Source organism: Ursus americanus, chromosome 18 (genome assembly GCF_024610735.1).
Source record: "Ursus americanus isolate L20-20 chromosome 18, mUrsAme1.1.p, whole genome shotgun sequence".
Taxonomy (NCBI): domain Eukaryota; kingdom Metazoa; phylum Chordata; class Mammalia; order Carnivora; family Ursidae; genus Ursus; species Ursus americanus.
Genome location: NC_142144.1, coordinates 23,655,741 through 23,727,829, shown reverse-complemented (window position 1 = coordinate 23,727,829; position 72,089 = coordinate 23,655,741).

The window sequence follows — 72,089 nt, the reverse complement described above, 5'->3', positions numbered from 1 at the left end:
TTAAAGTAAAAACTTAAAAAAAATAATAAATGGAATCAGAAAGAGAGGGAGAAAGAAAGAAGCTTGCATTTATCAGACAGCTGGCAGCTGGGAGGAATACCCAAGCAAGGAAGCTGTGAGGTTAAATGCTTGTGTGTTCCTGGGGGTATGGGAAAATTATCTGACTATGGGAGGGAAGGGGACAGTACTAGAGAAAGGTAAATGGACAGGCAAGGATCATTATCATAAAAGCCCTAGTATGGAGGCTGACGTTTGCCCTATAGGCAGTGGGGATTCAAGAAACATTCTGAACTGGAGATGACATGATTAGATTTTCACCTTGGAAAAATCCAGCAAAAGATTTCCAGCTTCTAGGCTATTCTCCTTCCATGCCATAAGACAATCCATTTTCAAAACATCTCTGTTAAAAAGTCATTGCTTGGTGAGCTAGAGTCTTCCTTCCTATAGTTTCTATATTAGTTCTTCCTCTTAGGGCCACACAAAGCTGGTTATTTAAAGATAAAAATGGTGTCCTCCCCCGGGCTCTCACTCACGCTCATGCCTGCATGCTCACTTTCACTCTGTTATTCTCTAATGGAAACATATCAATCACTTTCTTCAATCATTCCTTCCAGGGACGATTTTGAGTCATTTCATCATCCCTGATAGCTCTCCTTTGAACAGGGTTACACGGCTTATTCTAGACCAGCATAGAGAAGACAGATGCATCAGCTTTCAGAATAACTGTGTAGTAACCATGTAGCACTAATCTGGAAATGACTGCTGGGTCTCCATCTGTTCACCCAGTCTAGCCCCTCCCCCACCTCTAACCTCTCAGTCCGTGTGTCCATGCTTAGCCTTTCCTAGAGTGGGAAGATTCATCCAGGTTTCCTGCTGCTAATGCCTCTGCCTTTCTCCCACTCCATCCTCCACCTCCACTTTGAAAAGGTAGGAAGAGAACTAAACATATATTGACCACCTACTACGGGCCAGATGCTGGGAGAGGTGCGCTTTATGTGACTCATCGCCTAAGTCTCATGATCGCTCTGCAAGATAGTAACTTGCTCAAAGGAAATAAATGAACAAATAGGCATTCATACCCAGGTCTTTCTGAATCCAAAAATTCCCCTCATTGAAATCTAGAACTGCACTGTTGAATACAAAAGCCATTTGCAACATCTGCCTATTGTACATGTGAAATGTGGTTGTGTGAATTGATATGTGATGTTAGGATAAAAAAATACCAGATTTTGAAGGCCTAGCTCAAAAAAATAATGCAAAGTATTTCAATTAAATTTTTATGAAGGTTACATGCTAAAATAACATTCTTGCTACATCCAAATAAATATAATATATTAGAAATAGTTTCACCTGGTTTTTTAAATGTGGTTCCTGGAAATTTTTAAGTTACATTTGTGGCTTGCATTGTATTTCTTTTGTGTTTCACTGATCTAGAACACTAGAATGAAAAGTCCCAACTCTTTGGAAATTACTATCCTAGAATAAAAGCACAAAATTCAAGGAGTAGTCATTCATTTAGGTTGGAATCAGATGGGATAAGAACTTCTTGATCAATGATGAAATCTGAGGTTTGACTTTCCATATTCTATTGTTGTTTTTTGTTTTTTTATTTTTTGAACTTCCAGAGGCTTGGCATGAGTATAGTTCTATAAATAAATGAAATAAACTCATATCTCTTGCATCCATAAGTACATGAATCTTTTCATCTAACATGTGTTATAATATCTCACAATATTCCACATAACTTATTATATCTGAATAACACCATGTATGGTCACACTGGGAGTCATCCTTAGCAGGGATGACTGCTGGATTTGAGGAGATAATCCTATAGGTGATATCTTTTGTGTTCTGCTGAGTTAGTCGGATGCTTTGTAACTTCATCATTGCTGTCATCACATTGCTTTAACCCTCTGGTAAAGAGAACTTTGACTTAAAAACTCAAAATCCAGGTGAAGGAAAATAAAAGGATAGGAAACCATGTGCTTGATGATTATCGTATTTGTTATTTTCAAGAGTAAACCTATTCATGGTGACTTGACAAACCATTAGTTCTCTGTGAAATCCACATCACCAACCAAAACCTGAAGGATGAAATGCAACAAATGCTAGTCATGGAAGCCTGACTATAGCTTGGGGATCAATCCAAGTTGCCAATGCAAGAGAATCACCATTATGATGTCAACATATAATACCAATTATCATAAAAACACCTTACATTTATAATTACTTGAGAGTGTAAAAAAAAATGCTTTCACTTCCATAATCTCATTTAATTCCCAATTTACAGACTTGGAAGTTGAGATGTTATAAATCTGGCAGAACCAGCCCAGCAACACAGGCTGCCTGCCTCCAATTATGTCAGTTGGGACTTTTTCAATTGCAAAGCTTTAACATTAAAAATAAGTTCTTGAAGGGCACCTGGGAGGCTCAGTTGGTTAAGTGTCTGACTCTTGATTTCAGCTCAGGTCATGACCTCACGGTCGTGAGATCAAGCCCCATGTAGGGCTCCACGCCCAGCTTAAGATTCTCTCTCTCCCTCTCCTTCTGCCCCTTCTCTCTCATTCTCTCTCTTCCTCCCTCCCTCCCTCTCTTAAAAAAAAAAAAAAGTTTTGACTTCTGTAATGTAAAAGTCAAGAAATGGTGCTGGATTCAAAGAAGCTGGATGAGTCAATGATATGATCAAGAACCTGACTTTCGCCATCTTTCTCCTCTGCTTTGTGCAAAGTCAAATTTGCCCTAAGACCAGCCTCCATCATGGCTGCAAGCTGGCTGTCTGTAATGCCAAGAGCCTGTGTTTTTTCATCCACATCCAGCAAGAAAGTTTTTGTCCCAACACTCGTGGAAAAATCCCTAGATTCACTCTGACTGGAATAATTTCAGTTATGCCTCCCGAAACCAATCATAAAGGCCAACGCAAGAGATGCAGGCAGCTTCTGTGGAACTATATGAAACCTGGTAGGAAATCAGGGGCTCTTGAGAAGGAAGGAGGAGACAACAGATGCCGGAGAAGCAAATCAACAAATGATCCCTACGCCAGTCTAGGGCTTTTCCTATTCATGCACAGAGATAAGGAAGATGAAAAGGAGGTTAAGTGGATGGTAAACGCAGATGTCCTGATATATTTCGTAGTACTGGAGATGAATTGGAGAGTCTTTGTATATATGGGGATTTTCCTCCTATTAGGTGTGCTAAGCTGAGTAGGTTAAAAGTTACTTAAAAGATTTGCTTTCTAAAGCACTTACTTATCCTGCGTTCCTGAAGCAAAAGGAGACCAAAAGACACATGTCAACATTAAAACTTATCCAACAATTATGCAAGAGGCAATGCTCTTTCCCCTGCTCCCTATGCATAATTAGAGCTAGGAGATGGTGGTACCTGGACTACAAACCACACTAATAACTAACAGGCTGACTACTCTCTGGTACTAGAATCAAATGTCTTACACATTCAGTTACTGCTCACAACACACTCTAGGAAGTAGGTACTAATAATTACCATCCCTAATTCCACAGATGAGGAAACTGAAAATCAGAGAAGTTAAGTGATTTATCCAAGCTTACTCTGGATAGAAATTCAGCTCCATTTCAAAGTCTTAAATATTGTGCCATTATGTCTTAGGTGAACAATGACAAATTTTGATTCTCTCTGGCTCTCTTGGAGACTTGTGTCGTTTGCAGGCAGGTTCTTGCAAATCAAAACCCTTCTTTCATCATAACGCACCCCTTATTTTAAAAAGAAAGGGGCATCCAAAGAACCCCTAGAATCCTTCTTCAGACTCTTTCGATGTTTTGATATTTTCAAGAAAGTAGTAGGGTTCTGGGGTCCCACAGACCTGTGTTTGAATCCTGGCTTTGCTACTTACCAGCTGTTTGACCTAACAAGCCAACTAACCCTGTGAGCCTCCCCTTCTTTATCTGTAAGATGTAGGTATTACCTGCCCTCTAGATCATGTGAGACATAAACAGGGTCATAGGCTGGCAGACAGAAATCAGCTGCTTTTCCCTCCTCTCCCATTAAGGATAGGAAGCTCAGAACACATTTGCAGGGTCTTCTTTCTCAATATGTATTCCTTCCCAGAACCCTTGGTAACCATATACACCAAATAGGACAATTTTATTTAAAAGTCTTCACTTTTTCTTGTTGAAGTCTTAAAGATATTTTTCCTATTGCTAGAATGGTAGAGAAAAAAATAAGAAAACTTGTTTTTTTTCATTGAACCCCTTGGGCTTGTTTTTAAAATAGATTCACGTGCTGTTTTGTGGAAATGGGAGTATAGCCCATTTAAGGGGGTCTTTTAGAGTGAGAAGAAAGGCCAGTGGCCAATTCAGACCTTAATGAGTTAGCTTAAGTATGTAAGCTAATTAGTAAATTCAAGTTTCCAGGGCAAGAAGCTAAGATAAAGAGAGGTAGCCAGGTGGTTTAAAAATGCCTCTGGAAAAAGCACATCATTGGGAAATCATGCTGTTGATAGACCTTAATCACTTTCTCTTCTAGTTTCTGCCAAATTTTGGAGAATAGAAGATAATTTCATTTTGTTATATTTTGTTTGGCTATGTTTCTCCTGAGCTAAGATGTGGGAAGAAACTGGGCAGCTAGTCAATCAGATCTGTGAGCAATAGTAACTAGGAAAGCCCATGGATGTCAAAAGAGAAAACGCTTGTAGTAAAATAAAAGCGTGACGCATGTGGTCATCCCTTGAGCTGTCACCACATCCACTTGGTGGCAGTTTCCCCAAATTGCAGCCAAGAGTGTCTGATAGGGAATGAACAGACCTTCCCAGAAAGTATGAGCATCACAGCAAGCCCTCGGGAAGTAGATCAGAAGAGTGGAGCTCACACGCCTATTTTCTAAACGCTGAGTGGTACATGTGGATGAAGTTGGGCCCTTGTCGTGGGCCTTGATGTGGTGCCAACATGAAAATGCATATGCAAAAAGGACAGAACTGAAGAGCAGTTTAGAAACCAGCATTCTTCTGGAGAATTTATTAAGTGGGAAATGTCCAATTAGGAAATCTTAATACAAGAGAATAGGCTAGTAAAAGCATGCCCGTTTTGGAATTCAGTTACTAAACTGAACCATATGAAATTGCCATTTCATAGGTTAAAAATGGTTCAAAATTGGCAATTTCCTGTGGCTTGATCGAATATTTAAGCATTTTATAAAAGGGAAGATGATGGACACTGATGGACACTTTTTGACTACTATTATGTGTCAGGAATGATGCTAAGTAAAAAAAAATACACACAAACATATAACACACACATATATGTTATCTTATTTAATTTAATGGTTATCACAACTCTTTAAGATCAGTGTTATTATATTCATTTTCAGAAGAGGAAGCTAAGGAGCAGAGGAGGAGAAATAACTTGCTTAAGGTCATACAGAGTTGGGATGCAGACAATCTCTGGGGCCATGCTGCCAAAAACCAATGGTCATTCTCCATAGTGATGGACACAACAGATCATTCCCTCCTCCTCAAAACAGTTTCTTCCTTTGGTCTCTCTTTGCTACCTCCTATCTCACCAGCCACATACGAGGTGGAATCTCCTCATCTTCCCAACCTGTAAACATACAGTGGGTCCAGGGCTTCAGCCTCAGACTTACTCTCTTCTTTCTTTATACACTCACTTCCTACATTATTGTATTGTCTTGATTTTTTAAATACCAATTACTTACTGATGATTCCCAAATTTATACCTCCAGGACCAACCTCTCCTCTGAACTCCAGACTAGCACATCTAACCAACTATTTGCCTTCTTCACTTGGAAATTCAATAAGCAACTTGAACTTAATACGTCAAGTATTGAACGCTGATCTTCAAACCCATCCCTCAAAACACTAATCCTTCATCTGTCTTCCTAATCTTAAAAAGAAGAGTTCTGTGCTTCCCTCCACAAAGGCCAAAACAACCAGAGAGGGGGTATTTTTTACTCCTCTACTTCTCTCATAGCTCACATCTAATCAATCCATCAGCAGATCCTGAAGTTCCTCCCTTCAGATTATTTGCTGAATTGGAACACATCTCATGTTCCACTATACTCTAACCCAAGTCACTATGATCATCTCTCACCAAATTTTATGAAAGCCTCCTAACTGGTCTGTTTCCACGTTCATCACTCTATAGTCTGATCACTGTCTGATTTCAGTCAAAGTGATCTTTGTAAAACATAAATTAGGTCATGACATTCTTCATTCAAAACCCTTCAGTGGCTTCTTATTGTACTCAGAAAAACACAGTCCAAAGTCTTCCCCATGGCTTGCAAGGATCTGGCCCCTCATTACTTTTCTAATTTCCTCTGTGATGGATGAAAACTGGCCCCCATCTCACTGAGAGGTGGAATCTGTTGTCCCTCCCTTTGAATCAGAGTACAGTATGACCAAGAATATGATGGAAAGGATCCCATGCCTGTCCCAGGGCCAGTCTTCAAGAGGACTAGTAGCTTTGACTAGCATGCAAGGCATCTGGGAGTCCTGAGCCACCATGTTAGAGGTTCAGTGCCCTGAGGCCATCATGCTGTTAGAATCCCAGACAACATGATAGCAACAAGGCCCTGGGTAGGCACTCCAGTCAACAACTACAACCGAGATCCTGCAGCCATGTAAGTAAGCTATCTTATTCTCCCAGCACAGTCAAGCCTTCAGACGTCTCCATCCCCAAATGCTATTTGAGTATAACCACATGAGCAACTCTAAAGAAAAAACACCCAGCCCAGCCCAGTCAACCTATAGAATGATCAAAGATACTAATGATTGTTTTAATCCACTGTTATAGTTTGCTACACAGCCATATACTGTCTGGAACATCATTTCCTACCATTGTCTCCCTTGTTCTCTGCACTCCAGCCACACAGACCTGCATTGTATTCCTCTGACATGACAGACACATTACTACCTCCAGGTCTTCATACCTGCTTTCTCTGTACATGGCATGAACTTCCTTTGGATACCTACATGGATTCATTCGAGGTTCTGCTCAAATATCAGAGAGAGCTTCCCTGGTGAATTTATATAAAATAGCACCCCATCATCACTCTGTCTTTTATCCAGTTTTATTTTTCTTTTAAGCATTTATTACCACCTAACATATTTTAGAATCATTTATTATTTGTCTCCTACTAACAAAATGAAAAATTTGCAAGAGCAGTGATATTGCCCATTTTCGTTGGTAGCTCTTTCTCTACTACCTGGAGCAGCGTCTGGTATATCCTAGGTGTTTAATATACCTGGTTAAATGAATACGTGAGATTCCACAGCCCGAGTACTTCCTCTGCTTGAAAGAATAGAAGAAAAGAAGAAGATGAAGGGTCAGGGGAAGAGAAAAAGAGGCAATTACACAAAGAAGGTCTATTTCTTCTTTGCAAATCCTGACCCAAATTTCCCTCCTTCTTTTGGGCCTTTGCTACTGAGGCTATTATAAATTTCTATCCATTGCCTCAGTTAATCTGAGGTGAAAATGTCACTATGTATAAATATGAGTTGCTATCTGCATGTCACACACAGTCCAAATTCAAGTGCATATTTGCTATATATTCATAGATGCAAATATAGATTCTCAGAAGGTACTGGAGAGGCAGTTCATGGGAGAGAAAGAGATTGAGAAAGTTCAGCTTCAAGGTCTGTCACCAATGAGACCTCCACAAAGGATGATGTTCTAATAGTTTCAAAAAAGTAGCACGGTTCTGGGGTCTCCCATGTTCAAATCCTGACTTTGCTACTGACTAGCCGTTTGACCTTTAACAAACAATGCTTGTGAGCCTCACCTTTTTAATCTGTAAAATATATCCAATACGGCTTAAAAGATAAAAGCACAGGTTTTATAATTACACTGACCAGAGTTCCAGTTCCTGCCCAAACCCTTCCTTAACCACTCAATTTCTTAGTTTTCTCTTCGGTGAACGGGAATAATACATTTTCAGAAGGCTGATGTGAGGATTATATGAGATCAGGAAGGTAACATAATGGCAACTAGCATTTAAGGAACATTTAGTTACCATTATGTTACCTTCCGGATCTCATAAAAATCCTCTGTTCTAAGCAACACCAATCTTACTAGGTAGGTATTAATACTATCCCTTGTCCAAAAATCACAGAGCTAACAAGCACACATGGAGTGGGATTTAAACACAGGCAGTCTTAACTCCAGAGCCAAGCCCTTAAGCACTCCATTCTGTCACTTCTCAGGATGCTTAGAGCAATACCTAGCACATATAACATTCTTAAAAAAAAAAGAAAAAGTTACCATTGTAACCACTGCTAAGGCCATGTGTCATCATGATCCTCATGATCATCATTTTCACCATCATGTTAATGTCTCCTTACCATTTTCTTGTCCATAGGAGAAAATTCCAGACTCCTGAATCTGAAAAGCCTGAAGTTGACAGTATGTCCCTACATATTCAGTTTTAAACCCAGAAACTGAGCAGAACTCCTCAGTGACCCTGCATATGAGCAAATGGGTCAGGCAGAGGGCTAAAAGCATAGCTGTTGCAGCGATCTGTTGGTATTGGGGCCTATTAGCTCCATGAAGCCAACTGTGCACATCTCTTCCCAACTCTGTAATTACCTTGGTAGCTGGTTGTTAAACATTTGCCTGCACATCAATGCTCTGAAGTCAGGCAGACATGAGTTTGAATCCTCATGCAATCAAGTGGGATCTCAAGAAAGATTCTCCTCCCATCTGTCACAGAAATGATAGCTCCCTACTGGATTGTTATAAAGAGTAAATAAAGTCCTATTTGTAAAGTTCTTAGAAGAACGTATGGCATTTAGTAGGTGTTCCCTAAGTGATCGCAGTTATATTAGTTTTTATTATTTGCATTGCATTAAATAAAAGTAGATGGCAAAGACCATGGCTTAAATAAGAATATAGAAGTACCAGCTTAGCAGACCTGTACTTGACCAAAGTTGGTTTCACCCTTCCAGAAACTATCCTAGTCATACCCCAATTCAAAAGATCTGAACTTAAGTGCTTCCTACTCTCTGCTCAAGTAATGCACTCTCGTTTGGATCTATTTCTTACGTTACAAGCCCCTGCCCGCACCATTCAGCCAGGGTCAGGGTGAACCTTACCTAATTAGTAGTGGCATAATCAAAACAAATATTGTTTCATTTCCCCATGGCATGATTAATTCCCATATGTATTCAAGGTTGGGCCTGCTCTTAATGAGTAACCAGAGAGAAAAATCACAAAATCACCAACCACTTGTGCTGGAAAATAATTGTGGGCTCCTCTTATCCACTTTGCAGATGGAGAGATTGAGTGGGTAGGTGACTTGCCCTCTAGAAATATGTGGTTCTGCATCATAATTTTTTTGTAATTTGTTAAGAGGCAAATAATGCAAAGGAGACAGCCAAAGACTTAGTTATCCCTTCTACTCAATCACCAAGGCCTACCCAACCACCCCTCCATTGCCTCTGCTAGATTTCAATGTATCAAATTATATACTGCAGAAATTTAAAGATTTAACGACATAATTTATTCTCTAGTGGAACTACTGCATTTTATTGAATTCAACAGTTCTGGATCTGGAAGGACCAAGTCTACTGCCCAGCTCATTCTTTGAAAACATTAAGGGCTATATAAATTGAAGGACACCCAACTGCTCTGAATGCTCATAAACTCTCAAGATGTCCAAGCCTTTTCATGCTGCAGCTCCTTTTAGACAGGATCACGTGTATTAGCATATTAGGGGCTCTGAGAAGCCCCACAGTTCAGACATCTTTTAAAATTCTTTATTAGGGGTGCCTGGGTGGCTCAGTCGGTTAAGTATCTGCCTTCAGCTCAGGTCATGATCCCAGGGTCCTGGGATTGAGCCCTGCATTGGGCTCCCTGCTCAGCAGGGGAGTCTGCTTCTCCCTCAGCTCCTCCCCCTATCATGTGCACATGTGCATTCACTCTCTCTCAAATAAATAAAAATCTTTAAGTAATAAAATTATTAATCAAATGTTTATTTTTAATTAACCTAATGTTTTTCAAGTTTTTGTTGTGTTTTTACTACAGAACTCCTTTTGTGCTGGATATCTTAAATCTTAGAGAATATCCAGCATAAGGCCAATTTGATAAAAGCTAATCTAGTCTATCCTTTCAAGTTTAGAGAAGAAATTGTGTTTCCAGGTAAAGATTCAGCTCTTCCACCTCCCACTTCTTGCCACTGCCACTCCTTACTGACCCCCCCTCAGTATGCAAACAGGATAGGTCTGGGCTGGATGACTTCCATGGGGACCTTCTCTGGCCAACCAGTGAATGAACAAGTGAGTGGATGGATGGGTAGATGAAAAAAGAATGGAGTGGATAAAGAAGTGAAAGAGTAAAAGAACAGGAAAATTAATAAGTACAGAAGTAAATGAGAAGATTGGCCCTCAGCTGTGCCCTGGTTCAAACAGCAATGGCTTCCCCTAGCAATATCACTCACAGGCAATGCATAAGAATATATCTATACCTTCCTGCTTTTCTTTCTAGAGATGAAGTATGAAGGAGTTTGAATTTTACCCTGACAACGAAGAGACAAAGAAGAATGTAAACAGGAGAGGAACATGGTTATACCCTATGTTTTGGAAATACCACTCATGGGGAAAGAGTTTGGTGGGAGTTTCTTGTGTTACCCTCCCCACGGGAATTTGGAATAAGCCATTTATTGGTCTTTGCCTCTCCTTCATCTTACCAAAAGAAGCCATTAAAAAATCTTGAAAAGCAGTGACAGTATTAGAATTATCTTAGCAGTATGCGGTTTACTTCTGCTACCCCTTTGACTAATCTTTACCTCTTCCTGGCTTTGAAACCTAACAGAGGTGGTAATACTGGAGACATCCACCATTTGACCTACTTTTTATAGGACTTTCAAATGGAGATGAGGACAGTATTGGAGAGCTCTTGCGAAATAAACGCTGGGAGCATGATCTACTAAAATTGACTAACTAGATCCCTGACTCATGATCCTGAATCTGAATACTGACAATTTTAAAAGATCATTTAATGACCTAAAAAAAAAAAAAAAAGTAATTGAGAGAAAATGAAAAAAAAAAAAAAAAAGTCATGCTTACTAGTATGTGATGTGGGCCAGGTTAGCAAGAGATTCAAGGTTGTCTGGTGCCCTGCACAGAGGTACTCCACAGGGGCACCTGGGTGGCTCAGTTGGTTGAGCATCCAGCTCTTGATTTTTAACTCAGGTCATGACCTCAGGGCTCTGAGATTGTGCCCTGCAACAGACTCTGTGCTTAGCACTGAGTCTGCTTGTCCCTGCTCTGCCCCTCCACTCCCTGTCCATTTAAAATAAATGAAGAAAATCTTTAAAAAAAAAAAAAAAAGGTACTCAGCAAATAATAATAGACTAATCAATGCTGAGTTTCTGAAGGAAGCAGATTTATTTATGTACTTAGAAAGTGTATACTAAATGCCAACTACGTGCTAGCACATGTTCTGAGTCCTGGGGGTACAGCCGTGAATAAACAAAGTCCGTACCTTCATGAAACTTCCATTTAAGTCAAGTGTGATAAAACCCCAGAATGTTAGAGTCAGAAATTATCTTATGGATCTTACAGTTCAACTCTCTTGCTGTTTAGACTGGGAAATTCAGATCCAGAGAGGAGAAAGAAATTCCCCCCAAGGTCACAAAACAAGCTAGTAGTAAAGATGGAATTTTTTTTTTAAAGATTTTATTTATTTATGTGACAGACAGACAGCCAGCGAGAGAGGGAACACAGCAGGGGAGAGGGAGAGGAAGAAGCAGGCTCCCAGCCGAGGAGCCCGATATGGGACTCGATCCCGCAACGCCCGGATCACACCCTGAGCTGAAGGCAGACGCCTAATGACTGCGCTACCCAGGCGCCCCTAAAGATGGAATTTAAACTCTGATTTCCTGACCATAGACTTAGCACTTACCCACTCACTGCAGCCTATCTAGGTTAAGGTGGTTCCAGAATGCCTGACGTCATGATCTTAAAGAGAAGTCATGGTGCCGTAAATCATTGTTAATTCATAGACATAAATACTATAGTCCTGACTCCAGTTTAGCATCTAAAAATACTTAAGAATCTCAGGTCTTTGGGGCACCTGGGTGGCTCAGTCATTAAACGTCTGCCTTCAGCTCAGGTCATGATCTCAGAGACCTGGGATCAAGCCCTATGTTGGGCTCCCTACTCAGCAGGGAGTCTGCTTCTCTCTCTCCCTCTGCCTCTCCTCCCCACTCATGCTCTCTCTCTTGCTCTGCTCAAATAAATAAATAAAATCTTAAAAAAATAAAATAAAAGAATCTCAGGTCTTGGCCAATGTTTCTGACTTACTAGAAAAAATTAATTAATTAATAATACTTTAAGAAACCAAACTCAATTAACCAGAGCTCAGGGATTACCAAAATTAGCATAGATAGGCAAACAGAGGACTGCCACTTTGTGTTCTTTTCAAAAAGGTGACCAGGAAATAGGAAGTGGATAAGGGCATGGGTTTTAGAATCAGAGTTTTGAATCCCAATTCTGCCTATTAGTTGTATAACCATAGGAAACTCACACTCAACAAGTAAACTTACACTCAATTTCCCCACTTGTAAAATGAATCCTCGTAGAACTTTTACAGGAGTTCTATGAAATAATATATGTAGAATATAATAAGGGCTTAAAAAGTGGTCATTCCTTACACCTCCCCACACCTCTTCTTCTGGTTGCCAATTTCCCTATTTTAAGACCTGTCAATGAACTAGAAAATGTTCAAACACTTAGTTGTGTAAAACATAAAAATACAATAACCTTAAAAAGTCTGAGGAAAATGCCCCTAAACTCATGGTGTGCACAACAGGCCTGGAATTTGGATTCTTTCATTTGGTGGAGTTTTCATATTTTCAGCCTTTGGTCAGACTAAAATTCCAGGGGGACTACCTCGTCTGATACTTTGGCAATTTCCCTAGTCACGGTTGGAAGCCAGAAGTATAGAAATGAGTAAAATGGAAAAATAATGAAAAACAAAAGTCAATCAAATCTTTTATTTTCACTTTTTCTTTTTCCTTTAGTGGGGTTTAAAAAAAAAAAGCAAATCTGTTTGACTTTCAGTCAAAACTTGGGATCAAGTTTTAGTTCTGCAAACCTTTTTCCCATGCTTTCATTTAGTACGGATTCCTCCTACCCCATGCTGGCCACATTTTTGAAACCCAAGAGCTCCTTTTGCAGGTAATGTCTTATCAAGACCAATGACTCTCATGACTAATTCTCTGTTACATTCTCTGGAAAGATATATGCATACAGGCTGAGAGAAAACAAAGCTTTCTGTCATGTGCTTCGATGTCGATAACAATGCCATCATGTGAAAGAGGCAGCCATCTGAATCTACGTTGCAATCAGCATCAGGATTTTTTAACATCCTTCAAACAAACATTGTATCTGCAGCTTAACCCCCTTCCCATTTAGCAGATTAAGCCAGCCTCCCCCATCATCCCAATATCCCTCCCCCTCCACCATGCCTGAAGGAAATCACATTTTCTTTTTGGCAGAATCAAAGGCACAGAAGAGATGTTAATGAGGGAGCTGGACATGCACAAGAATCCCAGCACTTGTGTGCTCCAGAAAATGAACTGATAAAACTCTGGTAGGGATGCTTGCTCACTATGGAAGTCACCAGGGGTTGACATTAACAAGGGAATAGTAATAAACCGAAATTTAGGGAAAGTAAGAAAAGATACTAACAGCATCAGTTGAGGGTTGGGGAGAGGAGGGGTATCCACTCTTGGCTGTGCTCTAACTCCTGTCTACCTTATAAGAATCTCCTCCCCACCTAGACCTCACTGAGTTGTCTCTGGAAAATGAGGGAGCATTGGACCAGATGGGCTCTAGGGGCCCCCCCTAGATCTGATACTCTGGGAGTGGATGAAACAACATGACATCCACTGCAGGACTATGGGAATTGGGCAGTGCTGACAAGTCAGATGGTGCCAAAAGACCATCCATGTGGAGATCATCAGTGATAGCGGATGGGCCAAGAAGTAACAGTATACCTCCCCAATTTGCATAATAGCAAGAAAAGAGAACAGGAGGCATTGGAGCCACTCAGAGCACGTTGCCACTTTGGAATGTTTCATTCACTATGGAATGCTTTCTCCTTGCTTGAAATAGTCGTCAGAATGCCTACTTGAAAGATTTTTCTAAGGCCAGTCATGAACATACTCAAAACCCCAGAAGCTAAATTTTCAAAGAAAAAAAAATTTTTTTTAAGTAAGCTCTACACCTAACATGGGTCTTGAACTCACGACCCTAAGATCAAGAGTCACATGCTCTATTGACTGAATCAGCCAGGCTCCCGCCCCCCTCCAAAATTGTTTTAATTAGAAATCCAACAAAGAGAGTAGGTAAAGCAGCTCTGGAAGAAAGGGAAAGCATCAAGCACATAGTTTGTGCCAGACACTAACACTCATATGTGGAAACCAAGAGGAATCAACACAACCTCCAGCCCCCACAGGGAGGTACACAGTGCCTAAAGTAAAAGCCAGAGACCATAACGACTGAGGAGGAGGCCATCTATTAGAAGTGACATAGTAGTTAGAGTGGCATCTAAAATGGTCATTTTCTGGACCTCTAGCTATGATAGAATCAGTGTAACAAGTAAAAAAACGAAGAATGATTTACAAAGGATAAAATCTTTGAAAACTGAATTAAACCTCAGTTCCTTCATCTGTAAATTGGAAATAAGGTTAATCCCTGCTCCATGGTAATAGAGCTTCTCAATTTAATGAAGGTTTAGGAAGTGCCTACCTGAAATACAGAGTAAGCTATTTGATGTGATACATGTGTAACACCATGATAAGATTCAAGGGGGAAGGAAGAGATGATATTGGGGCCCCACTTCTATGAGGACAATGATCAACTCTAATTTCAGAGACTTAATTAAGGTTGTATAATTAAGTACCTACAATCTTTCTTCAGGGGACCATAAAATGCTCCCGGTATAAAACTTTCTCAATATGATTCCTAAGGCATCGTTGGAGTTAGAAGAGAAATAGCACAGGTGTTGTGGTTCTTCATGAATAGGTTAAACCTAGTCTAACTTAAAGGTTAGATAGATGTCCCCTCTCCACCCCAGCCATCTCCAGCCAGTTTCAGTTTTAAATATCATGATAAAGATGAGACCCCCCACTCTAAGATCATCAAACTCAATGCCAAGTGCAAATACAATGGGTCCCAAAGTAACTACACTTACTGAGTTCCAAGCTATATGCCAGGCCCAAAGCTGACCTTGAGCAGAGCATGGGGTACAGATCTTTTGCTCACCAACTTTAGGGAAGTCAGACATGTAACCAAGGAAAATTCAATATGAAATATCCTAGAACAATTCTATCTGGGGCAGACAGAGACAGTGTTACGGAAGAGGCACCATTCGCGAGCACCTGGGTGGCTCAGTTGTTAAGTGTCTGCCTTCAGCTCAGGTCATGATCCCAGAGTCCTGGGACTGGGCCCGCATTGGGCTCTCTGCTCAGCGGGAGTCTGCTTCTCTCTCTCTCCCTGCCCCCTGCCAGCTTGTGCTCACTCTCTCTTGCTCTATCTCCAATAAATAAATGAAATCTTAAAAAAAAAAAAAGAGGTGCCATTTGCGTTACCAAGCAGAGAAGAGAGTGACAACACATCAAGAAAAAGGAGTATCTTTAGCAAAGACTCAGAGAGGTAAAGGGGCATGGGAACCTGTTGAGTTTCTTGCTTGAAAAAACAGTGAGTCGTCTGGAGACAAAGACTGTGAAGGATGCAACTCGAGCTGTGTGCAAAAGCCAAGTCATAAAGTGCCACCCTGTGGGCCAAGGCAAGGAGCTTGGCCTTTGTCCAACAGCCATGGGGAGCCCTTGAGAGCTTTCAGACATTGGAGTGACATGGACTTTAACAGAGCTCCTTCTGGGCCACTGTGAAGGCAGATTGTTGGGGGAGATACTGAAGGCAAGGAGGCAAGTTAGGAGGAGTTTTATTGCTACTTTTGTGTGGAACATCTATCTGTTCTGAAAACAACAATAGAGGAGAAAATCATGTGGCCTAATAACTTTCCACGTAGGCTACTGTGGGGGATGTTTAGCACCACGTGAGTGGACACACATTGAAGAATCAGGACCCAATACCCAGTGGGAAGCGAGCAGTACAGAATGGTGGGCTCGGAGGGAGAAAGATCCAACAAAAACCGTAGTTCTACAACTTATCAGTTGGAAGATACGAGGAAACTCAGCGAACTTCATGGAGTCAAATTTTCCTCCTGTGTCAGATGGCAATCATAACACCAACCTGGCCAGTTTGCTATGAGCTAGATGTACACAAGGTCCGTGGCAGAGCATCAGGCACAGAGCGGCTCTTCTATAAGTAGTAGCCACCATTATTACAGTGGAAAAGGCTTTTGCCAAGAATATTCTCAGAAAAGATCCATTCACCAAAACAGAGGCTTCTTCTGCTGAGCACCAGTAACCAAAGCAAACAGAGCAGTGAGGACGAACCCAGAGTTATTACCTACATGAGAGGCTCAGGTGTCCCTTTGAAGGAAAGCAAAAACCAGCCTAAGTCTTACAAGCCCATACACACTGATCCGAAAAGCTGCCTATTCTCAGCAGCCTTGGGCACATTCCCATGTAACCTGGTTTAACAAGCTGCACTGGCCCAGAGCCCAGCTTCCAGTCGGAATCTACCAGGCCCAGAGATTATTTGACAATTTCTTTCTCTCTAGGACGGCAGTTGTGATGCAGAATGGAGACATCAGTATTTGTTTTAAGCACATATGCATCACTCTTTTATTTCCTATCTCACCTAGAGGCTAAATTACATCTTCTAGATAGCAAAAGCACCACACTCATGGCCCAAAGCTCTGAACATAGCTACCACAATTAGCACAGCTAATTTACCATCCAGAAACAGTTTGGGTTCTAAAATCATGGCTCATGATCACAGGTATTCTGATATTCCCAGTTCAGACAGGACTGAGATTCTACTCCAAACCTCTTGCTTGGAAAGTAAGGGCATTCATGGATGAAGATATTGTTCATTGCCAACTATTATCTCTCCTCCTATCTTCTGACTCTCATCCTCTCATTTGCAAACACTCTGGAAACTTTCATGCCCTCATTCAGACACCAACTCTCTCCTTCCACATACCACTGCATGTTGCTCAAAGTAGCCCACACCCACTGCTGCATCTTACCTGGTAGTCACCCTTCATTCTCTGGAAATCTCTTTCTGCATTCCCCATGAGACTGAAATGTTCTGGGCAAGTCACTAATACCTTTGCAAATCCAACAGGGTCTCACCCTACTTGGCCCACTTTAGTGTTCACTTCGACCACTGGCCCCTCCTGAAAAGCTGCCCCTCTCTTGGCTTTCTAACACTCTTCCAACTCTCCTGCCCACCCCTACCCCCCCCCCACCCCAGTTCACATTGACTGACTCTTCTTCCTCTGCCCATCTCTGGGTGTGGGCTTTCTGAGTTTTTTTCCCACTGCCCCTTCTTTTTCCATAACCCTCTTCCTAGGAGATACCACAGCAGCCCACCATGGTTCCAGATGCTTCCTACTTCCACAAGAACACAGACTCTTCCTTGACTCTAGCTCAACTCTCTCTCTCTCCTGATTCTAAAACAGCAAAGCCAATCCCCTCACGGAATCCCTGTAGGACCTGCTAGTCCTACACAGGCCTCAAACACAGCTGTCCAAATCCAAACTTCCTACTTCCCCATCAAAACCTGCTCATCTGCCAAAGCTTGCTGCCTTGGTGGTGGCACTGCCATCCTCTCCTCTCAAGGTAAAAAGCTCAGGCACCCTTGACTCCTCCTTCTATTTTACCCCACTTGTTCTGAGCTGTATCAGTTCTTTCCCTCCTTCCTAACTCCAAAGCTCCTGGCCAAAAACTCTTGCCTGGGCTTTTGCCTTTACTTTGTAACCAGTCTTCCTGCTTGCTTCTTTTGCCTTTTCAGAATTTCCTCCTCATTGCTGTCTTTATAAAGCACAGAGAATATTACCTTCAGAGCAACAACACTCACTGCACCCCCTGCCACACCATCTCTTTCGCATGGCATCCAACACTCCACAATATAGTGAAAACACACACTGGGGTCTGTCTCTCCTACTAGATCATACATTCCTCAGTGGCTACAACTGTTCCTTGGTGGCTGAGTGCCTCTCGATATGCATATGGAGATATGAAGGAATCTTCAGGCTGTCAGCACTCCCAGCTTATCCAGCCCTGCTCTCCAAAATCAAAATGTCCTTCTCTGATTATTTGAGGATTAAGAGCTCCTTCAGAGCAGTTATGTAAAATTCACCAAAGTATCCCAAAATTTTTAGGAGAGATGAGTGCCCTACCTTAACTTTCTACAGCACTGAGCTACTTCTAACTGGTTATTTATCTATATCAAGAAGAAAAAAAAAAGTCTTCTCATTATGTATGGTGGATAACAAAAATAATTTCACCAAAGGTTGTTGTTTTTTTTTCCCCACATTGATTTAACTCGTTTTATCAGTCAGGGTCCAACCAGAAGAAACAGGAAATCATTCTACTTAATACAGACAGAATTCAATTAAAATAATTGATTATTTAATAATCCAAATGATGGAGAAATTGAGACATTTAAGCGGATGATGGTGAGGTGACCCAGGAAGCAGGAAGCTGCTACCACTTCCAGGCTAGAATAACAAAGGCAGACCAGGGGGTCAGTCACCTAGCAGAAGCTTGAGCCTCGGCAGGGACAGATTTATCATGAAGCTAATGAGATTTATGCTTCAGGGGTGCTTGCCCTCTTGGGTCCTTCTAAAGCTCTGGATCTAATTTTGTATTCTTTTACCTTAAAAGTTTCCCCCAAATTGTAATAAGCTTTTGTCTTCACAAAACCTGGATCCTCCAGAAGCCATAGAGGAAGTATTACCACTGCTGGAGATGTTGCACAAGGCTTAGATGGGGAGAAATTCCCTTGATTTTCCCTTCTGTCCACTTTCCAGTTTCCTGCCAGTACTTCCCAGTAGCCAAGCCCAGCCACAAGCCAACTTGCATGTGAGCTTGGGAGGCACAGACTTCAGGGTCGGCCTCCCTACAACCTGAAGCAGAGCAGGGGAGTGGCAAGGGGTAGATCTGATAGCAAACAATCTGGGAATTAGCATATCAGCCTCTTTGAGTCGCCCTTTGGTACCCAGTATTAAGGATGAATAAAGGCATAGAGAGTTTAAGGGTATTACCAGGAAAATGCTAACTGACGCTCCCTCTCCCGAGATGTCCTACAGAACACTGTATATACAACATACCTGTATCTGCCTTCTGCAGACTCTGAAACTCAATCTTGCCTTGTCCTAAAGGCAGTCAGGTTTAGGAAGGACAAATCACACTAACCAAGCTAATAGAAGCTTGAAGCATAAACCTAAAAACTAATATGTCTATTTATAAGAAGAAACGTTCCTGTAATATGGAGTAGCATGCTTGTGTTGACAAAATTAGTTCAATTCTTCTGCTCACTATAGTACACAATTAGTGACTATTAACACCATGGCAATTAAGCAATATGGATACAAATTAATAATACTCATCCCCACCCCACAGGGGCCTGGTAATGAATTTATAGTAACACTGTAGACAAATCTAGATTGAAGAGAAATTAAAATCCTTATTGAGCACAGACCCACAGCCAGTCTAGTTAACTTGATTTAAACACTTAATAACATGAGTTTCTGACAGATAAAGATGTTGGTCTTTACCACAGATAACAGATCCAGCAGGAAGATTATCAATAGTTGTTTGCTTGTCAGAGCACAGACTCCTCCGAAGAGAGCCCAGGTTTGCCTCCCTGACTCAGTTTTCCTATGTCGCATGCTGACCACCACCTCTTCTGAGGGGAACATGAATGTGATGCCATCCATTTGGTTACACTCAAGTTCAACAGACCCCAGAGCCATTTGTTTACATTAGGGCCAGCTTCTGAACCGTTCTTGCTCTTTGAGAATCTCATAAAAGCTTCAGACTCTCTCGGAAATCCATATACATACCAATTTTGTGTGCACTTTCAGAGGGTTCTTTGGCTGCGTTCCTCCAGTTCTTTTTCTCTAGAGCAGGGTTTCTCGACCTCAGCAATACCAGCACTTTGGATTGAGTAATGCTCTGGTCATGGGGATCTGTCCTTTCCATTCTGGGATGTTTAGCAGCGTCCCTGGCCTCTACACATGATATGCGAGTAGCCCACCCTCCACTAGTTGTGACAACCAAAAATGTCTCCAGACAATGCTAAATGTCCCCTGGGGGGGCAAAATTGCCCCAGTTGAGAATCACCGCTCTAGAGAGACACTGGCTGCCTCAGCTCCTACTCCAAGAACGATGCGTGGACGGTCCCAGCCCTAAGAGTAGCCAGGTCCCCCGTGCCTGCCCTGTCTAGACCTTAGGCTATCAGTCAGTTCAACAGACAGGTTAGCTTTAGAAAGAAGAATGTTTAAAAGTTCCTGCATTCTGGTTCCATCAATATATAAAATAAGCGTCCGCACATGGATCAGGGTTGGGAGGGAACTTAAAAACACTTGGTCAGGTTATTTATCAGGATAGAGAGATTTTAAGCTTATTTTTTTGTTTGTTTCCATTTTGGGGGAAAAGAAAAACCGTCACTATTGGTGTGCATGTGTTTACAAAACAGTATATGACTATATGCATTAGCCAACTAATCTGGGATCCACCTGAAGTTGCTGGGGATTGTTAGCCATCTGGAGAAGCTCCACATGTTTCTGGCATAGCTGGAATTATTGTCCATCTCTCCTAAAGGATTAGAAACCTGCAGCCCATGCCAATTCTCAGGCCACCTGTAGCCTTTATTTTTTTAATAGTTTTTTTTTTTAAGACTTTATTTACTTGTTTCAGAGAGAGAGTGAGAGACAGCACACAAGAGGGGGCAGAGGACAGGGAGAAGCAGACTCCCTGCCAAGTAGGGAGCCAGACTCAGGGCTTTATCCCAGGACCCCAGGATCATAACCTGAGCCGAAGGCAGATGCTTGACTGGGTAAGCCACCCAGGCACTCCCACCTGTGGCCTTTAAAAGATGGCAAAGAAATCATCATTATCCCCAGCCCCTCCAAACACATGCTGAGGATTTTTTGTGGGCCACACACTATGCTTTACGTACATCAAATTATTTAAACCTCACAAGCTAGAAAAGTAGGTATTATTGTCCCCACTTTGAAGAGAAAGAACTGAGCCTCAGAGTGGTTTAATAGGTTGCTTAGAGTCACACAGCCAGTTAGTGGCAGAGCTGGAATTAAAACCTAGTTCCTCTGACACTGAAACCAATGCTCTCTTCCTGTCACTGTCATGTGTCTGGTCCAGTTGCAAATTTTAGCAAAGATTATTTAAGACAGGAATAAGTGTCCCCTGTGACATGTATGAAAATCAAGACAAACAGCTTGACTCTTTCACTTCCATGGGGAAATGCATCAAAAACAGATATTTGACATCAAATCAACATAATTCCTGATTGACATTTTATATATCTATCTAGATAGATATTTTATAGATATATATATATATATATATATATATGAACCCATTTAGAGCATTGTTTGGCTGCCATCTTCCAACTTCCAGAGTCTTCCCATAATGCAGGCAGTTACATGCGGTGCTGAGGGTAAGGCAGAAGCCAAAGAATCCTGACTTGGAGGGCCCCCCACCCCATCTCCTCCATCAGCAGCTACAAGTTGCTAGCTCTGAGCAGGAAAACATTCATTAGCTTTTAGTTACCAGTTCAAACCAGGGACCTCCTCGTTCTGCCCACACAACTCCAGGGGAAGTCTGGGACAGGAACGGAGAGACCAGATTGATGGGGCTAATCCAAAACACAAATAATGTATTTCCTCCCAAATATGAAAACAACACTTGAAGCCAGGGTGTAATAATAGGTTTTCCCAGTATGACTGCTTCCATAGAGAGTTACAAGTGTCCCTTGATTATACTTCTAAGAATATTGAGTCTGGATTTCTTCCTTTCCTTTTTCTCTTGCTTTCCTTCCTTCCTTCTTTCCTCCGCCAACAGTCCCAACCCGACCTCCTCCTTTGCCCTAGCCCCTGTGCTGGGAACTGGGGAAACTGAGATGAATAAAATCCAGACCCTGTCTTTTCTTAAAGCCCAGTGGGAAAGGCTGGCAAATAATCCCAAAGGTGTATGACAGGCACTGGCATGAACAGACTTATGCTACTGCCCCCTCAAAAAGATAAGAAACATTCAAAATAGTGTGAGGAAATCATGTGTTTGTTTGAAATACTGGAGGTCAGGGTCAAAAGAAGCATCTCAGTAGGTATGACATTTGTGTATAACCCTGCAAGTCTGGGCCTCAAAACTTGTTAGGAAAACATGCCTTTGATGGGATCCTATGGTAGGAAATCCTAATAAAAAGAGATGAGAACAAAGCTATTTTCTTTTTCCCTTAGAGAGCAGAGTGGGGAAAGATAAAGATTATGGTTAATGATTGATGCTTTTCTTATTCATTAGATTCATTAATATTTTTGTTTTAATTTTCAAATTACTTTTGAATGCATTATCTTAATTTTACTTGACAACAACGCTATGAGGTAGATACTTTTACTTCCATTGCACTGGTAAGAAAATGGAGGAGAAGGGAAGTAAACTGCTCTCTTAAGGGCTCACAGTTAGCTGAGAGAAGAATGGGCCTGTCAAATCCACCTCTGTCTGCCTACAAAGCCTGTGTCCTTTCCTCTAGACTGCAACGCCTCCATACATGCCAGGAGTCCTGGGAAAGGAGGAATGTTATTCAACTGCAGTCTCCCAGGTATCACACGTGGAGTGGAAGGTGTGTTCAAGAGGCTCTGGGGTGTTGAGAAGACAGTAAAGTGAGTTTTAATGGAAAAGATTGTTCTACTTATAGCGGCTCCAAAAAAAAAAAAAGTGATTCACTCTTCAGGCCTGACATGTTTTGAGAGACAGACATGCCTGTAAATTTGGCCAGACTCGTGGGTGCCAGATGATAATTGACAAAGACCCTAGGGCTTGGCGATCAAGCCAGGACTTCCTCGTGTTCTTCACTGGGCTCTCCAGGGGCCAAGTGCAGTGCATAATTAAGTCAGATGGTTACAGAGGGGAAGAGATGGGTCATTTTCTCTATGGAGAGGTTTTCTTCTTGGCAAGATGCAGAATGACACACTTCAGGCAGCAGGAAGATCATTTCCATAAAAGTCGGCAAGGAGGGAGGGAAATCGCACAGTTACTGAAAGACAAACAAAGCCCAAATACCATAAACAGAGTATGGAGTTCCCAACCAGAGGCACAATTATCTCTTACCTCAAACTTGGACAGGACTCAAGCGAGCATTATAAGAGATTTTCTCATGCACATGAGTAATTGCCCCACTCATTAAAATGTTATAGATGAGCCTCACTTGGAAAGCAACAAAGTGTGAATTCCAATGCAGGACCTGGAGGAGGCTTAAAGGGGCCCAAGGAAGTCCTAGCAGAGAGTTTCGAGGCAGCCCAACAATCTTCTAGGAGACAAAACGGTGGCCACAGCGAGAAGAAAGATGTGAAGAAGAAAAGGTATCACCCATACGAACACCAACAGATGCCTGCCATTTCACTACCTTCTATTTAATGAAAACACAAATCCATGAATAAACACAAGATTATTTCTGGCCATTGCAATGAAGGAAAATGCATTTTTCAATCTCACTCAGTGTTTATTTAATAAGAAAGAGTGAGACTCTTTCTTCTTGGACCAAAGTCAATACCTGTTAAAAAAAAAAAAAAGAACTGATGGGATCAATAACAATGTAATTTAAGGAAAATGTGATTCCCATGGGATTTAATAGCATGACAGAAGACCAGACTCATATCCTTAACCCACAAGTTTTGGGGTGCCACCTTCTTATCATAAATGTTTTTGTGATATTTTGAGGCTGCTGACCCACCCAAGAAGGGCACAAACATGAACTTCAATTCTTAAAAGGTCTATTCCAGTAGCTCGATAGGTCATATTGTGAGCTGACACTGGAATTTAAATAATCAGATTTGAATTTTTAACTTTATGTAGCATCCTGAAAGCACTGTGACTTGGTTGAGAATAGTAACATTCACCATGATAGGGAAAGAGTAGCATGAAAGAGAGAAACAAAAATCAGTGAGTTTAATAGAAGACCTGCTAAACCTGAGACACCCACTGGACAGACATGTCCAGGTGCGGGGCCATCCCAATCCCATAGACAACTGATTACCAACATTACTTTTCTCTGCTTTCCTATGTGAATGTGTTACTTGATTCCTCTTCTTTGCTGTTATATGTGCCATTTGTCATCAGATGTAGTAGTAAGTTTACTCCTTTGTACCACAGCACAAAGACTTCTGAGGTGGAACAAGCATCCTCCCTAGAAAATTTTAGGTATGTGACACAGACTCACCTTACCGTTGAAGGGCTAAACAAAGTAAATATAATAAAAAGGTAACACATCTCCATGGGATCTGGGGGGATAAGGGACATCCATTCAGTTACTTTGTATAAAGGACCGATGACCTTTACCAACAGTGACAACTCACCTGAACATAAGCCAAACATACCTATGGCAACCCTCAAAATATGACAGAATGCCCACAAGTGATCCTTCCAGATCACAGGGAGTTCTATTTTGTTTTTTATAATGTTTCTTATGATTATAAAGTAATAATGCCCATTGTGTCATGTCCAGCAAATGTAAAATGAACAAGAAGAAAACAAAACTACCTTCAACCATACCAGAGAGAACCAATTGTAATAACTGGCTGTATTTTCTCCCTGTTGATCTCTCCTCATTATAAACATATGTATTGGTATGGGTATATGGGTATATGACACCATTCTGTACATACCATTTTATACCGTTTTTTCTCCTTAGCATTATATACTGGGCATTATCCCATGATATTAAATATTTAAGTAACATGATTTTTATTGGCTGAATAGCACTTTATGATATAACTAATTTAGCCAATTTTTCAGCAATGGAAATTTGGTTTGTTTCCAGTTTTTTGTTAGTACTAATAACAAAACCAAAAAATCCCTCTACTTAAATCTGGTTATGCTCCTGTATTAATTGGGTCCATACAGGATTGCAGATGCAAAAGGAGTTTTATAAAAAGAATATTTATAAATGCATTTGTGGGTTTAAGGGAAACCAAAAAGATCATGTGGCAAAAAGGAGTGGGGCCAAGAAACAGTGGGGAAGCCACCACTAGTCAGGCTTAAATAAGCAAAAGGAGGGGGTTCTGGAGCTACCAGAACCCAGTTAGATCTGTAACGGAAGGAAGAGCCACCTGACGGGGGATATGGCCTCAGGTGAGGAAGGCAGCCACTCCCAAACCATGTCCCAGCCAGGAGAGAGTCAGCCTACCCTCTCTTTCCACCTGCTCTCTGACTACGCTGGCTTGCCAACAGCAGAATCCAGCAAGCAGACAGAGGGCAAAAGAGATGGGTTGATACCATTGAGTTCAACCTCCCTGGACAGAGAACAGAGTGGAGAAAGTATTGGATATAATCAAAGAGACAAACAGAGAATATCCAGCTCAACAACTTTGCTTATGCCTAAGTTAGAGCAGTGAAGGTTTAAGAAGAGACAGGCTATGTGGCCAGTACCTCTGAAGTCTCACTGTCTGAGTTCCAGATGGCTGCAGAGCAGCCCAGCTCATCTAAATCTGTTTGTGCCAGGTCTAGGACTGGGTCAACCCCTCCTCCAAGCCTTATTCTGCTCAGCCTCCAAGGAGACTTCTACCACTTGGTCCCTGAGCCATTGCTTACTGGGGCAGCCAGTATATTAGCACATTCAGGAAGTTCTGGAATTAGGCTGCTGCTGAGGCCAATTATACAGGGTGATCCCTATCACAATTATTACACAGTTATTAAGCTCAGATGACCAAGCTTCTTGCCTGGATCCCAATTTTTAGTGCATATTCACTGTTACAGAGTGGAGCCCTTTTCTTAACACTAGCTAGTGGTCAGTGACCTTGATGCCCGGCCTAATTTTGGCCAACATCATCTGCCTGGAGGCTGGTCCCTGCTTCCTTTCTAAGCAGTTGGCCAATGTCCTGTCCCAAAATCAACAGACCACCCACAACCATAACTGTGCCCACGAACTAGTAAAATCGCCACTTGCTACAAACACTTGCTATTATGCTCTGCTACCAGGTTGAGTATCTTTGGCTGTCAAGTCTAGCCCAGATGGAAGCAAGCTTAAATTATTTTTAGGTAATGTGTTCGGGGTCAGTCCTACAGTCTGGTTATGATTCTAGCCATAGCTCAACACAGCCTGAATCTTCTAACCACTGAGGTTCCATTATGTCTGATAGTCAATTGTGCAATAACTGGTTAAACCCTAAGGTTTACTAACTGTGAGAAAAGACAGTAAAAATGCAGGTAGTTTGGCTGCTGACTTTTGGCAATGTTATCTCCTTTCCATGGCCTCTAACCCTCAGGTTCAGCAAATGGGGTTTGAAGGTCCTGCCTTAGGATCTGGCAAGTCGTTTGGAAAACTGTCTTCCCCACTGCAGAAAAATACTTCATTTTTCTCGTCTGATCTATAGCAATGAACTCTTTTCCTGGTTCCTTGGCCATGAAATATGCCTCCTGTATTATTATAGGAAGATTTGCCTCATTGGGGTCTACATCCTGATTGCCTTTGAAGTCAGCAACATCAGAAGTTAATTCCAAGCAGGTCCTCTAGGTCCTGTGCATGCTTTGGTGCTTTATAAATTGCATTAGACGTTAGTTTAAGCTCAGCAGCCCAATAGACATTGTACTGTGTGCCTCTATTTCTTTGTCTCTTTATTTCCAACAGTACACGTTCAAGTCCTGTCTTTGTTTTGTCAGGTGGGTCCCATTAAAATCTTGTATTAAACTTTGCCTCTTTTGAAGTCCCAGACCTCATCCATCTGTTTTGTTTTTTTAATGATTTTGTTTAGAAATTTTTCAAAGTTAATGGAAATGTTTGAGGGATGGAAAGTCTGGTTAATTGATCTTTCAGTTAACTGAAGGTTATTGTCAACCAATATTTTTAGATTTTTGTGTTTCATTTCATCTCACTTCAAATACTCCTCCCATTTGTTTCAGCTGTCCATCCTCCATTGACCAAATTTCCAAATTTCTCTCTTTCTTAAATCCTATTTTAGTCATTTCTGCTCCCAAAATTGGGATTAGATGCCCAGAAATTAGACTCCAGGGGGATTGGCTGAGGGAGGTAAACTATAGAAGAGAGGCAAACAAGGAAGAACCCCAGAAAGAACATACGCCCACGCCTGTGAATCACACCTGATAATCACAGACCATATATAAGGTTCAAATCTAAAAGCATACGAGTAAGATTATAAAGAAACAGCAAGAGTTTAAGGCTAAAGACAATGCATCATAGAGAAAGCAAATGGAAATGAGCAAAAAGGATGCCAAAATATTGCTGCCAACACTGAGGTGTTTGACCACCCTTACCAGGATGCTTCTCAAAGGTTAATTTGTACAAACAACACAAAACTCAAGCTTGCTGAACGTACTGAGAAATATTCTTTGCTCACAAATTTCAAGCAATACCCTTTACCACTGTATAGAATTTATCTAGAAAATGCCAATTGTAGCACTGCTGCTTAAAAAGAAATGTTAAACTGTACATAAAAGAAACTTTTGGTTAGTTCCTAAACAGATGAGGCAGTGAAGTAGAACTAGTTCCAGCATTTGAAGGTTGGAGGCATGGGTGGTTATACCCAATCCCTGAAAATAATTTACTGAGTTCAGTGGGACCCCTGAATTGATACTAAACATGAACCAAAGTATATCCTACCCTAAATTAGGAAAGAAATAATTTAAAAATAGTGATAAGTTTACATCGTCTAGGGGATGCTTAAAGTATTATGGAGGAACAAATGGGGGAATGCACATTCAGTTCCAACTCCAGCAGAGAGAGAGAGAGAAGTTTAACCAAAGGAACTTTAAAACCTCAATGTGATCAGAACAAAGACAATCCAGCCACCAAAGGGGGAAAAAAATGAAGGTAGAAGACAAAAGCAAACTTCATGAAGACATTCAAGGTTAACAAGATAAAAGGGAGGGGAGGATGGGTTAAATAGGTGATGGGGATGAAGGAGTGCCCTTGCTGTGGTGAGCACCAAGTGATGTATGGAAGTGTGGAATCATTATATTGTACACCTGAAACTAACACTGTGTAATAAATAACTGGAATTTAAATAAAAACTTTAAAAAAAAAAGACAAAATGACTGCAAATCCAAATGGTACAGACCAGAAGGGGTGAAACTAACCAATCTGGGACATGCTGGAGGAAAATCCAGATGAAACCAGAATGATCTCCTAAGAAACTTCAGTGCAAACGAATCAAATGCATATTGAACCTTTGGGTTCTTTGAAGTATATTGGTTGTACTCTGTATTTATGAACTGTCCTTATTTCAGAATGAAGGTTAAGTCATTGTCAATAAGTCTTTTTGTCTTCTTCATAAAGCACCCCTCTGAATATCATTTATATACAGATACTTGAAGAGGACACACCTGGCTATGATCATCAAGATTCTGGTGCTCAGGAAAGAACAAAACCAGATAAAGAACACTCATTATAAAACACTCTCGTAAGACTTATTTTTAAGTTAGTTAAATAAATTCTGTTTCAAGAGGGGAAATCAAGTAGGATAAACATCCCTTCTTTCAGATCTTATGAGCAGTTAGAAGATCACATTCTCTCTGTTCTTTCTAGATTACTGGGAAATACAACCAGATGATCTTGGTCTTGACAAATACATGTCCCTTGTGTGTGCTTATCCACAAACCTGGGCACAAGTGTGGTCACATGTCCCCAGTTAATTGTCTGAGCTCCATCGGTACTGGTTAGTACTACTTCCAGCATCTACCACCATAGGGACCCATACCCATCACACCCTTTCTTTCCCAGAGATCAACCCCAAGGGATTGGGCAGTCTTTTCAGGGAAACACCCAAAAAACACTCAAAATCACATTATATTCCTTATTCCTAGACAGCCTTGTGAGGGAGGCTACCTCCTTCTAAGTAATATTTCTCCAGTAATTCCAATATCAACCCTTCTAGAGGGACTACTCACAATGACTCACTAGAGGGAAAAAAAAACACAAACTTAATCTCTTGAAAAACCTACTTTAAACACAACTCTGACTATGTCACTTGGCTTTAAAGACTTCAGTGTCTCTCAGTTGTCTACAGAATACAGTTCAAGATATTAGCTTGATATATACTCCTTTACAGCCCAGTACCTTTCTATCTTTCCAATGACAGGTTCTGCCATTCAGACGTAAGAAACCTTCAGTTCAACCATGTTGAACTTCCTGCAGGGCCTCAGGGAAGGACACGCTTTCTCATGCCTTTGTGTTTTTCTACTTGGTGTTCCTTCTTAATAAAAATGCCTCACCACCACCTTCTACATCCCTACTACCATCTTCTGCTTCTCCTCCAACTGGAAGTATCTATTCATCCTTCAAGGCTGAGCTAAATATCAGATTAGGAAGTGTTTCCTGGTCATCAGAGACAGAGTCTGCATGATATGCAACTATTACATAACTCAGTATTATATTTATTTTACTTATTATAAGCACCACAAGGTTTTAATATTGTGTAACTAAAGCCCAGTGGAATGTCTGGTCCAAACACTATGCTCCATTAGTATTTGGGGACGTGAAAGGATTCTGGAAATTATGACATATGAAAAAGTAGTGAAGAAAGTGGGCCTGAAGAAAACTCAAAGAAGACATCAAAGCTGTTGATAATACAAACAATAACTGCAAGTAGGTTACTATTTGGGTGTCTGGTATGTGTTAGGCAACTTACTAGCTATTTCAGAAACATCTCTAATTCCCTACAAGTCCCTGTGAAAGAGATGTTTATCATCCTCATTCCCATCTCAAAGAGGCAGAGGAAACTACTCAAAATTACAGAGCTTATCAGTTCCATGGCTAATGTTCAAAGCTGGGTGCCTACTGCCAAAGTCCTGTTCCTTCACACTGTAGCATCCCAACCCACATCCTGACTTTAGGATTACTGGTCTTGGCCTCTTTGTTCTGCTTTGCAATTAGCTAGCTATGTGGTGGTAGACAAGTCATTTCCCCTCTACCTGGATCTCTTGACCACTCCTTTCTTAAAACCCTCTCTTACCCTAGTGAGCCAATCTATAAGTTTTACTTTTCTACCTCCTGAATATATCTCGAATCTGACCAGTCTTCTCCATCTCCATTACCAAAACCCTAATGATCTCCTAAGAAACTTGTGCAGTAAGTTCTTAATTCATCACTGGTGTCCACACCCACTCAGAATGGCCTCTAATCCAAGAATTGTGCTACAGTCAGATTGAACCTTAAAAACACAAGCTTATCATGGCCCCCATTTGTCCTTCCGATGAAGACCAAATCCTTACCATGGCACACAAGACCCCTGGGCCCCACTCTAGTTTCATCCCACCTCCCTCCCCACTGTTCTCTGAGCTCCAGCCTTTCATTTTCTCAAACTCTATTCATAGCCTTTGCAGATGTTGTTCCTCAGCCTGAAAGGCTCCTCCCTCCCTTCAACTGCTCTCAATTCTTTTTACCATCTCAGGGATTGCTTCACTGGGGATGCTTTCCCTGACCCCCAGATCAGACAGGCCCCCATTAGACTGCCTCATTGTCCACTTTTTTTCCTCCATAGCATGTATCAGTGGGTTGATAAATGACACACTGCTGTGATAATGTAACCAGGATCTGTCTGTCTTCCTCACAGACTATAACCTCTAGTTACAGTCCAAGTAACTTTTGTTCCTGTGTCCCCAGCACATGGTTTGGGGCTTGCCAAAGGTTAGGTGCACAATAAAAGTTTGTTAACTGAATGTTGAAAAAAATGTATGCCAGTTTCCTTACCTGAACAATGAGAAAATTCAACCATGTGATCTCTAAGTTCTCTCCAGCCAGGACAGCCAACTCCTTAGGACACTATATCACATTCCTTGTTGCTCTGCAAGTCCTAACCAGACCAAGATGGAGGTAGATTTTAGCTCAGGAGAAGAAAGTGCTAATAGGAGGAACAGCCGAGCAATGGCATAATTCCCCACAGAGTAATGGAGTTAATCAACTAACAGTTACTTGATCCTCTGCCAGGGATTATGATAATTCCTGTGTCCAGTGAGAATGAAAATAAATGACCTCAACATCCTTTTAACCCACAGTCTGTGACTTTGTACCTGTGTGTAATAACTAGACCCAACTCTAAACCCAGGTGATTAAATAGTAAGCTCTTTAAGATTAAACAGCAAAATCATTTAACCAACCAGGTGATTAAATACTAAGATATTTTATGCAAGATCCTCATATATTAAAATAAGGATCTTAACCTCATAGGGAATTGACACATTCTACTTTAACATATAGTAAACCACCTTGGGCACTTGGTAAAAATACAAATTCTCAGACTCCCAATCTATAGACTTTGATTCAGCAAGTCTGGCTATTTTTAATAAGGTCCAGGTGAACCAGGTGAGTTAGAAAATTCTTGCATAATGAAAAGAGCCCTGAGATTGAAGTTAGAAGACTAGGGTTCCAACTAGAGTTGATGGCTAATTAGCTCTAGGACCCTGGAGAGCTATGTGATCTTTCTAAATCCCATGACTTTTGCATCATCTTGGAAAAAGGAGTAATATTTTTAAATGGCCTAACATGAGTTGACATGGAAGCTGATTCTTAATGATAGCGTATGTTACACACTGATCCTAATCTCATTACCTCTGCAAAGGATTCTAAAGCCCTTGCCTTAAAAGCTTAGAATGAATCCATTTAATGTTTGGCTTCCTTCAGAGAATGGAGGCATATTTTACTTCCCTCAAAAATTATGAGAATTTTGGCAAAGATAAACTCAACCACCTCAGTGACCAACTGTCAAAACAAGGTTTCGGGATTTCAAAAGCTTCTCCCCACAAATGAGCCTCTCAGAACAGATGTGGGATTATAAATGACATTCATCTAAGGTAAAAACCTGCCTTTATTTTCCCTTCCAGTTACTATTTTGTTCAAGAGTCTATCACCTTTGGGAAATGCACTTAACAAACATTCTTAAAGTAGGAATATAAGAGCCCATGGAAATCATCTTTTTCTGTTTCTATTCTGGAAATTTGTATATTTGATACATTATGGGACACTGGAAGGGAATGAAAGTTGGCATTTTTCTTGAAAAGCCGAGGCACTGGGAGGGGCGCCTGAGTGGCTCAATGGATTAAGGGTCCAACTCTTGGTTTTGGCCTAGGTCATGATCCCAGGATCCTGAGATCGAGCCCCGACTCAGGCTCCATGCTCAGTGCAGAGTCTGCTTATCCTTCTCCCTTCTTCTCCCTCTACTCCTCCCTCTGTTTGTGTGCTGTCTCTCTCTTTCTCTCTCTCAAATAAAAAAATAAATAAATAAATAAATAAAACCTTAAAAAAAAAAAAAGCCTAGGCACTGGGAATTCAAACCTCCCTATCAGAGTCCATAATCTTAGCTTAGTTTCATTCATTCTCTCAAGCCTTCATTAACCTCCAGACAGGTGGCTGGTTTCCACAGATGGAGAAGTAATGTTGACAGGGTCCTGGCCTTCAAGGAGCATATACTCTAGCACAGCTTCATTCGATGGAACTTTGTGCAATAATGGAAATATTCAATACCTGCACTCTCCAACACAGCAGTCACTAGCCAAATGTAGCTATTAAACATTTGAAATGTGACTGGGGAATGGAAATTTCATTTCATTTTAATTAATTTAGATTTAAAGTTAAAGAGCCACACACGGCTAGTTCTAGAATAGAGACAGATATTAGAAGAAGAAAAAGGAGAGGAGAAAGAAAGAGGAGGAGGAGGAAGATGATGAAGAATAGGGTATGCTGAGTATGATTATCAGTGTATATATAATAAGCTATTGATTATCAATCATGTGATGACTAACTTTTCATTGAAATACTTGAGGGTTGAGGTGAAGGTGCTTAGGAAAAGATGCAGAGTAAGATTTCATTTGAAGGATGAGGGGTGTTCACCAGATAAAAATAGGGAGAAGGAGCCTTTGGAATAGAAGTTTGAAAGCACACAGCAGGTTTTTAGGATAATAGTTTAGTTTGGTTATAGCACCAGAAACTTGAAAAGGAGGGAGTGAGGAGGGAGGGCTAATCATGGGACATGAGCAGGTGGGGCCAAATCACAAAGGGCCTGATGTATAGTTCTCAGGAGTCTGGGTTTTGTCCATAAGCAAACATTTCTCTTGGGTATACTCTAAAGCTTTCCAGTGGTGGTTGATATGCTTGTTGCTTATTTGTTTTCCCAGGGATGGGACGAGAGCTGGTGTTTTCATTGTCTTTAACTTCCTGCTTCAGCTTCATGCTTGTATTTTCTCATTGCACAACATTTTGGGTTTCTATTTTCACAATGCCCCAGAAAAAAACATAAATAGCAAAGTTAAGTTTAATTCAGCAGCAGTCTCTTTACTCATCACAACTACTTCAACCTAAACCTTTCCAGGCTACAGATGAACTTTATTTTTCCAGTAGGCATTATCATGCTTGCAGACTGCCAGGAGCCACCGAGAAGGCTCCAGCTGCTGAAAAATAAAGCAGTGTTCCAGCTCTTTGCAATGTGTAGAAATGAAGGAAATGTATGCACAGTCAAAACAGTCAAAACACCACAGTCCAGAACGACCTGGGAAAGTAAGGGAACAGGACAACGGTTTAGGATACACTGAAGCACCAAAGTCAGAAAGACTTGATAGTCGCTGTTAGTATAAAGTCCTTTCCTTTTGGAGCAGCACTGAAACACTGTTATTTATTAATTAGGGGGGGAAAAAAACCATCACCCTTTATTAAACATCAACTCTGTGTCAAAGCAGTATGCTGAGCACTTTGCCTACAGTATCCCATGTAGTCCTCATAATGCTCTGTAAGGGAAGTCTTCTTATTCCTTGTTCACATATAGGGAAAGTAAAGCTCAGAAACACTGTATAGCATGTTATTTGCCCATAGTCACACAGCTAGTGACTGACAGTGTCAGGCTCAAACCCAGGGTAGGCCACGTGAGACTTCTGCTCCAACAGGCACTGCTATAACATAACTGGTGTGGCAAGTCAAACAGACAGCATTCCTACCTCCTCCACTTACCCTGCCTGGTGATCATGGCTAAATCCCTCAATACTTCAGCCTCTGTTATTTCACCCATAACATGGGGCTAATGAGATCATCACTCCAGTTCTTAAAGGTAGAAAAAAAAAGTTTTGAAAATTTACTTTAAAGTGGGAGGTATTTGGAAGTCACCATCATCAAACCAACACATGCCAAGCACCTACAATTTACAGAGCCTTCAGCCAAGACCTACAGGTATTAAAAGAATATTAAGACCTCAAGAAACTTTCCATCTAGCAGTTAAAAATTACAATGTTTATAACATGCCACTCACCCAGACAGGAATAAAACTCATTCCCAGACTTCAGGAAAGTGGGAAGGGGTACTCATCCAGGTTATCCACTCCAGGCACTAGGATCTTTAAGGGTTTAGGCAGGGGGGCATAATAAGTACAGGGACAAGTATACCTGTGTCCTCCATTTAACCTCCTTGCTAAGTTAATCACACTCTCCAATCTTTCTGCAAAGCATACAGACGGACACCCAAAGAACACAGAACAGACAGCAGGTTACTCTTCCAAACACTCCCCCAGTCTGTTGTTGGCTTACCAAGAGTCATTTGGGTCTACATCCAAGTGTGTTTATGCCAGTTGTACTTACCAGTAAAATGACATAATTTAATTATTTTTGGAATCTAATAAAATAGGAATACATAGTTGCTTTTATGAAAAATAATTTGAATACTTTGAAAAGACTCAATAAGGATGAGTCACTAAGTAAATGGCTTTGGAAATAGCTGTTGGTGAGATGACAATAATTGGGGTAAAAATCATAAAACTCTAAAAAGATTTTATGCCCAAGTTGCTTCACAATGTTTTTTAAGTTCTTACCCTACGTTAAAGAAAGCAGAAGTGCAATTGTAGATTGTGCATCATGGCTGTGGTTTATGAAAGACAAATGACTAGTCAGTGAACCATCCCCCCAAAAAAAGAGCTTTGGCCTAACATCAAAAGACTGGCAAAGGCATGTACATGTATGTCGTCTAGGTTAAAATAAAATGTTTATGGTATACGTGTATCATCTTATCCCTGCTTTAACCGATTTTTCAAGAACACCAACCAACTGCTGGTCTCAATCATATCTGATAAGAGGACTTCTACTGTATTACAAGAGCAGAATTCTCTTGTTTTGTTTTTCTAGGTTATAATTTTATGAAGATTGCAAGATATTTGTTGAGTATGGCCAAGCCTACGCTCTAAAATGAGCTACATTTAGTTGCTATACTACAGGACATATAATAGGGCTCCAAAGCCCTTGCACAGGGCTGGAGAGACCCCCACCCAGACTGGCTGCAGGGACATCACAGTCTCTAGATTGCTGTGCCGTGTAGGTCTAGATGCTCTTCTGTGTCAGCTTTTTGGCTGACACCAATTGTGTCTCTCACATGATTTGGCTAGATTGAAGGAGTGTTTTTTAATCTCTAAGACTCTCATTTCTAAGTGTTACTGTTAATACTCGTGATCAAATTATTGAGTCTTTACAATTGATTTCTATGATGGGAGCAGTTCCCTCTAAACTGTTGTAAAAAAAAAAAATGCTGGCAACAGGTCTCACTCCAAAGTGGCCCCTAACGAGCAATGAATGAACTGTTTCTACTTGGCAAATATTAAAACTATTCCACAGATTTTCATATCCATGTATATCTAAGGACTACTGGTTACTTTCTAAGCTACGAAAGATTACTAAAATTGAGTTTAAAAATTTAATACATTGCTAAAATGTACTGAATTCTTCAATTCAGTGGTTACCAAAGAAGTCTGGCTATTTCTACAAAACACAAAGCTCTCACTGTATGTGTACAATCCCCAATGGCTGGAATTCTAGCAATTTTCCAAAAGAATGCGTTGTTCTCAGAGCTTTATCATTGGGGTCTTAGGTTAAATATGGTCTCGAGTTGCCTCTGCTCTTGTTTTAACTAACAGATGTATAGAACTGCTATTAGGTTTTATTTCTGCTACTTGGTTCTTGAGAAACCAACTGCACTGTTAACATTGTGACAATTTTTACGAAGTTTTTACTGTTGATATCAAGCCAAGTTTTGAAACTGCTCGGCTTGTTAACCAGAATGGCTGGGTGAAGCTATATCCAGCTTGGTGTCTCTCTGACCTGAGAATTCTGTATCCTTGTTCCTTAGAGCAGCTGCCATCTCTCTGCCCTCGTCCATGCTTTCCACACTGTGGCTGACGTGGGAGCTTAATCCCCTTCTGCCTCCTACTCGGAGTCCAAATTGAAAAAGATCCCTATTTACAGCTCCGTAATATTTCCTGGGTCACACCATTATACTTAATAATGCCATGCGCCATATTTCATGGTCTATGTGTATATAAACAAAAATTGCAATACCCTGCAAAATATTGAATTGGGATTAATTTTACTATTATCTTTTTATAGATAGATTTTCTTACTGAGACAACACACTCAACAATACTCTCCATGCCTTCGGTCTCCTTTGACCTGAGGGAGATGCCCACTAAACTACCAAATTTGATCATTTCATTCTCTTACTACAAACAGAAATAAATTAAGTAATGTATTTTACATGTATATCTGCTATAAACAGAGTAAAATGTAAGAGTTTTTTTGTTCAGGATGCAACCATCCATGATGTAAACCCAACCAAATATTCTCACCTTACTTTCCTCCCACTCCCTTTTATACAGTTCTTATTTTAATAAAATTGAACTGCTCCTAGCACCTGATCTTAAGATGTCCTGCCTTGCTTTTGGTGATCCGTCTGACAGCTCTTTCTCCTGTTGTGTATGGGCTCCCATCCTACCAAAGTTAGTCCTAAGACTGCCTCTTATAAGAAATCCATTCAAATTATTGTAAGCAGGAAGCAGTCTTTCTCACCAAATCCCAGTGACATACTCCCTGATGAGTCCTTTAAACTCTGCACTTTCAGCCTGGCATCTCAAGGCATTGCATCTGCCCTTGGGAGCTCAAGCTGCTGCTTCTTTTGTTTTTCCCCAAATCTTCATTTAAATTTCAGTTAGTTGTGGCGCCTGGGTGGCACAGCGGTTAAGCGTCTGCCTTCGGCTCAGGGCGTGATCCCGGCGTTATGGGATCGAGCCCCACGTCAGGCTCCTCCACTATGAGCCTGCTTCTTCCTCTCCCGCTCCCCCTGCTTGTGTTCTCTCTCTCGCTGGCTGTCTCTATCTCTGTCAAATAAATAAATAAAATCTTTAATAAATAAATAAATAAATTTCAGTTAGTTAACATACAAATACCTTTGTTCCTTTTTATTTATTTATTTTATTTATTTTTTAAGTGGGGTTTAAACTCTTACCCTGAGATTAAGAGTTGCATGCTCTATCAACTGAGCCAGTCAGGTGCCCCACCCCCCCACCCCCAACAAGCTTCTTGATGACCGGATTTGTGTGGTGTTCAACTTCTTATACTCCCACTCTCGTATCTACCACTGGGCCTCCCAAAAAGTAAGCAGTCAGTAAATGAGAAGATGAATGAAATATATGAATCAATCAATCAATCCAACAAATGTCTAACCAATGGTTCTCTCCTACTATAGCTTCATTTTTTGACCTTTATTCTTAGATGAACTGGCCTTGCTAAGAGTATACTAGGTCGGGCTCAGCAGATTAGCAGGGAGTCTCTCTCCTGCTTTTGAGGCAGAAGAGTACAGTCTGGTTGCAGGGGCAGAGCTAGAACACAAAAAGTTGTGCTAAGGTACACCTGCAAAGGAAGAAAGGCAGGAGTTTACCCGACCAAGGCCCTCACCCTCACACAGGATGACCACACAATCTATATTCCAAATTTTTGAGAGTGAAAAAAAATTTATTAATGATTATTCTGGGATAATAGGTATGACCCAGGACCATCCCAGGCAAAAAAGACAAAAGATCACCCCACCTTTGGATTCGTTTCATCACCTACCAAGTTGGGATAATGATAATAACTCAAGAGTTTTCCACAAGGTGAAACATGACCATGGAAGTGAAGTGCCCAGGGTGACATCTGGCATACCAATGGCATACAAATCAGGTGCTAGGAGCAGCTCAATTTTATTAAAATAAAGACTGTATAAAAGGGAGTGGGGGGGATGTAAGGTGAGAAGCAGTCTCCCTCCCGTGCTGCTCAAGAAAAGCACTTTATCTTACATAACACTTTTTATATTCACTGACCTATGTAATCCACTCATTGAACCTTTGTGGTAACCAAGGTAGACACCATCATCACTTTTTATTGAGAAGCATGCTGACACACAAGTCAAATGAGTCCCCACTAGCTCAGGTCATTCATGATGGAGCCAGGACTTAACACAGGCACATCTGTCTCCAAACTGAAACTTCTACTGCAACACCCAGGCTTTATGAGCTTCACAGATAAGACTTTAAATCTGACCAGACACCTTGGGACATGTGGCTGAAATCATGGAACAGTGGGAAGAAGGCTCAGAAAAGGACAACTGGAAGTCTACACTCTTTTCAGTCCTGGGGGAGAGAGAGATTCCAGCCTGGAAACACTAGTTTCTTCAGCCTCGTCCTTTCCAGAAAGAGACAATTTCCTGGCTCTGTCATAAGCAGTTTCACACTACGTCTCAGAGGTGGCTGCATTTCAGTAGAGGGTGGGAAGAGAGCCGGAATACACCACAGTGGTCTAGACAGATTAGGAGCCCAAGACTGATCAGCGAATGGTAACGATCTGGCAGGAGGCAGTTTTCTGGTAGGTTTAACAAGCCTGCAAAAACATCAGTTATGTGTACACATCCATAAGCCTCCTGGCTAAAGACCAACTACCCACTTCTGTTCCCAAATGAGACAAAACAATTAGAAAAGCCAGGCATTATCCCTTCTGTTCACACTTCACTTCCAAAAGACAAATGGTGATTTGTCTAACTCATATATTATTCCTTATCTTTATGTTCTTATGTGAAAGTGTTGTCTGATCTTGATTCCTCTATGAGTGATACAAAACTTATTAAAGTCCGACCCAATTTATCAATGAATATTTCCCACTTCACAGAGAATATGAAAGGCTTTCAACACTAGTACCATATGCCCCTCCTCCTCTAAATTTAAGAGTACTCATGCTTTCTTCTTTCCTTTGCTCACAGGTCTTTCTCCTTACCTCCAAAGCTAGCCCATTGCCCTGTGGACCAGATTTCTTCCCCGTCATGTTCTTCCAAGACTGTGCTCCATCAGTCATCCATTCCCTCTAATACCTGTTCTCAACTACCTCCACTCTGACTTCTTCCCCTCGGCCTACAAATAAGCGTAAGTTTTAAAGATCCTTAAAAACAAACTTTTAATTTCTCCTTCCAATTCCCACCTTACTTCTTGGTTTTTCCCTTCACCAAATATATTTACAGTGTAACCTACATTAGTTGCCTCTACTAGCTCAATTCCCATTCGTCTTCAAAGCATTACAATATGGCTACCCTAAAGACTCCAGTGAAACATCATCACGGAAACACAGCTTGGCAATAAAAACTAATACCTCACTAGCTGCAAGAGTAAACTTGTCAAATATAATACTCTCACTTCTTTTTCTCCTTCTCCCAGCATTATAGCCAGAAGCATGGGGGCTGTCCTCAGGGTGTTCTCATCACCCCCCACAGCCAATCAATCACAAATCTTCTGTGAAAAGAACCCTACAAGGAGAAAGAAAGAGTCTGAGTCCCAGCCTAGGACTTCCTACCAATTTGTTTTATGATTTTGTATTAGCCACTGCCATATCCAAGCCTCAGCATCCTCAATTATACAATTGAGGATTAAAAGTGAGTGAGCTCAACCCTTCCTTTGGGTACAATCCACCTAAGCCATTGCCTTCCAGGCCCTATTTGCCTATTGAGTGCCCAAGGATTGGTTACTTTAGAATCTCATTCCCCTCCAAACATTGTCCGTCTCACCTCTCCCTACAATTCTTTTCAATTACTGATAGTACAACTGAATCCATCCATCGTGTTCCCCGCAACCCCAGTTCTGAATGTTCCCAGTTGGCAGAGAACTGGGATTTCCATTTCATCAAAGCCTGTTTTCTTTAACAATTCAATTACCATTGCATTACTGAGCCCTTGTTCTGCTATGGACGAGTGAAATCATAACATTGAGCAGTTTCCCGATGAAGAGCCCAAAAACGCAAAGGAAGTACTATCTGATGACATCCAGTGATTGAGAAGAAACTAAACAACTTTAGAAACTACATTCAATCGAGACCTGGCACCAAGCTGCAGCTGAACCAAGGTCCAGGTTTCTAGTCACTCACCTTCTTACCTAGTTAGAAGGAGGAGAGATGGCCAACACGGTACTAGCTCCATTTAAATCAGCTTGCATTCATCACACCACACACTGGGCTTGGTGTCAGGCACTGTGCTTGAGGAATATAAAGATGGAAAGACACCATCCTTGTCACCAGAGGCTTTAGAGTCAAAGAAGCAACAATCCATCTTTTCTTCTGGAAGGTGGTAACAAGAATTAGTGTGTTGGGACAACAAGGATTTTGGTCTCAAGTAGACCTGGTTCTAAATTCTGATAACTGCATTACTTAGTCATGGGTGTTGAGGCAAGTTAATTAACCCCTCTAAGCCTCACTTTTGCCATCTGTAAAATGGGTTTAATACCTTACAGGCTTGCTAAGAAGGTTAGAGTTAACATTAAAAAGAAAAAAACTTAGCATGCTGCTTGGCACATGGCAAGTACTATGAAAATGATAATAATTAACAGTACTAGTAGGAAAGTAGTCATTTGCTAAATGTGAGACTAAACAAATTACTTTGCCTCTCTGCCCTTTAGCATGTTTACCTTAAAAAGGAGCTAATAGAATCTAGCTCACAGAATTCTGTGCAGGCCAAATTATATAATGCACATAAAATTATTTGATAAGCCATCAAATACCCAGGCCCTATAAAATGCTGTTACTGATGATAAAAATAGGGTAAGGAATAAGGACATTCCAATCTCACAGACCCATGCGTCATTTTCTCTTCCAGCAAAAGTTTATTTTCATTTTTAAGCAAACATTCATACGCTACTTAACATGTGCTAGTTACCGTCCTAGTGTTTCATAATAACAATCTTTCTGGTCTTCATAACAAACCTTTGAGGGTGGGTACTTTTGCCATCCCCATTTTAAGATGGGGGAACAGAGGCTTAAAGAAGCTAAGTAATTCACCCACGGTTGTATGGATGGTGGGTGCTCTTATATACTATGCTTTACTGACCACTGAATTATCTCTAAAACTTACACTGTGTCTATAGTGACATGTCCAAATTAGGGGCTCCTAAGGAAATTTCCCCCAAGGGATCCAAAAGCTAGCTACATGGTCCTGTTCTATGCCTCAATTTCCTTCTCCATAAAAATCACAGAGAAATGCTAGATGGTTCTGCCTATGGTACACTGGTTTTTGAAGATCAACTCGCACAAACCAATAACACTTCCAACTAGCTTCATTATTTTAATGAAGACGTTTCCTACACATTTCCCTGTTAATTGCTATTAATTTTTATAAACCACTTGGTCGGAATTTTGACAAGTGCAGTGATGATCAACAAGAGGCAAAGGGCGTAAGTTCCATTAATGCGAATAAAGAACACAATAAAAGTAGGTACATGAAGGCAGCTGCATGATGCAGGAGGCTCACCCTCCTCATCCCCACTGGAGGAAAGAGTTTCCCCAGCCTTCCAGTCTCCATAAAGCCATTGGTAATAGTACCTGACTGAGCTGCCCTTCAAGAAGTTCCCACTGGCATTCCTATACTTCGGTTAAGGCCCACCATGGCCCTCTCTACTGTTTTGGGGATTCTGGCTCCCTGTCTGCCTGCTCACCTGTGCAGGCAATTGGCCAAAGCAGCCCACCTTCTCTGTACCTACCCCAAGTCTGGGGAAGAGGAAGGTCAATTTCCAGGTGCATCAGTCTTACCTGAAGTCTCTTCCTGAGGTCGGTAAGGAATGAGTCTTATTTTGTAGCTGAGGAAAGCAAGCATCCTCAGAATGGAGTGACCAAGAAAACAGACCAGCAAAGTATGGTGGAAAAATACAGTCTGGTCCCCCAACAGATCAGGACCAAATTCTGCCTGCACTTTGGCTGAGAGTAGGAACTTAGAGAGGTAACTTGTGAAGGTAACCTCCATGAACCTGGGTCCTTACTTGCAAAATGTAAAGAATACCAGCCACCTCACAGGGTTGCTGTGAAGGCTGAAATAAGATAATGTATAGGAAAGCCCTAGCATTGTATCCAGTACATAATAAGCCCCCACAAAAATGTTATTCTCCTCCTTACTCCTTTCCTGAAATCATGTCATTTGGGAATAGGTGAAGAAGCATAAGGGCTTTTCAGTCTGGAAAAATGAAGCCTCAAAAAAGAACAGAAAGATGGTGAGCAGAAGAGAGGAGAGAAGAATTGTTTTATGTACTCCACAAAAGACAACTAAAATTGGATGGATAAAAGTTCTGGGTTGGGGGATCAGGGTAAGTATGGGGGGGGGGTATAAAAGTTGACTCATCACAGTAGCGAACTTCCTAGCATTCAGATGCTCTGCAAGTTTTCTGAGAAAAATCATTCTTCATCTACAAGTTATGACCTTATGAATAATTTTGTTCATTAGCATGAACAGAAAAATCTGCTCATTTCAAAAGGACAACTCAAAACTCCTCTGCAACCATAAGGGGCACTAAGAATCAACACAGAGGCACAGTACAAGCCTGCAGATAATCTCTTTCCCAAATGCCTCACAAAGGCTTGTTCTAATTAAAGGGCATGCTTTTACCTTTCAAGAGAGACAAAGATCTCCAGGAATCTGTGTAGAGTCTACAGTCTTCCCTTTATCCCTAGGACTGGCACATACAGGGGCCTATTAAATGATGAGTGAACAAAGAAGGTGAATAGCCAAGTGAATGGTCACTCGCTTCTGCCACTGGTGACATGTGTTCTGTGCATGCTGCTTCTTTCCATTTTCAAAATCACTTGCAAGCTTCCTTGGCAAAGATGCCAGTCACTTCCCAAAATCTGCTCTCCTCCCATCTCCTTAGTAACAAAACTTTGAATTCCTGAACTTATTCAGAAAGACCACAAACCCAGTTAAAGGAGTCTATTTCCCACCCTCCCTTAATGGTAGGTATGGCCTTGTGAATAAGGCTGACCAATAAAATTTAAGAACTGTGTGGTACTTCCAGCAAGTGGCCTTAAAAGGAAGAGGAAATGTCCTTCTTCTGTCCTCTCTCCTTCCCACTTTTGGAATGTAGAGGTAGGCTCCAGCCAACATCTTGGACTGCCGATACAAGACTGGGGTGCAGATGCTATAAGCCAGAAGAGTCCGACCCCCTGATGACTTTTTGGGGCTGCCATACCAGCTCTGGGCAACCTACTCCCAGACTTCATTTACACAAGAAAATAAACTCTTGGATGTTTGACATATTTTATAGGGTCTCTACTAATTCTAAGGGATCCTGCTCCTAAAGGCCATTCTGGTTTTTCTGGTTGTAACAACCAAATCCCCCATGACTCACAGTGCTACCTTTAACTTGTAAGTCTGGACAAACAGACAACCTTCCCATGAATAATTAGCAGCTTGATACCTTAATCACAAAGCTTATGCTTTCTGCAAGGCCATCTTTTTTTACTTTAATGGCTTTTTAAATATTTTTCTCTAACAAAGCCTACCCATTAACCCTCTTCTGACCCCTATTCTAGGGCTGCTTTTCACTTCCAGAACACAACTAGGCAAGGTGTCTGCCATCCCACTCCAGTCATCTCCAGGTCATTCTCTCCCCTCTCATTTACCCACCTCAGCCACAGTTTCTAGGTAGAAAATCTCACAAATAACCAGTTCACACTCGCTTCTGATTCTGCCCCCCCCCCCCCCCCCGCAAAAGCTACAGTTCTTGGATGGAGAGTCATCATGACAGTGACTCAATCCAAACTCGAAATCAAACTTCTACTGCCACAGGACTAAACTTGATGGGAATTTGGGGTGTTGGCCAGACATACCAAACCCAGGAACGTGACTTTTTACTCAGGCCTAATCACTAACATCACATACAAGACACCAAAATAATTTTATGATGTTCCCAGCTATTTCTGGTGAGGTGTAATAAGTGACATTTCAGAAAATGTCTGTCCCACATCTTGGTGCTTGACTTTGTTTTTAAAGTGAAGCTGCAGAAGACATTTCACATGCTGGGCAGCTCACATGCCTGCAGATCCCCACATGGTTTGTGGGTATGACTTTTCACTTGAGTATAAATCCATATAAGGTCTTCTTGGCTTTCTAAAAGTCAGAAAACTGTCTTATTCACGGAATCTCTAAAGACTAATTCTGGCTCTAGTTACCACATTCCGTCTGGTATGTGTGTACCTGTCTGTTGGCTTCCCTCAAATCTTTCCCCACCAACCACTCTACCACCACAACCCCAACCCCACAGTCCCAGACCTGAAGAGCCCTCAGGGGAGGAACTCACCTTTTTCCGTCTCTATGATGTGTGCATAGTAGGAGTTCAACTCATGTTATTTATTTATTTAAATGAGTCAAGTTCTTTACTTTGGAAAGAATATAAAGATTAAAAGGTAAACCTAATTATAAGATTACATATACCATAGTATTATTACATATGTTAATAAAAAATCTAAGGTGCTAGGAAACCTCTAATGTAAAATCTCCCAGAAAATCCCACCTCATCTTAGGAAAGAATACACACACACACACACATATACACACACAAATCCATTCATAGATTTCATTTTATCTTTTTTTTTTAAACATTTTCCCTTTCATAAACTCACTTTTGCTTCCTTAATTCTTATCACTGGAAATGTGAAGTTCAAGCTACAGTCAGCTTAAACAAGGAGTCCTCCTTAGGTCCCTTTCCTGGAAAGGGCAAGAGGGCACGAGGGATAAGGGACGACAAATGATTTTACGTCGCACTCAGTTCAGGCCCCATCCTCATACATTGATAAAGGAGATTTTTATTCAAGACTTTTAAAAATGAGTGGGAACTCAAGAGAAAGGAACCTCATCCTCATCCTATAAAATAAATTGTGTATAGTTCATTATGTCCTTAAGCATAAACACCAGAAAACAAGTTGCAAATAATCTACCAGTCAAGCCACACCATGGTTCTAGCATTAACTATCAATCCCTCCTTATTAGAAAATTTAGGAAGCCCTTAGTTAGTCCCGGCGTTGCTCCTCCACTTCTGTTGAGTCCTGTGTCCTTTCAAGTGCTGACCCCCATCTTTGCCCCACGCTGGTATACTTCTAAAGAGTCTGCCTCCTTACAGTAGAACTGACAAAGGTCTTGTAGAGAAATCTGTCTCCTGTCTGCAATTGTATGTAGCTCAGTCTCTTTCTCTTTCCCTCTCTCTGTCTCTCTCTCCCTCTCCCTCTTCCCTCTCTCTTTCTGTTTGTTTTTTTTTTTTAATAACTCAGTAATTCTGCCATAGTATTTTCTGGGCTCCTTTATATCAACTGTTCCCTGAACCATGACCTGCAAATGTCGCCAGGCAGTACACTGGGACATTCACAGGGCTCACCTCATTTGCTTCTCATCTCCTAGGGATCAAAGATACTTCATTGCCTAATGTCTGGTGTCTTGAAACTATTTCATATGGTTTGTCTGGTTTGGGAGGGTTACTTTAGGAAGGATGCATCTCGTCCTTTTACTCCAACTGTAGTGAGAAGCAGAAGCCCTGTGCTCACATTTAAAATCAAATCCCAAACAAGATAAAACTAAACAAATAAACTACATGCTTGATTGATTGACAGACAGACAAGCAGACTGATAGAACTGAGATCAAATAAACTTGCCAAGATATCCTTAGAACATCATTTGATATTAATTTGGGCAAATAGGTCACTTTTTGCTTGAAACCTTCCTCCTTGAATAAAACAAAGCATCTATTGTTTAACAAAGTAAATCACCCTTAAGTCTGTTGTCTTCCAGTTGACAGCTAACACTCAACCAACTTTTCCAACCTAAGAAAGTCACGAACACCCTCACTAAGACCAAAATATAATAGCATCCACTCTGTGTCGTTGTCTCACCTAATCCTCCTCCTCCTCCCCATTCTTTCAGGTGTTTTTTGTGCTTCTCCTGTGTGTTCCCCTTTGCTGGCAGAGAATAACCACTTCTAAGACTGATCGCAAGGGTGAGTTTTGTGCTTCTTGGTTTTGGTTTTCCTTTCAGGTTTTTACTTGGAAAATATTTTCTATTGTCCTAACTTCGCTTGTGTTCTGGCTCTACTCAAACAGTAACGATGTGTTCTTAATTGTATTACTATAAAGTCTCTCTTATGCAGAGGAGTAGAAATGTCACCTATTCTATTGGTGCCATCATATCAGTTCTCCTTTCCTGTGCCCCACTCCTTAGGAGGTCTCATACTGCTTCCTTCTCCAGCAAATTGTCCTCATCCACCTCTGGTTGATTTCTGAATTCCTTGGCTGTAGAACAACTCAGGAAATCTCTAAATCCCCAAGTGGGCAAATGGGCTCAAAAGGAGTAGAGAAGAGGGGACAGGGGAATAGAGCTATGCCAAAAGGCTGGGCCTTTGCTGCTCTACTTTGAGTCACTCAAAGTTCACCAATTAAATTAGTCTGTAGTCCTAATTATTTCTTTTTCCTGTCCACTGCTGCACTGACCCTTGCCAATGCTAAAGACACAGCAAATATGTTTTACCTTCTAGACCACAGACAGCTCTTGAAAATGCTTTCAAGTCCTCTAGGTAAAAGGGTTATATTACTCCCCAGCTTTTGAAGGAAAAAGATTTAACAGAAGGGCCACCTGTCCTGGTTTGCCTGGGACTGGAACGAGGTTCCCCAGGACTGAAAAAGTATCTGCTTTGCTGTGGGACTTTTAGTTTTACTACTAGACAATCCCATGTAAATGAGGACGTTAGTCTATCTGGTACTTTCTGGTTGAGTGCCATGCCACTTCTGGTTTACCCCAACAACTATCTCCAGCTATGAGATAATTTAAAAAGATGATCAATGCAAAAGCATTGAACAATCACATTCAAAAGTAAATATCCCCAATCACTGACTCTCCAAGTATTGCCAATTCAATGCACAATATGGCAGTTTGGCAAATATTTCAAGTGTCTTTAAACATATTTATCTGTTTTTTGAAATGTTCCACAGCTTCAAAAATAGATTCCTGTTCTATTTATTCATATTTCATTTTTTAAAGATTTTTATTTATTTACTTTAGAGAGAGAGAGAGAGAGAGAGCACAAGTGGGAGAGGCAGAGGGAAATGGAGAGAGAATCCCAAGCAGACTCCACACTGAGTGCAGAGCCTGACGTGGGGCTCAATCTCATGACCCTGAGGTCATGACCTGAGCTGAAATCAAGAGTCTGTTGCTTACCTGACACAGCCACCCAGGCACCCCTATTTCTATTTCATTTTTAAGTATTACACCTTTCCTTCCATGATTTTAAGAGAGAAATTGTGGAGTCACTTTAATGGCCAATGCGATGAAACACTTAAAAAACTATCATCTGAATTACAAACATCTTTTGCTTTATACCAAAAATAGCATAAATCTCTTGTGGAGAAAAATACCAACATGCACATGGTACTTGGAAGAATGTTTATATGCTTCTATGTATATGTGTGTAGATGTCAGTGGTTTTCTAAATAACACCTATGTGCTTGTTGGTATTCTTCTCCAGAAAGGATTTATGTTGGGCAATGACTTTATTTTTGTGAACAGTGTAAAGGACATTTAATTTATTTCAGCTAATCTCCTATTTTTGCCACTTAGGTTCTTAATTGTTCCAATGAATCACCTATTATCAGACATACGGGTTATTTCAGTTCTTCTTTGTCACAAACAGGGAAGCATGGGAAGTACAAATCATCCTCATTATGCACCAATATTAGACTTCTTTGAAAAAAATAGTGATTGTAAAATTTTCATTTCTTATTAAATCATCATTTCAGCCACATCACTGTACTGGCCAATTCTTCTTCATCAACCTGCTTTGGCCAAAATATTTTCAGCTATATCACCCAGAATCCTGAACTATAAGTTACATGCTCATTTTGAGAAGAAAACCAGAGACCAGGATAAGAGGCTTGGCGAGGGAAAGAATAGGGATGTGTTGAGATGATTGTTAGTTTAAAGTCATCTGAATTTACTGTAGGCATTCTTGAGGATGTGAGGGACCATGGCCATTACAGAGAAGTCCCCACAATCTCACTCCCTTCCCCTTACATCTCCCCCTTCCCAGACAGCATCCCAGATAAAAATGATAACACCATGTCCCCCAACATCCTACAGACTTAGAACACTTACTTCTCATTTTTATGTTAAAAGTTTATAAATCTCATTCTCCTTTATATTGTAGTATCCATTTGACCAGTTATGAAGCTCTTAGCTGCCTGTTACCCTTACTCAAACTGGTCAAGCAATATGGAAATTGGCTATTTCACATAACAAAGTCCAAAAGTCATGCAGACTTCTGGATTCCTTGATTCAAGGACAAGTCTGTGCCATCAAGAGCTTCCTTCCACCTCCTCACTCTATAGCCTCAACATACCAGCTTTGTGCAGAGATTGCCTGTTTGTGTGGTCAAAAAATGGCTGCCATTATAACCAGGCACATTTCCATGTTCATGCTCAAGGAAAGAGAAGGAGAGGGCTGCCCTCCCAGCCATGAAATATAAGGTTTCCATTTAGTCTGATGTGGCCAATTTAGGACATACATCCTATACAAAATCCATAACAGTTGCCAGGAAAATGCTGTGTGCTTACAGACCTAGATGCAGAGTAATTAAATTTTACCCCCGCCCCCGAGCTGGGAAAGTGGTATCTGAATAAAATCAGTGTTCTCTTAGGAAAAAGCAAGAGGAGGGAACCAAGTGGATCTAATATACCTATGCTGCATTTTCCTTATATGATCCCTTCATTCCCCATTGATTAAATTGCCCAGTCAGCTGCTGTCTCTGCAGTTTTCTGGGGTTTGTAGTTGTATTACAGTATGGTGGTGAAGAACTCTAGAATCCCAAGGTCATGGTTCGCCCTCCAGTTCTGCCACTTTCTTCCTTTGTGAAGAAGCTTTATAAGCTTTAGAACATTATTTGATCTCTCTGTGCTTATTTCCACTACTGTAAAATGGGATAATCATGATTGCTATTTCGTGGAGCTGTTATACAGATTCCATAAGAAAGTCCATGCAGTACCTTATGTACAGTGATGGCACAGCAAATGTTCGCTTTTCTTATTAATATTGGTGAGCTCATTAGATGTAAACTGTTAATCCTTCCAGTGGTTCTCAAAGCATGGTCTCCAAACCAGCAGCATCAGTATCACCTGGGAACTTATTAGAAATGCAAGTGTTCAGGACTCACGGCAGACCAACTGCATCAGAAACTGGGTGTGGAGCCCAGCAGCTGGGTTTTAACAAGCTCTCCTGGTGATTCTGAAGCTCACTCAAGTTTGAGAATCGTGGCTCTACATCATCGCTACCTCCAGCCAAACTACACCATTCACAGAAAGTGCTTCCCAATCATTAGTCAATAAATCTTCACTCTTGGTTTTCCCTCTCCCTCCTATACTCCCTGCATTATATCTCCATCTTCAAGCCTCTGCCCAAATGTTACCTTACACTGGTGTTACCTCTGCCTGGAATGCTCTTCCTTTAAACCTCGCAGGGCTGAGCCTTCTCATTGCTGAGGCCTCGGATTAAATGGCACCTCTTTAGAGGCATTTTCCCAGATCACTGAGCCTAAAGTAGCCTGAGGCTCTCTCTGTTACATCACACCATTCTACTGTTTCCACTGTTCACTTATTGCTATCTGAATTTGTTATTTTTTTATTTGTTAATTAAGTGGCCTCCACTCATAGACGTAAGAGCAGTAAAGGCAGGGGCCTTATCTACTTACCGTGACATAGATACTTACCACCTAAGATAGTGCCTGGAAAGTAGTAGGCCCTCAGTAAATATTTGTCGCATGAATGAAGAAATGACATGACAGTGAGCTTTTTGTAACACCAACATAAGGGCTGAACTATGACAGGGTTCTCACATGATTCAAGTCATCACATTATGATGCTAACACATAGATGCAGAAGTCTCTGTTCTGAGGTCAAAGAATTACAGCTCCCACATGGTACAGAGGGCAGGAGGTCACCAGTTCCTTCCCTTCTCCATGTAAGCAGGTAGGAAACTGGCCAGACAGTTACATTCATTCTTATCTGTAAAGCTATTCAAGCCTTTCCTCATGGTCTTGGTGGTGTATTTGTTTAATTACCCTGACAACTCAAAGTTCTTCGGCCTCCACATTAAGCCCTATCTCCTGACATCCTGATGTTTCTGGAGATGGAGAGCAATTTGTCCATCTCTACCTCATAATAACCCCTTGCGGCTGTAAAGCAAGTAATGAAATCAATCCTCAGCTTTCTCTTTTCCAAAATGAGTGACTCGAACTCCCTTCAGTGTTCCTCCCAAGGCCCATTTAAAAATGTCTGATGCTTTTCTGTGGAGCCTCTCCAGATTTTTCCCATTATTTATAAAATGAGGACATCCAAACTGGGAGCAGTGATAAGAAAGAATCTGAACATTTCTTCTTCAATCAAGTGAGAGGTGCGTGTAAACTCTGTCCTGCCTTGACAAAAGCTGCAAATACTACTGAACGGTTCAAGTCCTCACTTAGCCACTTGCGAACCTTGTGCTTTGGACATGTTGTTTAACCTTTTTTCTTTTTTTAAGATTTTTTATTTATTTATTTGACAGAGAGAGACACAGCCAGCGAGAGAGGGAACACAGGCAGGGGGAGTGGGAGAGGAAGAAGCAGGCTCCCAGCGGAGGAGCCTGATGCGGGGCTTGATCCCAGGGCTCCAGGATCACGTCCCGAGCCAAAGGCAGATGCTCAACGACTGAGCCGCCCAGGCGCCCTGTTGTTTAACCTTTTTGATCCGTATTTTGATCCCTCTAAAATGGGAGTTCTTGCTCCTCGAGGCTTTTGTGACAACACATGAGAAAACTTATACATGAACTGTGTAAAATGTGAAGTGCTTTACAAGCATCAGTAATTGTTTAAAGAGAAAGTGCTTTTAATTTCTCTGTAAAAAGTCAATGGATGGGGGCACCTGGGTGGCTCAGTGGTTAAGCATCTGACGTCAGCTCAGGTCATGATCTTGGGGTCCTGGGACTGAGTCCCGCACTGGGCTCCTTTCTCAGCAGGGAGCCTGCTTCTCCCTCCCCAGCTCTCTCCTCCTCTCTCTCAAATAAATAAAATCTTAAAAAAAAAAAAAGTCCATGGATGCAGAGGTCACTATCAATAAATTCTGTTTTGTATCAAGATAGAAAAGGTACCAGCTCTAAAAGAGAACACTAATCCCATCCCCATTAGTTCCTCCAAGGATCCACAGGATAAAGTCAGTCGCCACACTCACAAGTTCTTTTAGCTCATTATCAGAGCAACACACACTAGTTTTGACCTTCACTGGAAGACTAGCTGCATCAGACTTGTTAAAAAAAGCTCTCTTACATATTAAGCATATTAAGAGGAATCAGAATAAACAGTTTTAGTTGCAAGCAGTTTATTCTCCTCTTTAGAAAAAAGATTCTTCATCTTGGTCAATGTAGTGGTTGTGAGAATGTACCAGCTACAAGGAGCAGAACTGACCAGTGGCCTCAGCAGCCACACTGACATCCAGCACTTCTTTGCACTGAGGCCACACCTCCCACGAGCTCTTCCCCACCAATTGCTGAGCTCAGCAGGGATACAGTGAGGATTGGCTACCCCATTCCTGAAAGATGCAACATGAGGATTCCTGTATTGACTGACTTTGGTCCAGGGTTGTCCCCTTTTGAAAGCCTTCCTTGAATGGCACAGCTTCCACCCAATGATCCTATCTCTTTCCTTCCCTAAGGTCAGAACTCCATCATGCTCTGACAACTCTGTCAGCTTCTCTAGCTTCCACTCCACTTTCTCTCACAAGTATTTCCCCTAATAAAATCCTTGGCATCTCTTTCTTAGAGGATTGAGACTAACATTGTAAACAAAGCAAAAAAAAAAAAAAGAAATTTTGCATCTGTAATCACATCCATTCCTTTTAAATATCCAATAAGTTACACAAAAGGAAAATTGTAGTCCCCACTGTGTGGATGAGGAAATGGGTTAAGTGATTGGCCAAGATCAATTACCTCATTTTTGTCAGTAGAGTCCCTATATCCTGGTGTTCCATACTCTGTGTTCAGAAAAGGACTTTGAATTTGCTTTCCCTTTTGATTATTTCCTACTATGAATAGCACCTACAATTTATTAAGCAGACGCTGTGTAAGCACTTCACACATATTCCAGTTTTCATTTAATCCTCACAATAACTCCAGAAGGTAGGTACTTTCTCCCTCCTTTATACATGTGAGGAAACAGTTCCAAGAAGTAACCTGCCCCAGGTCACTCACCTACTAAGTAGAGGACCCAGAACCAGCCCCTGAATCTAAACTACTGCTACCAGGGGCACCTGGGTGGCTCAATCCATTATCTGCCTTCAGCTCAGGTCATGATCCCTGAGTCCCCAAATCAAGCCCTCCATCAGACTCCCTGCTCAATGGGGAGTCTGCTTCTCTCTCTCCCTCCACCCCTCCCCCTGCTCGTGAGCTCACTCTCTCTCTCTCTCTCAAATAAATAGAGTCTTTTAAAAAATAAATCTAGTGCTATTAGCACTAATTATAAATACCTCATATCTGTGGACCATTTTACTAAGCACATCTATATGCATTAGAAAGTGGGAAAAGTTACCCAGCAGTAACTCTCCCTGCAGAGGTCTAGAGAAGGCAAGAGCTAGGGAAAGGAGCAGGGGAGTGGATGGGAGCTGACAAGATACAGGCAGGCGTGAGGATGATTAACCTTCTCTCAACTGCTTTATCTCAAGTTTCAGAAGAGTCATTCGTGACCATCTTTACTCCAAGGGCCCTATTTCAAAGAAAGTACAGAGTGGGGAGTAAGTTTTTATTTACAAGATTGCCAGCAAATATTTTCCCAAATAATTGTCCTAAAATCTTTAGGAGATGGAACCCAGCTCCCTCCTACCTATCAGCCATATAATGGGTAAGAAAGCATTAGGCATTCAAGGTTCTCCATGATCCAATTCCTAGCCTCTTCTCCAGCTTCATCTCCCCTCATATGTTCTTTTACTAGATGCTTCAATACCACTGTGTCCATGCCATGCAGTTCTATACCTCCGTACATTTGGCCATGCAGTCCATGGTCTAGTTCATCCTTCCCTTTCTCCAGTGAACTCTTACTCACTCTTCAACAACTCAGCTCAGCCACCATATGGCATGGTCCTGACCTTCTCTCCAAACTCCCCCTTTTGCCCTTGCTTACTGTCCTACCATCATGTGTATCAAATCTTTCATGCATTCACACTTGTTTCCTCAGTGCTATCAGAGTTGTTCCTTTTTATTCTCCAAATCTTTGCTTGAATGCTCTCTTCTCATGGGCACCTTCCACCTCCATCTCTAGGACTGTCATTATTCTCTCCCACAGTTCCCTATTCCTTTTCTTTGTTGCAATCTCAGAATTTCATAACCAAGGGTATTTACTTATCCATTTATTCATTTGTTTCTTATTTAAATCTTGAATTTGGTGAAATCACATCCTCAACTCCTCAGGCTACTTGAAAGCAAGGATCCAGGGGCGCCTGGGTGGCACAGCAGTTAAGCGTCTGCCTTCGGCTCAGGGCGTGATCCACAACGTTGTGGGATCAAGCCCCACATCAGGCTCCTCCGCTATGAGCCTGCTTCTTCCTCTCCCCCTCCCCCTGCTTGTGTTCCCTCTCTCGCTGGCTGTCTCTATCTCTGTCAAATAAATAAATAAATAAATCTTTAAAAAAAAAAAAAAAAAGAAAAAGAAAGCAAGGATCCAGGCTTATTAAATTGTATCCTTCCAGGGCTTATTAAATTGTATCCTTCCAGGGTGTTTGGTGCACTAGCATGTCCTCAAATTTGTTGAATAAATGAATAAACAAGTTCAGAAAGCACATAAAAAGGCAGGCAATTACAAAGTAGCAGAGTTTTGGGGCACCTGGCTGGCTCAGTCAGTGGAGCACATGACTCTTGATCTCAGGATTGTGGGTTTAAGCCCCACAATGGGTATAGAGATTACTTTAAAAAATAAAACGTTTAAAAAAATAGCAGAGATTTAGAAAAAATTAAATATTACTGTTAGCTTCCATAATTATTTATGTTGGGAGAACTCTAAGTGCTTTATAAACATTAATTTATACTTTACTCACAAGAAGAACTCATTTTCGCTAACTTACAAGCAAAGATTTTACCAAAGCAATATAATGAGTTAAATAGTGAGGTTGGTCTTGACTCTGACTAGCTTTATTTTATTCCCTGTCTTGTTCCCAAAGGATTTGAGGTGGCTTTGAAAGACACAGACAGTTACACAATTTAGTGTGTCCACAAAAACAAAACAAGCCAGTTGCTCAGGAGAAATACAACTATTTCTGGTACAAGGACTGAAAGAAACTTCTCCCTTGGGTCCTCACAAAGGGTAGCAAACCACATCCTCAAACACATCCTCCTGGACATACAGCAGTGGGGCTCGTGGGGTTGTTTGCTAGCATTCCTCAGTGTGGGCTGATGGCACAAAGCCAAGGCTCAGATCCATGGAGTAATTCTCTAAGAAGCCAAATCAAGACAGTCCAGGTGTACAATTCTCCAATGGTCTGTCTTAATCCAGAAAGGACATCTGGAGATTCTGGAGGAATCATTTAACTGCACACCCTTCATATGCTGGGCTCTGTGAATTTTACTTCTCACAGGAAAACTTCTAATAAATATTAAGTAACAGTGAATTGAAAGTGACAAGCATCCGGAAGACAGTCAATACGGTGGAACCATGGAAAGTTCCATATGATTTATCAGTCAGGTGACCTGTGGGAGTATACATTGGTTAGAATGTAGGTTCAGCTGCTGTAACAAAGAGGCCCCAATATATAGTGACTTAGATAAAACCAAAGTTTATTTCCCTGTAAGGTAACAGTCTAGGTATAGGAGGAGCATCCAAGGTAGGTGGGCAGCTCTGCTCCACAGGATCATGCAGGAACCCTGGCTGGGAGCATGCCCCTATCATCTTCAATAAGTGGCCTCCTCTGAGTCCAAGGCAGCCGCTCTGGCTGTCACCATTTGAGAGCCAAAGGAAAGAAATGAAGAGAGTGAAAGGCAAACAGCTTCCTTATAAAGATGTGATCTAAAAACTGCACATATCAATTCTGTTTGCATCCCATTGACCAAAATTTGGTGATATGGACAAACCCAGGTACAAGGAAGACTGAGAATGGAATTCTCTTGCACAGCTTCAAATCTACCTAAAACTCAAGGAGAATAATATTACTTCCAGGAAGAATGGAAGAATGGATAAGGGAAATCATATAAACCTGCAAAAGGGAATTCACATCTGCATAAACAGAAGTACCCCTGGATTAAAGGCCAATGCACTACTTGCCAGAGGAAAATACAGGTAGACACCTATTACAGGTTCAAGTTTTCTGCATTCACATGTTCTGACCAGTGCACAGACAATGAAGGATCTCACCCCCAAAGTTCTACATCATATACATGACTATGCTCATTTTATCCAGGAAAAGTTTTCAAGTTGTTTCTAAACGTCGATTATGACCATAAAAGAATCAATAGAGCCTCTGTATAATATCAGGTACTAAGAAATGTCATTTCCTTGATCATTACCTCGCAAGATAAACCAGTTGCAAACTGTAAGTGAAGGTAGACAATACAATAACAATTGTATAGAATTCTTAACTCTAAGCCAGTTAAATGTCAGAGGTTTTGGGATTAGTTGATATTCAGTGATATTTTCCTGGCAGGCATTACATGATAGCATCAGTTTGTCTTGTTGAGGTATTCTTACTTTGAAACAATAAAAACCATGATGAAATCAGGATATTGTTATTCTCTCTGTCAAGGGAGGTAGAAAGCATATGCCCTGTCACCCAAGTGCCATGTTACATTATCACCATAGAAATTTATAAAAATGGGGCAGCAGGGTATATTACTTACCCCACAAGAACTCATCTCCTCCCTCAGGAGACTCCTATCTCTGCTGACTTCCATGGTAGTATTAACATTTAGATTCTATATCAGGATTAGTCTATTAGGGACATAGACTTTCTCCCACAAGCAATTCTTTCTCCATGGAGTGAAAGTTTAAGAAAAATTCAGTGGAAGGTAAAACTCTTAGTTTGTTCTAGTTTTCTCCACAAAGTGGTAAAAATATAACATTAACAGTGTTTAAAGCTGACCTACTCGGGGAGCCCAGGTGGTTCAGTGGGTTAAGCATCTGCCTTCAGCTCAGGTCATGATCTCAGGGTCCTGGGATCAAGCCTCACGGCAGGCTCCCTGCTCAGTGGGAAGTCAGCTTCTCCCTCTCCCTCTGACCCTCCTCCCCACTTGTTCTCTCTCTCTCTCTCTCTGTCTCTCTCTCAAATAAATAAATAAAATTTTTTTAAAAAGCTGACCTACTCCTCATGTAATAGATTTGGTCAAAGACATCACATGTGCACTTTGTCAGAAGCAAACAGGTACTTAGTGTAGACGTCAGGTTGGTAAACATATAGGTCTATAGTTTGGAAGGAGTAGGTGGTTGCTCTATTAAATATGGGGGAGACCACACACTACCAGTAGGCATACGTCCAAGTATACCCTCATTACTAGAACAAACAGCCAGTGTCAACCCTGAGTAATACGCCTTAAGCATCAATCAATGAATGTCTTTCTAGCTCTGGTTGATGTGTCCATATGTACATACTCATGTGTATGTGTGTGTAAAGAACAATAAACCCAACAGTGCTAGGTTCTATTTAGGCACAATTTGGTAAAAGGAGAAGGAAAAGGGCTAACATCTGTTGAGTGCCTTTATGCCGGAGATATTGCTATATCCTTTTCTTTGTTTTTGTATTTATTTCTCACAAGAATGCTGTGAGGCAGGGATTGTTATCCCCATTCTAAAGATGAAGAGCCTGAATCACAGACATGTGAAGTGACCTGCTCACAGTCACACAACCAACTCATGCACAGAGAAGCTGAAATTCACCCCGGTCTGCTGTACAGTACGTGCACTTCCAAATAAACCACACTGCCTGAGGGTCTGAGGGTCTACGTACTCCCCTTACTTACTCTGGGCACCACAATGTTAACCATAAATGGATCTTGGGTCTACCCAGTTCATGTGGTGATACCTAAAAGGGGCTTTTAATTCCACCAGAACTTTGCTAGTAGGCTCTATGAGAATAAAGACCTTGTCTCTCTTATCTACTGTTTCATACATCCCCTAAAATGGGGACTGTAAAAGACATTTTTTATTTTATTATTTTTTAAGATGTTATTTATTTATTTAGAGAGACAGAGAAAGAGAGAGAGAACACAGAAGCGGGGGGTGGGACAGAAGGAGAGATTGATTGTCTCCATGCTGAGTGTGGAGCCCGACACAGGGCTCGATCCCACAACACCGAGATCATGACCTGAGCCAAAATCAAGAGTTGGACACTTAATGACTGAGCCACCCAGGGGCCCAAGACATTTTTTAAATGAATGAACGAGACTACTCACTTCCCTGTAACAAGGACAGCATAGTATATCCAGAGATGTCTGTGTCTCTACCTATAATTTTTTGTATCTCAGCTTGGATCTCTTTAATATGCAAAGCCTTTATGCAATGAATTTCATAAAATAAAATAACTATTTCTATTATTACTATTATTATAAGTATTCTCAAACTGTCACTTATTGAGCATTTGCTACGTTTCTCTTATTGTTCTAGGTGGTTACATGCACTAACCCATTTAATCTCACAATAACTCTACAAAGGATATACTTTTTTCATTCATGAGAAAGTTTAGGTTTAAAATGATTCCGTAACTCAACAGGACTTGACCCCAAACTGCCCAATTCAGTGGAGGACCCAGAAATTGTAACATCTAAAACAGATAATGTTTTAAAACTGCCACTTCTATACAACCAAATTATTTTCAGTAATTATCATAAAAGAATCACAATTTTCTTTGTTCTTTAGTTTTAAAACAATTCATTCAAAAGAAGAATAAATTTTGATTTTAAATGTTATTACTCAGGGTCTATAGAATATTTCACATGTGCATTAGAACTTGCACTTACCAAACAAAAATATTATACCTCACAAGGTCATACATGGTCTGTTGTAAATTTTAAACCCTGAGAAAACCTCTCAGTGGTCACAGAGACTAACAGTAATGGAACTTACATTCTGTCTCTTCATCTTCATAATCAGTGTGCTATCACTGTAAATTTCAAGTCTTCTGTTTAAACACAGGCAAATGTGTGCTACATGTATCGGAGATGCAAAGTGCATATGAAAGGAGCAGTACAATTTCCAAACCATTATGAACTGGTCCTCAAAACCAACACATGTAGCTGAGTCCATGTGTACTATGCACCAGCTCTGTAACATGGAGTTTCCTGAAATAACTTCCATGTACAAGACAATGTTCATTAAAGGATAAACTATTAAAAATGGGCTACTGTGAAGTTTACATGTATGTTTTTAATAGTTACCTTAGTAACTGTTCTGAAACATAGAAAAAAAGATTTTCCCAAGCTGTGCCTCATCACTGGCATCGTTGGGAATCATAAGAGCATGTAATAATTAAAAGAAACCCCACTTTTAGTTCTTTTTATCATTGTTTTTAAATTCTCTATAGGTAATACACCTCAAATCACCTGCATCTGAGGCTGACCCCTCCCAGCACCACCCACCCTGGTAAAGCCACTCCCAAAGACTGCTCTCAGTCTCCCAGTCACCTTTGTACTCACTATGTATCACTCGAGTTCGATGATGCTCGTTCCTAATCATCCTTTAAATCCATGCAAATCTCTGCAGGGTAGGAAGACCAGTTCTTCTTCAACACAGAGCCCCATGAAGACCTCCCTGCTTTTAGAAGAAAATAAAAAGTCCTAGTCCCAGCTTTCTTCAAGACGCACCTGTTACTCAGTAAAGCTCCCTGTTGCATTGCTTGCTGTGCACCACATAGAAAAAACTGCCTCCTTGGGGCACCTGAGTGGTGTGGTTAGTTGAGTGTCTTGGTTTCAGCTCAGATCGTGATCTCAAGGTCATAAGATCAAGCCCCATGTTGGGCTCCATGCTCAGCGTGGAGTCTGCTTGAGGCTCTCTCTCCCTCTCCCTCTGCCCCTCTCACTCATGTTTGTTCTCTCTCTCAAATAAATAAATCTTTTAAAAAAAGAAAAAGAAAAAACTGCCTCCTTGCAGCCACTAGAGTGACAACCTCCCTTCTCCCTATCTTTGTCAGTGTTCTCTCTGTTTCATGCCCTCTTTCTTATAAGTTACGTGCATAAACTAGCACAATCTGGAAAAGCACAAAATCATTACAGTCACTGTTTATTTAGTAAAACAAGATTGTCATCTTTAGTGTCCCTTTCCAATTGCTGAACATATCCAAGAATCCCTCTGAAAATAGAGCCTAAAATAAAACACTAACTGGACTGTAAATTGGAGATAAGATGGGGGAAATAAGAATAAAAGATTTAGAATAATTCTGATTAAGTCAGAAAGATTTTGTGGGGGGAAAACAATTTTATTTAATTACTTTTCATGCATTGTACAGTTATATACATATGCTGCATATTTGAGAGGAAATTCTTAGTGTTGATAACATCTCAGTAGATATTTCATGAATGAATGAGTTTGTAAAATAATTATTTATAGTGAGTCAGAATAGTTTGTCATCTGTAGCTATTTCTCCTAAAATGATTCACCTACATTGCAGCCAAATTATTTGTCCTTAGGGAAATTTAATCTCTTGACAATTCTTCTTTACTAATCTCCATTAATCCCTACGGTAAATTGAGATAGTTAATAATAGGTCATTAACTTCCCTATTTTGGTCATGGCAATATTGAGACAGGGTGACTGGGAATAATTTCCTTGAGTGCCTCAGGGTGAGTGACAAGAAAGGAGGTGAGGGTGGATCCCTGAGACTTGCTGTCACCAACTAGGAATAAAGCTCCAGGAAGAGTCACAGAATCTCAGGGGTGGAAGGCACCCCAAAGACCATCTCCTACCTTTGTTACCCCAGCCTCAGCCAATACTATGTCCCCTCTAGAGCCTTCAGCTTCTCCAAGGTGGGCAATACCTCCAAGAAGAGTGAGCTCACCACCTCCTGAGTTGAACCCTCCTACATTGGGACATCTGTGGATGTTAAAAAATTCTTCCTCATATTGAGCTGAACTCTGTCACTCGATGTCTTCTACTCATTGTCCTGGGGCTGAGGAGAACAAGTCTACTCTCACTTCCCTTGACCTACCTTCAAAAATATGAAGGCGGCAAGTATTTCACAGTCAATTGACCCAGTTCTTTCGATCAGTCCTGGTGGGACGCAGCCTCAAGCCTTGTCACAACCCTAGTCACTGGCCTTGTACTAACCTGCCCAGGCAGGAGGGAAGGCCATTGGCATATCTCCTGCAAAACTGGACTCTGCTAACTCACCCTTGCTCTTCTTTATTTCCTTAGTCAGAAGCAAAGAAAACACATGACATCAGAGAGTTTCTGCTCTAAATCTTTCCAACCATGCCAACTTTCAAATCATTTTCTAAGCAACCAAAGTGATCTTGTGCCTAAGGTTCCACTGATTGAGACAATGTCCTGCAGAGCATAAAACATAACATGGCTCTTCAGGTAGTGAAGGGTGAAACTTCAGTCAGAGGTCACTGCCTTACTGAAGAGAAAAGATGAATTTTCCTTTTTAAATAAAAATATTTCATGTAACTACTTATTTTATAAATAACTCTAGAGAGATGGTAAGAAAAATGAAAATGAAAAAAAATATATACCCAGAATTTCATCAGTCACCAAAAGTTCCTCTTCATTTTTCTGTTTTGCCCACCAATTCCTGCCCACATCCATAAATATATTTTCATTTTTATAATCGTAATGTAAATGCAATTTTGGATTCAACAGGTTAAATCTAACATTGTCTTTACTGTTATTGCAATGATGCATCTTGTATCCCTCAGAATAGACAATAATTTACTTAACACACTCTGTTATAAGGCTTTTTTTTTTTAAGATTTTATTTATTTGACAGAGAGAGACAGCGAGAGAGGGAACACAAGCAAGGGGAGTGTGAGAGAGAGAAGCAGGCTTCCCACCGAGCAGGGAGCCTAATGCGGGGCTAGATCCCAGGACCCTGGGATCATGACCTAAGCCGAAGGCAGACGCTTAACGGCTAAGCCACCAGGCGCCCCTGTTATAAGGCATTCTAAGTGACTTCCAAAATATCCTCATTACAAATAATAGCACCACAAACTTCTTAATGCTTATAGCTCTTTCGTTCTTTAGACAAAGTATCATTGTCCCCATTTTACAAGTTACTAGATCAAAAGACATAAGCATTTTATGGCTCAAAAAAATTAGTCTGACAATGAAACTTATTGGTTAGCCCTATGAGGTAAGACTATCTATCCTTTACTGGGGGGTCTAGTACGCACAGATCTCTCTGAGGGATTTCAGAATTTCAATCTAACCCTCAGTGGAACTAAAGGTGAAGGCTTTGTTTTATGCTGGTGGTAGAAATGAGGAAACAGAGGTTTCTAGAAATTGTGCAGCTTGTCTGAGATCATTTAGCTAGAATCATCAACTTAGAGACTGAGGGTTTGAACCCAAATCTTCCTGGCTTTAAAATCCATGCACTCTCCACCTCAGTTTGTTCATCTGTAAAACAGGGGGTTGAACTAAATGTCCTCTCAAAGCTGTCGCACTTGAAGTAAGCTTCTGACAGCTTCGGATCACCATGACCCTCTCTGAGCACTAACACTCTGTTAACAGATATTTCCCTCATGGATCATGTGCGAGCTGTTTTAGCACTTCTTTGCTTATAAAAGGTGCTGATCGCAGGTAATTTCAACTGAAGCGACCTCATCAGCAGTGGTAGCTCCAGGTGGTACCTTCATATCAAGAACTTTTTATAACGATTGCTTATATTATGTGAGTTCCCTCCCTTGATTATTGCATGATAATTTTACAATCTTCCTCAGTCACCATAAAGTCTCTTGACAAAGTACTTCACTTTTCGAAACACACCTACACCATCTTCCTAATTCTGCCAGAAACTTATTTTTGGTTTGGTTTGGTTTCTAAATGCTCTCCTGTCGTCAAGTTTTACTTAAGCATCTGTGTATACTACATAGCATTTACTCTTTAATCATTTGTGGCAATAATCTATAAAACACGGGATTTTTTCTTTGCTCAGTGCAATCTATAATCTCAGATTATGTGGTCTGGAAAAACAGACTTCCTATCTTTGTAACTTTTGATATGTTTTGACCATTCATCTGATATCACACAGCCCATGTATTTAAAACTCATACTCTTTTTTTTTAAATAACATTTTGTATTACATTATGTTAGTCACCATACAGTACATCCCTAGTTTTTGATGTAAAGTTCCATGATTCATTACTTGCGTATAACACCCAGTGCACCATGCAATACATGCCCTCCTTAATACCCATACTCTTAACCACCATCCCAAGCTCTCTTCCTGGGTGAACTGCCACTCATCAAAAGTATCCAGAAATGATAGAAATGACCATCAGTCCAATAAACTAGAGAGGAAATAGCAGTACAAGTATTTCCTATATAACAGGGTTCAATGAACACTGGCTAGACTGAAAAAAGTGGGAATTCAACTCTTTAGATCCCTTTGATCCCTTTCAACCTAGAGTTTCTCTAGTCCTTGCTACTTGCAGTTTCAATCTATAATGGATAGTATTGTGGTTTTTTTATGATTCTGCATGTCACAAGCAAGGTGTTAAATCTGGTGTTCTGTAATAAGTGCAGAGAAGATATACAAAAGCCAGGGGAGAGGCAGGAGATGGGGGATGGAGCACATTTGCATCCTATCTTTAAGCTCACTTCTACCTGCTTTCTTTTCACATAGAATCCACTGACTGACACAAGAGGGTGTTCAGACTATGAGGGAAGGAGGCCAGGGAATGGAGTGGGGGGAGGAGGAAATGCCTGTGTATTTGCTTAAACCGAACATAAACCAGGTGTGCAATATCTTTGCATAACCCTATTGCTAATAATCACATAAGCAATCAGATTCCATCCGGGACTCTGCAAAATAGAACAACAGAGACAATTCCTGGCCTCAAGGGGCTCCTGATCTGAATTCTACAGAAACAGTGCAAACCTGGACTACAGAGCATAATTTACAATAGCCAAGATATGGAAGTGTCCATCGACAGGCAAATGGATGAAGAAGATGTGGTAAATGTATATGTGTACACACACACACACACACACACACACACACAGGAATATTAAGCAGTCACAAAAAGACATGAGATCTTGCCATTTGTGACAGCATAGATGGACCTAGAAGATATTATTCTCAGTGAAGTAAGTCAGACTGAAAAAAGACAAATACCATGATTTCATTCATATGTGGATCTTAAAAAAAAAAACAACAGGGGCGCCTGAGTGGCACAGCGGTTAAGCGTCTGCCTTCGGCTCAGGGCGTGACCCCGGCGATCTGGGATGGAGCCCCACATCAGGCTCTTCTGCTATGAGCCTGCTTCTTCCTCTCCCACTCCCCCTGCTTGTGTTCCCTCTCTCACTGGCTGTCTCTATCTCTGTCGAATAAATAAATAAAATCTTTAAAAAAAAAAAAAAAAACAAATAAATAAATAAAAAGCAGAAACAGACCTATAAATAACAGAGAAAAAAAATGATGGTTGCCAGAGGGAAGGGGGATGGGGGATGGGAAAAATGGGTGCAGGGGAGTGGGAGATGCAGGCTTCCAGTTACGGAATGAATAAGTCACCAGGATGAAAGGTACAGCATAGGGAATACAATCAAAGCTACTGTAATAGCGTTGCGTGGTGACAGATAGTAGTTACACTTGTGGTGAGCAGAGCATAATGTATAGAGATGTTGAATCACTATCTTGCACACCCGACACTGATGTAACACTGTGTGTCAACTATAATCAAATAAAAGGATTTAAAATTGATTATTAAAAGTGGGCTGGAGAGGCAAGCCTGACCAGGTAGGCAAGAGGAGGTGTCCATGACCAGGGGAGAAGGTCCCTCAGGAAGGTCAGGGTCTGCCCCTGAAAGGAAAGTTTAGAAAGCCCCAAACGTAAATCTGGCCCCACACCTGACTCCCATCTGTAAAACAGAGCTAATTTTAACCACTATGCAAGACTGTGGTGACTGAGAATTAGGTGAAATAAAGTATGGAGAAAGAGCTCTGTGAATTATGAAGAAACATGCAAATATAAACAAGAACACGACCTAAAGCTTGAAAGCAGAATTCCCGTAAAAATGGCATGTTCGGTCTATAGATTGATAATCTTCACACCTCCCTTTGTCTCCCCTGTTAACTGTATATCAATATTCATTACACATCTACCTACATGCCACCCACATGTACATGAATTAACTTTAATCTTCCCCCAAACCTGCCAGGTAACTACCATTATTCTCAACTTACAGAGAAGGAAACACGATCTGATAAAGAAGATAAAAGATTTAGAATTTGTTTTGCCATCTAATCATCTTTCCACAATTTTCTCAGTCTGTTTTTAGTACTTCTTTCAACATATTTCTACCAGAAAATCAAGTTTGTGTTTCAAGATCCTGTCCCAGCCAATAATTTACTTTACATCATTAGCTCACTCATGGAGATAACATTTATGGAGTCTCTACCAGATACCAGGGATTACCCCCAGATACTGCAGGTACTGTATTAAACAGAAAAGAGAAGGGCTCTGCTTTTTTCACAGATAATATTCCAGATGGAGGAGATGGATTATAAATAGGTACACAAATAAATCAACACAATATTCTCGTATACTGACAGGTGCTATGAAAAACACTTAAACAGACATTTGAACAATGACTAAATGAACAAAGAAAACTGTCATTTACCCAATTAAAAAGCTTATATTATCCTCAACAAAACATCAAATGGAGTCTGTATAATGCCATCTATCTTGCTCTTCTGCCAAAGACAAACGATCCAAGGGCCAAGATAAAAGCTTCCTGTTATCAATATACAGACACCCATACAGAGGAGTTAGGTACACTGGAGAAGTGCGATTTCATCCAACAACACTCTTTGAAATATCTGGTGCTATTTACACCTCCTTTCAGGTTGCCCACCAGCCCAAGGCTATGGAATAAAATGGGGATGTCTCTGAAGACACTCCTGTCTGAAAATTCCATAGCTCCACTGTGGTAACAGTCCATTCTTGTTAGTCCTCATGGAATCCAGAATCTGCATGTTTCCTACAAGGAACACAGAGGAGGTAGGTACTGCTAACGTCAGAAATAAAATGGGGTGAGGGGGGCGCCTGGGTGGCTCAGTTGTTAAGTGTCTGCCTTTGGCTCAGGTCATGATCCCAGAGTTCTGGGATCGAGCCCTGCATTGGGCTTCCTGCTCGGCAGGAAGCCTGCTTCTCCCTCTCCCACTCTCCCTGCTTGTGTTCCCTCTCTCACTGCCAATCTCTCTGTCAAATATATAAATAAAATCTTAAAAAAAAAAAAAAAAAAAAAGAAAGAAAGAAAGAAAGAAAGAAAGAAAGAAAGAAAGAAAGAAAGAAAGAAAGAAAGAAAGAAAGAAAACTAGGGGCCCTTAAGCCACTATGAGATAGAGAAAAAGACCATTTAAGAACAATTTGAGGAAGCATCCTACAAAATCCATATGGATTCTTGGTCAAGGCTTCTTAGTTTACCACCACCAAAATTTAGCCTGAATTGGTTAATTACAATGTAAATCAAAATATGTACCACAACCCTGTGGCTTTCTAACAACCAGAATAAATTCCAAAACACCAAGCCTAGCTCCTGGGCTATGACATATGCAACTCTTCCTGGTATATTGCCAACGGAGTGCTCAAGATAACGTGATTAGGGCCTTTAACAAGAATAATTCAACTTCCTCATTTTAAAAAGCACTATGGATAAGTAACCCTTATTGACAGTTTACTACTCCCTGGGTGGAGAAGTAAAACAGCAAGAGCATAATATTTGGAGATTAGTACCTAGTTTGAGACATATCTCTGCTATTTCCTGGGTGAGTCATCTTCTATAAGCTACTTATCCTCTCTGAGACTCTGTTTCCTCATCTGTAAAATGAGAATAGTAATACCTATCAATCAACATTTTTGTGAGGATTAAGTAAAAGAATGTGCATCCACACATATCATAAAGGGCAAAACATCATATACCTGGTTATGGGTATTCCTCGGGAGCCGTGTTACAACTTTCATAAGACAAAATATTTGTCAATCTGGGAGCCTCAGCAGCTATTCATAAATTTTTTCATCATGAAAAAGCAGGTTATTTAGGCCTTTTAATATGAAAATGTATAGCTGAAATGACAGTGCCTTATCTGAGCTCTGCTATGTCACTGTTACTCAGGGCACCTCAACTCTAAGTTGGGTGCTATAAGAATCATCATAAGCACTGAGCAAATAGTTCATTTATCTCCTCTTTCATTCATTCATTTCCCACCCCTCATTAAATGTCAGACATTCATTCGACAAGTCTTTGGTGAGCCCAGTGCTGTGCTACGGGCTGTTCAATGGCTGGGTTCACAGTGCAGGAGGCAGGTAAGTCCGTCAGTGATCCCACCATACTGTAATGAGGGTAGTAACCATTACAACAACAATAAAATTTAACTCTGCCGATCAAGGTTCTGATTGTAAGCAGCAAATACCAACTCTGCTTATTTAAGCAGAAAGAGAATTTATTGGAGTGGGGGGAGCAGGGAATTGCTCACAGAATTTCTGGGAAACTTGGAGAACCAGATGCTAAAAATGGGCAGAAACTAAGAGAGGCCACACAGTGGGACCACAGCCAAAATCCCACCACAGGGGAGATCCAGTGAGGACAGAGTGGCTGGTCCTCTTTCCACAGGTACTTTAGAAAACAGGCTATGCTTGCTGCTGCCAAGTTCAACAGTTCAAAATCCCCACATAACGTGGGGAGATACAACACTAACTCTGAGGCTAGGGTGTCCGACGAACCAAGCCCAGGCCCTGGGTCCCAATGGAGAGGGGAAAGCAGTAGCTCTTTCAGCTTTAAAGGTGGATGCAGATGGATACAGTCTTTCCAGGACTCATCCTGAGAGAATCCTCCTAATATAAGGATGGGTTTCAGATGCCAAGCAGCCAAATGTTTACTGAGAACTTCCAATGTGCCAGACACCATGCTAAGCAACTTACATGCAATATCTCATTTAATCCTCACAGCGGTCCTGTAAGACAGGTATTCTGCTATCAAAATTACTGATCAATGGAGACTTGACAAGAGGAAAAAACCTGCCAAGGTTGTATGGCTAATAAGGGGCAGAGCCCTGACTCAGACCTGGTTTTTAACAACTGCACTATACAACAAAGAGAGAAAGAAGTACAAAGGTTCTCAGGATCATAGACCAGAAGCCCCTGAACTGGACTGGGAATTGAGGGAAGGCACCCCAGAGGAAGAGAGCTTGCAATGAGATTTAACAAATTGGCTAAATATTGCAGGGAGGTTTGTGGGAACCTAGGGTAGGGACGGTGTGAGTTAAGAGACCCTAAGGAGAGGGAACAATATACGAAGAGAAAAAGTGGAATGAAACAAATTCAGGTTTCTTAGAACCAAAGATCTTTTTTTTTTATGCAGTACAGTTAAAGAAAAAAAGTACAAAAGGAGAGGGTGTAAATGGGACACGTGGTGCCCCAACCTCAGGCATGTTTGTCCCTGGAATAGAATGCCCGAAGAGATTCCAGATCATTCCATTATTAAAGAGTGTCCATATCTAAATTCAGGCATTAGAGAATGACACTGAAATTGTTAAATTGCTTTGTCTTCACTGAAGAAGTAGAGATTTCTTCACTGAAGAAATCTCATTGCAAGCTCTCTTCCTCTGGGGTGCCTTCCCTCAATTCCCAGTCCAGTTCAGGGGCTTCTGGTCTATGATCCTGAGAACCTTTGTACTTCTTTCTCTCTTTGTTGTATAGTGCAGTTGTTAAAAACCAGGTCTGAGTCAGGGCTCTGCCCCTTATTAGCCATACAACCTTGGCAGGTTTTTTCCTCTTGTCAAGTCTCCATTGATCAGTAATTTTGATAGAATACCTGTCTTACAGGACCGCTGTGAGGATTAAATGAGATATCGCATGAAGTGAGCAAAAGAAGTGAGAACATCCTGACAACTCTCAGCACCATTTTCCTAAAGTGATCCCACCATCCCAACTCTACAATCTACAGAGCAAAGAATATTCCAGGAATTCCGAAGAGAGAGTACTCAAGTTGGAGTGATCCTGACAACTGGGTAGTGATCCAAGTATCTGCTGAGAGTGCTGAGTGACCAAAGGAGCCAAGGTCAGGATTTCCTGAGGTCTTCCCCCAGGCAAAGTCAGCAAGGTACAATGCTTAATGCCTTACTCACTCAGCCGAGGCCATCACCCCCGAGTCTCATCTCACAATCAGCATTCGTGCCAACTTAGTGGGTAGGCGTGACTGGTTCAAGGTGCTTCATCAGATTAAATTTTCAAGCACTTCACTTTTTCTAAACAAAGTTATTTTTTTAATTTTATGTAGGAGTGTATATCAGCAAATGTTAAGTGTCCCCCAAAATCCATTCTTTCCTTATTCTATTTAGTATAAGAATACACACATGCATGCACACACATACTTCTACCCTGAGTTTTAGCAGAATACATCAAGAAATGCATTCCCCAGACTCCCTTGCAGCAAGGTGTACCCATGTGACTATGCTTCCCTAATAGTGTGTAGGTAGGAAGTGATGTGTACAACTTCTGGTCACTTTCTGCACATTTCTTGCCTTCCTATCACTCTTTCTCCCTTCCCAAAGGTTAAAACATGGACATGTTGTTGGCAAAAAATTGACTATGAAGATAAAGAAAACATTCTAGAAGATAGGTCCCTGAATGACCTCATGTAGCTGTCCAGCCATCCTGGGCCCTTCATCTACAATAGAGCTATTAGATGAAAGAGAAATAAGCTTCTATTTTATTTAATAGTATATTAATAATATATACATTATTAGTGTATTATGTATTAATATACATATACATAATAAAGTATATTCATATACAGTATATTAATAGTATATTAATAGTTATAAAATTAATATAATATAGTATATTAATAGTATAAATAAATAATACATATTTATGTAATCCATGTATTTGGATTACTGTGATACAGCTTAACCTTTCCTTAACTATACAAGTTTCATCCAAAGGTAAGAACAGAAAGTATGTGTGTTTTTTGAAGGCCTATAGATCTAGGTTCTAATTCTAGCTTTAGCAATAATTAGTTAATCATCCTAGGTCTCATTTTTCTCACATGAAAAAAGGGCAAATAATATCAAATTCTCAGACTGTTAAAAGGATTATAAATAAAGGATCTTGTATGATTCTGGTACACAATGAGGGCTAAAATTGCTACTATTTTTATCATCTTATTTCAGAACACTGATAAGGCCTGTTGCAAATCCCTCAATGCCCTGAGGCATCCAACTCGGAACCTCCTAAATAAGTTGGAATTCTCAGGCTTCAATATCCTATGAGCAGTCACAGTCATCTAATGGAATATGGTATGAATTCCATCAGCTGGCCCTGGACTTCATCCCACTTCTGAACACCTACAGCCTTTCAGCTTGGCACTTTGCATGTCAATTCAGCAACCAGAATGTGAGGGGCAGCCTCCACAACTGAGCAGGAGAGAGTGGGTCTACACCTACTGAACCCCTGCATGTGGGCAGGCACTCTGTCCTTGGTCAGGATTTTAGTTAGAAGCTACTCCTTTCATTTCTATTGTATGACTGATTCCATCTCATCAGATATGGCTTTCTGAGACCAGCTGAAGTGATAAACTTCGGTCATAAAAGGAGACCCATGGAAGGACTTGATCTTTGGCTTCTTCTGCCTTCTTGCATTTTATCAAAGGAGTTTCCAGATTGGCACCATGGAAGCAACAGTTATACGTGGCAATACTAGTAGCACGCCCTGAACAAGTTGTTAATTCCATTCATGAAATTAAAGCTCTGGACCATGTCAGTGCTGAGGAGAAGTGACAACTGCCAATTCTTCAGAGTTCTCCAAGTATCCTCATATTGTATGAAGCACAAGCAGCAAAAAGTCCTCTTATGGACTCCCTCACCCACCCACTCCCAGAGAGACAACAGACTCTTCCATCTGGAGCCCTACATCTGTCAGGTCAGGTTTTTTTTAACCACTTTATTGAGGTATGATTGACATACAATAAGTCGTACATATTTAATATATATAACTTGATGAGTTTAGAGATAAGTATAAATGCATGACATCAGCCTTAAAAAGGAACAAATTCTCCTCAGTTCATAAATCCCAGGTAAAATCCTAACTGAAAATAATTTTTTCTTCAGACCTCAGAGAATCCAGTTGTGTCCGCTCTGATGCCAGGATAGATAATAATAGCTCATTGTCTGCCATCGGTTCTCCAGAGTCGATTTATGCTGCCTATTGTTGGCCAACATTTTAAGCAAAACTTCCTTGACCTCGTGGCTAGAAAATATTGCACTGGGTATCAAGACCCAGGCAAGGCTGTGGGCAAGCTTTCAACAAAGGTTCAACAGCCCTTTTACTGCTGAAAACGCTGTTCTGATTAAACTTCACTCTATATTGCTGAAGCCTGAAAGAATGTGAGTTTACAGAGAAACAAAACCCCAAGGCTAAACCCCTGCACCCTCCTGCTGGGTCGCTACCTTCCTCTTTCTGTTTCTCTTTCATACACAAAAAGACCCAAAGGTCATTCCCTGGAGCCTCCCTAAGGCAGGAATGAGGCCATCACTCTGACAGTGAAAAGAGGTCACTTCCGGCACTTGCCCAAGATCACCTGGCAGGTCAGTGGTAAAGCCAGGATCTTGCAGCCTACCATCCAAAGTGGTCAGTGTGCCGGGGTTTTCACTGCTCCGGCAGACAAGTCCTCTATCATGTTCCTTCTTGGCTCATTCACTTTCAAGGGCCAGAATCATACCTTCCGAGCAAAGGGTAAGAAATGTCTGCTCCCATGAAAGGAGAAACACTGCACAAAACCCAGCTCTCCCCAGAGTCGTGCGTGCGGTGAGATCAGAGGCCAGGAGTCTTCTCAGGAAGGTGCACTTTCTGTGTGGAATGTCTGAACTTGCCAGCTCTCAGGGAAGTTGGACTTCTACCAAGGAGAGTTTTGCCCTGACTCTTGATAACTGTCAGCACGTCTCACAAAGACAGGAACTCCTGAGACCGAGATGCCAAGCAGCCGGGAACCATTAAGAAGAAAACCTGAGCTGCTGAAGGAAACTGGAAACCGCTTGATCCCTCTTTCCAGGGCTGCAACCTGCAAGCTTTAAGAATGAAGTGCCATTTGTCGTGGACCTGCTCTGGGCCTGGCTCTTAGCACACATGACTTCACTGAGGCAGGATGGGATAGCGCAAGGTTTCTCAATCAGGACACTAGGAACAGAGAATCCTCTGTTGTGGGGGGCCATCTCATGCATTGTAGGGTGCTCACCAGCATCCCCACTCTCTACGTGCTGGGTGCTAGTCCCACTTCCTCTTGCCACTTGTGACAATCCAGATTGTCTCCAGACATTGCCGCATGTGCCCTGAGACACAGGGTCACCCCAAATTAAAAACCACTACTACAGTACGTAATTCTGTAGGCTGTGGAATCAGACGGCCAGAATCCAAACCCTGACACTCTTGCCCCATTTAACAGGTAACCTGAGAAAATTCCAGAGCTTCTCTGTTCCTCAGTGCTCTTAACCAAAAATAGGGTTAACATTAATTCCCACACATAGTGGTAATGAAGATGAAATGAGACATCACACATGACGCATGTACAATCAGGCCTGGCATAGAGAAAGCCAACATTCAGCTATACATCATCATTCTCATTTTTCAGAAAAGGAGAGTGAGGTTCAGAGACTGAGAGATCACACGGCAGGCAGCAAGCAGCCCCGCTA